This window comes from Heteronotia binoei, chromosome 14 (genome assembly GCF_032191835.1).
Source record: "Heteronotia binoei isolate CCM8104 ecotype False Entrance Well chromosome 14, APGP_CSIRO_Hbin_v1, whole genome shotgun sequence".
NCBI lineage: Eukaryota > Metazoa > Chordata > Lepidosauria > Squamata > Gekkonidae > Heteronotia > Heteronotia binoei.
Genome location: NC_083236.1, coordinates 32939355 through 33010748, shown reverse-complemented (window position 1 = coordinate 33010748; position 71394 = coordinate 32939355). Strand labels below are relative to the sequence as shown.

Here is a 71394-nt window from a genome sequence, read left to right as displayed (position 1 = left end):
CACTGAAAATTGGCACTTCTTACCCATAGTCAATAAATGAGATACTGCAATGGTGTCCCCAAAGAACAGGCATCAAAGACCTCACTATTTAAACTATAATGAAAACATGAAAAGAGCCCTTCTGGATCACACCAGTGGCCCATCTAGTCCAGCATCTTGGCTCACACAGTGGCCAAACAGTTGCTATAGGTCAACTGTTACCCAGATCACTTGCATTTAGCAAAAGTAGCAAAGGGAAAACAGTGTATTGTGGAGTGTTAATTATTGAAACAAATGAAGTGGAATAAGCTTCTTGAACAAGGAATTTATAAAATTAACAGAGAGAGAATCAAGTTAAATCAGGTAAATAAAAACAGCAGTGCTACAAAAAGGAAATAAACTGGCACGTGAACATGCTTTAAATCCTTTCCCTAACAAACTACCTCTTACTCAGGGAGAAAATAAAAGGAGAGAATCAAAGAGATACAAGCCTGTTTTCTGAAGACAGCTGGACAGATCTAAAGCACAGTAGAATGGGATGGACAAATAGAGAAGCCAGCCATGCAGCTGGAGTAACAGCTTGGGGCCTGCTACATTTTTGCTAAGATTAAGCAGGGGGGAAAGTGTCAGCATTGAAATGTGGGAGTGATGAAAAGTTCCTCTCTCTGGAGGTGAGCTAATGTGAAAAAGGATTTTTAATATGCATTTTGGAAGGGAGTTTTTCTTCTTTTGCATTACAGGTAAAACTATCAAGGAGATTTTACCTTTAGAGAGACTGAGAGTTTAGACAGGCAAGTACCAATAGCTGAATAATTTACATGATTGAGTAGGAGCCTATTGCTCATTGTCTCAATTATCTGGGTCATTATTAAAGCCAGATTATCAGGGAGGAGACCACTTAGGTCCTTGGAGAAAAGGCCCTTTGGTTGACTCCCACCTGATAAGAAGATATTGGATTTATATCCCGCCCTCCACTCCAAAGAGTCTCAGAGCGGCTCACAATCTCCTTTATTTGCATGGTTAATGGAGGAGTTGCTTCATGTTGCATGCCCTCAGAGTGACTCACTGTTATTTTGATATCAATTTGATCCAGACTCCATTTTTCATTGCTAGGCCCATGCTAAGATGTGTACAGGGATCAAAATGGAGATCTCCTGTGAGAGGGAGTCCCATAACATAACAAAGAGGGCACAGAGGTCAAAGCCTTCTCTCAGTGTTGCCCCCTGATACTGGTGTTCAGAGGTTTTTCTGCCTCTGAATATGGAAGTTCCCTTTAGTCACCATTGGTGAATAAAAAAGTACTTCTCTAATCTGTTCATAGAATCATAGAGTTGTAAGGGACCCCCAGGGTCATCTAGTCCAACCTCCTGCACAAAGCAGGAAACTCATAAACACTTCCCCCTAAATTCACAGGATCTTCATTGCTGTCAGATGGCCATCTAGCCTCTGTTTAAAAACCTCCACCAACTTCCGAGGAAGCCTGTTCCACTAAGAAATCGCTCTAACGGACAGGAAGTTCTTCCTAATGTTGAGCCAGAAACTCTTTTGATTTAATTTCAACCCATTGGTTTTGGTCCTACCTTCCGGGGCCACAGAAAACAATCCCACACCATCCTTTATATAACAGCCCTTCAAGTACTTGAAGATGGTGATCATATCACCTCTCAGCCACCTCCTCTCCAGGCTAAACATCCCCAGCTCCTTCAGCCTTTCCTCATAGGACTCGGTCTCCTGACCCCTCACCATCTTCGTCGCCCTCTGGACCCGTTTCAGCATGTATATATCCTTCTTAAAATGTGGTGCCCAAAACTGAACACAATACTCCAGGTGAGGTCTTACCAGAGCAGAGTAAAGCGATACCATCACATCAAGTGATCTGGACACTATACTTCTGTGGATGCAGCCCAAAATTGCATTTGCCTTTTTAGCCACCGCATCACACTGTTGACTCATGTTCATCCTATGATCCACTAAGACCCCTAGGTCCTTTTTGCATATACTTCTGCTTAGACAAGTCTCCCCCATCCTATAACCATGCATTGGATTTTTCCTACCTAAATGCAGAACTTTACATTTATTCCCATTAAAATTCATTTTATTGATTTTAGCCCAGTTTTCCAGCCTGTCAAGGTCATCCTGTATCCTGTTTCTGTCTTCTTCTGTGTTTGAACCCCCCCCAATTTAGTATCATCTGCAAATTTAAGTATCATCTGTTGCTCATTAAGTGCCTCCAAGTTCTGTATTTTGGGAAAAGGAAGAAAAAAGTTTCTCTAGATCCACTCTCAGTGCCCCATAACCTCTACCCTATTTAGAGTTACTCTAGTCTAAGCACAATGAAATCCCTAGGTTTAGATTGTAGTAATTCTGCACAGGATCACATTGTGACTCACGCAAGCACTGAGCTGGTATGATCAATTTTATTAAAATGTAATCATTGTGTCAGTTAAGAAACTTTAAGTGAATTGCTTTTTCGGTTTTTCAAAGGCAACTAGCAAGTCTAGCTTCATGTAAAAATGTTCCAGGCAGTTTCCATAGACAGTTTGCAAGGCTCTCATGAAGATCACGTTCAGTATTTTAGACTTGACATTTGGAAATAAGTCATGTTTGGAAAAGTTTTTGGCCTTGCTTTCTGTCAGCAAGGAGTTGCAGAGGTGTAGAACAAAGTCATTATTACTGTATTTTGGAAAGGTACACTTCTCCATTCTTGCATCTGGAGCTGATGAGGCACCAGAACATATGAAGCTGCCTTATACTGAATCAGACCCTTGGCCCATCAAAGTCAGTATTGTCTTCTCAGACTGGCAGCGGCTCTCCAGGGTCTCAAGCTGAGGTTTTTCACACCTATTTGCCTGGACCCTTTTTTGGAGATGCCAGGGATTGAACCTGGGACTTTCTGCTTCTCAAGCAGATGCTCTACCACTGAGCCACCGTCCCTCCCCTAAATTGTACCGAATTGTACCGCTGCCTCTAGCAGCTAATCTACAGTTTTTCTCATCTTTAACTGAGAGAAGAAGGTGACCTGCAGTATTTCTTTCCTGTAGGTAAACAAAATTCTTTTAGAAGGTGCAAAATAGTGGAATAATACATCATTTTGGAAAGTGACTTTTATTAAAGATATCATTTTTCCAGCAGTAGATGGTCTTACAGCCTTAAACAGATACATATACTTATATTGTTCTTTATCTTTTCCCTATTCTACAACCCCAGTTCAACCATTTTGTTTTCCTAGAAATCTTTGCTGTTAGGTCAAACATTTTCTTATCTTACCATGAACTTACTTATTGGCTGAGGTTATCAGATTTTGTAAACTGCTTGCTAATCATCTGAAAAGATTTCATCATGCTTGTAATCCACCATGATTCCCAGTGAGAAAGGCAGTAGAATACTAATAAACATGTGATGGATTTCAATATCACCATTAATTAAGATGTTTTCTCATCTGGACCTGATCTATGTATTAATATCCAATGTTACTCAACTTAAGTCAAGTCAGCCTTTATTGGCATAAAATATATAGATATATATATCAGAGCAAATTGGTTTAAAAAAAAAAGATAAAATGGAACAATTGCATACATATACATCAAGAAAAGCATAAACAAACTATTTGTTACTCAAATGGTGCAAACAGCAGCTTGGTAGAACTCTTTCTGGTTTGAAAAAGAACCCGAGGAGGTGGGAAAGCTTAAATCCCATGAATGGGTCTGATTTAAAAACAAACAAACAGGAGGGAGCTGGCAGTTTTGTTCCTGGAACTCTCAGCATCAGTTTGCTCTGTTTCAAACACATGTGTGTTTCATAAGCCTTTTCAAAGCAAAAGAACATTACTGCTTTTAACAGATGCACTGAGAGGCATACTCACGGTGTAGTTTACAGAACTGGGACCAAGTGAGGATACGGAATCATAGAATCACAGAGTTGGAAGGGGCCATACAGGCCATCTAGTCCAAACCCCTGCTCAGTGCAGGATCAGACGCCCTAGACCATCCCTGACAAGTGTTTGTCACTAAAAGACTGTCAGGGCGGGGGAGTTCACTGCCTCCCTAGAGAGCTGATACCACTGTTGAACAACAGACCAGTTTTGCCCTAGACCAGCGGTCCCCAACCTTTTTGGCACTGGAGACCAGTTTTGTGGAAGACAATTCCAGGGACTGGGGTGGGCGGGGATGGTTTCGGGATGATACAATTGTGCATTTTATTTTGGTGTGGTGGTTATGTGTGCAGACTCTTATCTGGGAGAACCAGGTTTGATTCGCCACTCCTCCACTTGCAGCTGCTGGAATGGCCTTGGGTCAGCCATAGCTCTAGCAGAGTTGTCCTTGAAAGGGCAGCTTCTGGGAAGAGCTCTCTCAGCCCCACCCACCTCACAGGGTGTCTGTTGTGGGGGAGGAAGATATAGGAGATTGTGAGCCACTCTGAGATTTTGAGTGGAGGGCAGGATATAAATCCAATGTCTTATTATTATTACTATATTGTAAAATATAATGAAATAATTATACAACTCACGGACCAGTACCGGTCCATGGACTGTGGGTTGGGGAGCCCTGCACTAGACCCTTAATCCTGGTTTAGCCCTGTCCCCAATGGCATTCTGCACTAGAATCATAGAATCAGATAAACCAACTCTAGGACTCTATGATGAGATAAACCAGGATCAAAGGTCTAGTGCGAAATTGGTCTTACTGTAAACAAAGTTTTTAGTATCTGATTTCTTGTGGGATTTTTGGAGTAAGGAGGTGAATGGAAGTCTATTCAGCAAGGACTACTTTACCTGCTAAAGCTCTTCCATCGTTCATATGAGTAAACCCAACGGATGTATAAAACCTGGAGTTGACATCCTTCCTAGGGAGTGACACCTTGGCTTCCAATTTCGGCTTCTTCGGGTAATTGCTCTAAATTTTACTTTCCCGGCATTAAACATTATTCCCCCCCGCCGCGCCCAGCTGTTCTTTCTTGCTGTCCATCAGCTTGACAGCTCCCTTAGCCGGGCCCCTCTTCCCCCCACGCCCGGCCCTAGTAGAGCCCCGCCTCTCGGCTAGCAGGCGGGTCCCGATAGGCCCACATAGCGCCTGGTAGCCTCTCGACGGCCAATCCGCTGAAGCCACAGCGACGTCTCGAGGCGGAAAAGAGGCGGACCCAGGCGTCGGCGAGCCTATAAAAGAAGGCCGCCGTTTAAGGCGCGGCTGTTGCAAGACTCGGTTCCTGAGGGAAGGTTAAGAATAAATAAAGGCTCTGATAGTCGTAATGGCGGAAGTCATAGGAGGCCGCGATGGGAACCAAGGCGAGGCGGCGCCTGACAGCGTCACCCTCCTGGTCAAGAGCCCCGCGCAGCGGCACCCGGATCTGCTGCTGCCCGCTCAACGCTCTTGGAGCGTTCGACGCCTCAAGGCGGAGCTTCGGCGCCTCCACCCGGACGGGCCGGTGAGTAAAGAGGCAGTTTCCCCCCTTCACCTCCCACTGCTCCCTCACCTATTGAATGCCTCCCCTAACATCTCCCTCCCCACCTCCATCAATGGGGTGGCCGAACTTGCTTAACATAACAGCCACAAGAGACGAACGCCAGATGTTTGAGAGGTGCGAGGCAGGAAGGAAAGCAGGCAGGCAGACAGGCAAATAGATTGGGAGAGGGAGAGGTGGAATGAAAGCAACATTTACTTTAAATACATTCTCCAAGCTGCCAGCTGGTTTGACTTGGAGAAGTGATTTAAAGAGAGAAATGCCTTCTCCAGGCTGGCCAACCGGGTGGTGGGGGCTTCAGGAACCACTTAATGTGTGTGGAAGAGCCAGATGTGGCTCCTGAGCCACAGTTTGGCCACCCCTGTAATAGAGCGTCCCTCTTCAGGAGCAGTCTGTTTTTGGGTTGCCACGTGCTGTGAGGTGGGGCTGCCGCCTCTGTGTTTCGCTGGGACGTCAGGATGTTGAAGTTCAGCCTTTTCGGGTCGCTGGGTTCTCTCCCTGCCCCCCCCCCCTCTCCTGATTCCGGAAAGAAATCGTGGCAAGGGGGTGGCGCTTAATGGCATGGGGCTTGGTGATTGGGTCCGGAGTTAGCAGCTGTTTGAGGCTTCTGGGAGGTGGAGCCTGACGGGCTGGTGGTGGGACCCGGGGATTGGCGCGGGGAGGTGCAGCTGGAGATAGCGCAGCTTTTACTAATCTGAGAAGGCTAAGCATGGGTGGAAGGGGGTGGCTGCCCGAAGGTCGCTCAGTAAACGTATTCGCCAAGCCAGCGTTGCAGCCCTTAGTTTGTTTCTGAGCGTTTTAAATCTTTTCTTCCTTCCCTCCCCCCCCCCACACCTAAAAATGTTTTTTTTTTCTAAACAATAAGATTGCTTATCTTTAAAAAATGGTTGTAATCTACCATTTCCTCACCAAGGATTAGGCTGCTGGTCACAATGCTTTGTGTATAAAGTTGCCTGTTTGGAGCTGTGGATTAATTGGGATTGTTGGTGCCTGCCTTTCTCCCAATGATTCCTTGCAAAGAGCTGGTTTAATGGACCTCTGCTTATGTTTTGTGATTCTTCAGCACTTATGTCTCATGTGGGACGTGGGGGGAAAGTTCTCTCTGTATCATTGAGCAGTGTTCTGTGACCAGCTGGAGTTTGGGAACCCTTCAAGCAGCTGGCTGCCCTGAGAGGTTAAACTGCTCTGGGCAGGGTGTGCCCAACAGAGTGATGCAATAGCTTTTGGGCCTTTTTGTTTTGTAGAACTTGCTATATTGGTGGTGGAAAGTTCTGTCCACTCCCAGTTGATTTATGGGAGGACTCTGTAGGGTTTTCAAGAAAATAAATGATGACAGGTGGTTTGCTGTTGCATTTCTCTTGGTTGTCTCCCATCCAATTACTAACAAAAACCAGACCTGCTTAGTTTCCAAAATCTGATAAAATCAAACCAGCCTTGGTCATCCAGGTCAGAGCCTTGATATATTACCATTGGCAGTTGGGTATGCTTGTTTGTTTTTTTCCCCTCTCGGTTCTGCCCTGAGAAGGATAATTTCTTAAGAAATGACGCCTACATATCTATGTATGCGTCTGTGGCAGATTTTCATACAAACTTTGAAACATACATAAGGCTAGGTAGACATGCAGGAAGTAGGAGTTGAATTGGAGCACATGAACATTCCATGGAAAAAGTTGAGCAGCAGTTGGAAATTGACAGTTGAATGTCTTGTGCAGGAGTTGAGAGGTATTTCTGCAGGAGAAGAGAAAGCAGAAAAGGGAATGTTGTGGCAAACACTTCAGTATCAAAGAGCAGTTTAATTCAGTGTGCAAGACATTATCTGTATTGTTAATATTGTGTTTGTATACTAAGGGTATTTCCAGTGTGTGTCATGATTTAAAGACATGCCTTCTGAAATAAAGCTGTTAAAATTAATGTAACTATTTAATACCTGAACTTGGTTATTTATGTTTAGTTTTCCTCCTAGTACATCTATCTAGATGCTCCTACCTAGTATACTTAGAATAAAAGTTGTTGGCTGAAGTAATTTCATCCTGTCCAACTGCAGCATGGAATGGTAGAGTAAATGTGAGTGGCAGAGTAAATGTGACAAGACGGGAGAAATATGGCTGCATTATGTTAAATTGTGAAAAGCTGCAAATCTTACATTTGGGAAAGTATAATGTGAATATTTCAAGCAGTGGAGATTCCAGTTGTAGGTATGTATACTGGAAGGTTAGCCTCTTGTAGCATAATTACACAGAAATCTTGCAGTACTTTCAAGATTAACATTTATTGCAGGGTGTGATTTTATGAAGCAAAGCTTATTTTCTCGAACATAGTGTTCATCCATTAGGCCTGGCTAGATACCCAGCTGAAGGGTTGTTACAAAAAGAAGCTGATGTAAAACAAGCTCCAGGCAAAAGAGCAATCAGTCTGCCCAGAATGGGTGTAGGGATCTCTAGCAAGGTGAAATTTGAATTCAGAACTTTTGTGTTGTCTTACTTGTAAAGTTCTCAAAGGACAGTAGTAACATTAGATCAGTAACAGTGTTCCTCGGAAGATCAAAATGTTCCTCACCTGTTTGTGGATATTGTGGGTTTTTTAATGGTTTGCATGCCTTGGAAGATTAAAATGTTCCTTACCTATTTGTGAACATTGTGACTTTTTAATGTTCCTGTGTGCCTTGGAAGATTAAAATATTTCTCACCTATTTGAGAACACTGTGGGAGTTTTGGATGTCAGGTTCCTGTCCATTTATTCAGTGTAAGGATTACCCTGTTCACTCATTGAGCTGATGGATGAGCCCAAGGTGGTGGGGGGGTTGGTGTTGTTAGGTCCTATAATAGTATAGCCTGACTCTGTGGAGACAAAGATGGCATCTAGATTTGTTGCCAGGTTGGTGTCTCTGGTGATTCACATAAATTGGGAAAGCTTCGGAACTACCTCTATAACACACGACAGCTGGGTTTCCACAAGTATATAACTTGCTAAATTGATGTTAGTCAGTGTAGTCTACTTACACCAGTTTCCTGGGCTTGATCTGTCTTTTGGGTTTTAATTTGGTGTTCCTTAATGGAAGTTACATTTTCAACTATATTTCAAATCAGACTAAATGTGGTACCTGCTAATTCAAGAATTAGATTATCAGTTGGCTTTTAATAGTCACATGAGTCCTCAGGTTTAGATAAGGAGAAACCCATGCTCCCTCTCCCATGCTACTTTCATAAAACTTCAGGCCCCCTTTTTGAAGAGTGGCAGTACAGGAGAACTATTCATGGATGTCTGTGTATCTAATCTGATGAAGCCCTCAGTGAGTAAGTAGTAAAACAGCTGCAAATTTTTGGGGGGAGTCATCTGAAACAACAACTTGCTTTGAAGCATTTTGCATTCTAGAGGGGAACAGATGACAGTATCTTGACTGTCACATCAGAACGTCATCAGGCTTCCATTTTAGGAATTCTAGTCAAGTCAGAAATTCAGCCACTATGCTTATCTGTCGTTAAAGACCTCAGAGTGGATGGAGGAAGGGTGGACACAAAAGCATCCAATTAATAAGCCCTGCAAAAGAGACAATTGTATTTCTTTGGTGTACAGATCATGTCATCTTTGAGAGGAAATATTTAAATGTGCATGTTTAGAATGGGACTTGACCACTATGATTTCTCTTTTTTAAGCCTGAAGACTCTCAACGGTTGATTTATTCTGGGAAGCTGTTACCTGACCATCTTTGCTTGCAAGAGGTTCTTGCCAAGGTACTTAATGCAACGTGATAACACTGCTTCTAATAAGTGCTATCATACACATAAGATGAAGTAAATATAGGCTGCATTCACATGGCATGGGACAGTGCACTGGATTGACTTGTCTGCACAGGACAGTCCAGTTGCATATGATTGCTTAAGTGCCATGATGTGTAGGTACAGCTGCAGTCAACGTAATTTTTCTCCTATTCTTGATTTTATGTTTCAGCACGAGATGGTGCATGCTGTCCACCTGGTGTGCAACTCAAAGAATGTTCCACATGTACAAGAAACAGATAGGAAGGTACATTTTTAACAGCTGTTTTCTATTCATATTTCTAACGCGTCTTTACCCTTTTCAAATGATACTTTAAATATTAAAGGAAATGGAGTTTTTGGAGATACTTAATGACTTTGGAGAGTTTTTGGTACAGGCTCTCCAGATGGATAAACCAAATGTTGGATAAACCAAATGTTTATCCAGTCAGGTATAGTGTACTGGGAGGCTACAGTTCCATTCCTGCCCATGTGTAGATATAACACCTTTGATGGAACCTTTATTTGTAACATTGATAGACCAAAAGCCATAGATAAAGCAAAGAGAACTATTATATTTATTATTTGTTTAGAAACTGTGTATGCTGTTTGGGGCAATTATGGTAAATAGCAAAATACCTGCAATGCAGAATTAATTGGAGCAGTGTATTGTAAGTCCGTTAGGTTTGCTGGAGCACTGAATTGAGATTATAGAGGGAGGGCATGGGAAAATTAATTTGCAAGTTGGGTTGTGATGCTTCTGTTGCTTCTACGGCTACTCAGATGCCCAAACAGGTAGTTGATTCCTTAACTGTGTTTCTGTGTTGCATTTCATATATGTCAGCCACTTATTGTTATGTAACTGGCCCCAGGAAGTACAGTTGGAATGTTGGAGGCATTATCTACATTAGGTGATAAATTAATGTTGGTATGGCAAGCTGCCCCCCACCCCCATCAGCAGTTACAGATCTTCTTCGTGGTCTCTGTGCAGTCCCACACATGGGTTTTCCTATCAGGACGAACCCTACCTCGGAGATTTTAAATAGCTAGCCTAGGCGTTATTTTTGGCGCGCACTCCCTCCCGCTCTGGGGAGCAGGCATCCACTGCGCATGCCTGTAGCGCGAGGGAGGTGCCCAACCCACTCAGTTTCTTTCCAACCGCCGCCCGGGATAGTCCTACCTCGTTGCGCTCCTCACTTACCTCAGATATCTAGCCTTCGTTTTCCTCAAGTTTCCTCTTATTTCATCCTTCGCTATTTCTTCATATTCTTATCTTCAAAAAAAAAAAAAAAAAAAAAAAAAGATTTAGATAAATATCTTCCCCGCTTTTTCCTCAGACCTCCCTTCCCCCACCCCCACCCCCCCCCCCCGGGCGTATGGAAGGAAGGGACAGTAAAATAACTTTCAAAAGGTGCTCGCGCTGTAGGGCGAAAATCCCTACATCGGACGGGCATTCGCTTTGCTTGTTCTGTTTGGGAGAATCCCATAAAGTGGACGCCTGTGCGCACTGCCTTCAATTTTGCAAACAGGCGCGAAAAAACAGAGCCGCTAGACTCAGAAGCCACTTAATGGAGTCTGTGCTCCAGCCTGATATGTCGCAATCTTCGTCAGCAAGTAAGTCGCCTCCCCTACTGACTCCCCAAGGGGACGGCGCAAGGTCGGCAGCTTCAGTGGCCATTGCTCCCAGCAAGCATAAGTCCGGCGATGCCGCGAAAGCCGGCGACGGCGCGAGAACGTCAGAACAAACGGCCGCGGCGACTAAACCAAAGGGCGGGAAGCACACTAAGAAACATAAGCATTCCGACCCGAAGGGCCAGAAGGATTCGAGAAAACCGTCCGATCCGAAGGCTCCGCGGAAACCGACAGACCCGAAGGACCCGAAGATTCCGAAGGACTCGAGAAAATCCTCCGAACAACAGAATGAGCCTGAGACGCAATGCGAGCCTTCCACTCCCGGATCCGACACCCAGGAAGTGACCACCCCGGCTACGGAGTCGCCGCACCAGCAGACGGAAGAAGTTATTCCCATTCCGTCCCGATCCCCTTCCCCGCATGGATCCATGCTAGACCCTGCGCTGGAGCCGATTCGAGACCCGCAACAGTGGACTCGACACCACATCAATCCTAGATCGTTCCGCGATATGTCGAATCCCATCCAGTACAAACATGATGCTTACAGGTACTTCGATGCGCATCGGTTCCCAGCCAGGTCTCCCAGCATGGAGAGATATAGGTACCATCATGCGCGTTTCCCGGAGAGATCCCCTAGTAGAGGGAGGGACCGCCATCGCTACAACCCGAGATCTCGGTCCCCATCCATGTCCCCGAGGCGACGCCATTATGCTTCAAGGTCTCCTTCCATCGAATCCCATGCATGCTGCGGATACCATCATTCTCGGTACCGAACCGATTATCACATGAACCCATCCAAGGAAGCGACTCCTGTCCAACGGAGCAAGCAACCACCGAGACAGCCGTCTCCGACTCCTTCCACTTCGACTTCTAAACCTAGGGGTGCGATTCCAGTGGAACCCAAAAGCACGACTCCAACCAGACCGGACCTACCTGAACCCGAACCTGACTCTGATGCTGAATCCGAAGCTCAATCATCGGATTCGATACAGTCCATGTCCCCTGGGTCCCCTGCTTCAGATATCGCCAAGCCCGCGGATTTGTCACCTTCCGAAGGGGCAAAGACATACCTGGACTTGATTGCCAATATGGCCTCTGCACTTAACGTAACTCTTACTTCGGATGCACCCAAGGTGACAGACGTGGTACACGACCTGGTGCACTCAGATTTACCTGCTGGTTCCTTTCTGCCGATGCTGCCGGTACACCTAGAAGCCATCAAAGAAGCTTGGGACAACCCAGCCTCCATTCCCCCGACTTCAAAACGAATCGAATCCCTTTATAGGATCCAAGCACCGGATTCGAAATTTTTATTTAGCCATCCAGCACCGAATTCTCTGATAGTGCATTCATCTTCTAAAACCAAACAGACCCGCCACCCGGTACCCCCTGAGAAGGAAGGCAGGAAGTTAGATACTCTTGGAAGGAAAATGTATTCAATCTCGACGGCAACTGCCAAGATCAACAATTACCTAGCATACTTCGCCGCGTATTCCCACAATATCTCCTCCCAACTGAATACGCTAGTCTCTGCCCTGCCTGAGCCCTCCCAGAAACAAGCCTGCAAGCTACTTCAGGAGCTCAACAGGATTTCAAAGCAACAGATAAACACCATCCGTCACTCTGTGGGGTGCACTTCCAAGGCGATGGCCGCCTCCATTGCCCTAAGACGACATGCTTGGCTTCGATCCTCTTCGTTGCAGCCTGATCTAAAATTCAAGATAGAAGACCTTCCCTTCGATGGCCAAGGTCTCTTTAATGCCACAACGGACGATATACTGTCCACCGTGGACGACAGCCGCAAACGAGCGAAAAGATTGGGGGTAGCCCAACAGCAGCAACAACAACAGAGCTATAAGCCCAGATCATGGAAACCAACCCCCTTCAAACGTTCCAGATCCCCTCGACAATCTGAATACTGGAAACGTAAAGCTCCTCCTCCAAAGCAATCCTTTAACCAGAGACAGCAGAGACCACAACCACCTAAAAAGGCTGCATCTTCATCGAAGCAGTCTCTTTGACTTTCTACCTCTACCACTTCAGCACGTCTCCAGGCTTCTTCCATTTCTCGACAATTGGCAACAAATAACCACAGACAAATGGGTTCTGAACATTATTTTGAGGGGCTACTCCATAGAGTTCCAAGCACCACCAAAAAGACATCATTTTGTTTCCACTCCCCCATCACCTTCCCTTCAGGAAGAAATAGACACCTTAACAGCCAAAGCGGCTATAGAGCCTGTCCCAGTCCAGTATCATCGGACAGGTTTTTATTCCAGGTACTTTCTAGTCCCGAAAAGGGATGGGGGACAGCGCCCGATTCTGGATCTAAGAGCCCTAAACAAATTCATCCGCCACAGAAAATTCAGAATGATCACCTTACAATCGATTCTGCCATTAATCCCCAGAAACTCCTGGATGGCACTGGTAGATTTACAGGACGCATACTTCCACCTGACAATACACCAATGCCACAGGAAGTTTCTGCGTTTCGCCGTTGGCAACAACCACTACCAGTTCCGAGCTCTGCCCTTCGGACTTTCCACGGCACCACGGACATTCACAAAATGTATGGCGGTTATTGCAGCGTACCTCAGGCAACGCGGCGTTGCAACCTACCCATACATAGACGATTGGCTCCTTGTGGGAGCTTCAAGGACACAGTTGATGAAGGACATTTCCATCACACTTGCGCTCCTAGCAAACCTGGGCCTCCAGGTCAATCATCAAAAGTCACACCTTACCCCAACTCAAGACATTCAGTTTATTGGGGCTCGTTTGTGCACCACGGACCACAAGGCGTATCTTCCTGTGGACAGGATATCCTCCATTCAGACGCTGGCCACACAAATAATGCAACAACCCAAACAAGCGGCCTTCAACATTCAGCGCATGTTAGGACTTATGGCAGCCACAACGGCAGTTCTGACACACGCAAGACTACGCATGCGAACCCTACAAATCTGGTTCGTCCGCGCGTTTCGACCCCAACACCAATCTCAAGGAACGGTCCTCACTGTTCCGAGCCACATCCTCCCTTCGCTCGAATGGTGGACAGTTCGAGCTCACCTGCTTGCGGGAATGCCCTTTTTACGGCCAAGTCCATCAGCAGTGGTTACAACAGACGCCTCGAGATGGGGCTGGGGAGCTCATCTCGACGTACTCACGGTCCAGGGGCAATGGACACCGTACGAACAGTCGCTCCACATCAATTGCTTAGAGCTTCTAGCTGTTCACAGAGCGTTAAAATCGTTCCTTCCATCTCTTCAAGGCCTACACGTACAGATCGCCTCAGACAATGTGGCGACGGTTTTTTATATAAACAGGCAAGGAGGGACAGCATCCACCCGCCTTTGCAAAAGAGCAATGCACCTGTGGCATTGGAGTATTGCCCATCAGATCCACCTCACTGCGGTACATCTTCCTGGCATACAGAATGTTCAAGCGGACAGACTGAGCAGATATTCCATCAACGACCACGAGTGGTCACTCCACCGGTCATACCTTCTGCCAGTATTCCGGAAATTCGGAACTCCGTCAATAGATGCGTTTGCTGCACCAGACAATGCACAGTGTGCGATCTTTTTTATGAGAGGTCCGCCCTCACAACAGTCTGCAGGGGATGCCTTCATACAGACGTGGACCGGTCCACTACACTTCCTCTTCCCTCCCTTTCCGTTAATAACACGGTGCATACAGAAAATTCAACTGGACAACACAGATTGCATTCTCGTGACGCCATGGTGGCCACGTCAGCCATGGTTCACAACCCTTCTCCTCCTGTCAGAAAGCACTTACCATCACTTCCCTCTGGCACACAACCTCCTGTCCCAACAGAACGGCAGGGTTCTGCACCACGACCCGAACAGACTTCGCCTGACGGCCTGGAGGATATGTTCTCAGACTTTCCTGAAGGAGTAAGACACGTTCTCCTTAATGCAAGGAAACCGTCAACAAGGAAGTCATATTCCATGAAATGGAAAAGGTTTTCCATCTACGCTACCAAGCATAATTTCAGACCCTCCTCGGCTTCCATGCCTCAAATCTTAGCATATACACTGCATTTGTCAGAAAAGGGCCTTACGTACTCCTCTCTGAAGGTGCACCTGGCAGCAATCTCAGCTTTTCACCCGCATGTACAGGGTCGAACTGTTTTCTCACACCCTGCTGCGAAATCCTTCTTAAAGGGAATCTTACATTTGCACCCACCACTACGGCAAATGTATCCTAGCTGGAGTTTGTCACTAGTGCTTAGCCAACTAGTAAAACCGCCTTTTGAACCTATGGCTACGATACCACTTCACCTCCTCTCATGGAAAACGGCTCTTTTAGTTGCACTCACCTCTGCTAAAAGAGCAAGTGATCTCTGCGCGTTCAGAGCGGACTCGCCTTACACCATGTTTCACCATGATAAGGTGGTGTTACGGCCAGATCCCGCTTTCTTACCGAAGGTGGTCTCCGCATTCCATCTGCATAGAACCACTACCTTACCTGCCTTTTTCCAACGGCCTACGGATAAGGGCCAAGAAGCTCTACACTGTCTAGACGTGAGAAGAGCACTCGCCTACTATATAGATCGAACTGCATCGTTCCGCACAGACTCCAGACTTTTCGTGGCCTACGGCCGCCGTCATAAGGGAAAAAAGATATCTACGCAGAGACTATCAAAGTGGTTGGTTGCTGCTATAGAGCTGTGCTACAAGCTCGCGAAGCAACCAGTTCCATCTGCCATAAGAGCTCATTCTACAAGAGCTTTGTCAACGTCATCTGCCCTTGCCAGGGGTGTATCCATGGAGGACATTTGCGCTGCTGCCGCTTGGTCTTCCTCCTCGACCTTCGCCACGCACTACGCTTTGGACGTTCGTGCTAGGCGGGATGCATCCTTTGGACAGGCAGTTCTTCGCTCCATCTTTGACTAAGAAGCTGGTCCGGGCTTGGTGAGTAGTTACTTACCTTATAGCCTATAATGTGCTGCCTATGTTGCACTAACCTTTGCACTATTTTTTCCTCCAACTCTAGTGCCAGCACCCACCGCCTTGCAGATCAGCTTATCAGTCACCCATGTGTGGGACTGCACAGAGACCACGAAGAAGATAAACAGGTTACTCACCTGTAATTGATGATCTTCGAGTGGTCATCTGTGCAGTCACACACGCCCGCCCAGCCGTCCCCGCTGCTGGCTACTTGTCTTATATATCCGCGCTCCTATTATGTCAGCGGCGGGGAAAGAAACTGAGTGGGTTGGGCGCCTCCCTCGCGCTACAGGCATGCGCAGTGGATGCCTGCTCCCCAGAGCGGGAGGGAGTGCGCGCCAAAAATAACGCCTAGGCTAGCTATTTAAAATCTCCGAGGTAGGGTTCGTCCTGATAGGAAAACCCATGTGTGTGACTGCACAGATGACCACTCGAAGATCATCAATTACAGGTGAGTAACCTGTTTTTCTCCTTCCTACCCTTCCTGTTTGAGAATGGGCAATGAGGCACTGTCTAAAAATATTTGCTTGCTTAGGTTGCTGAGACCAAGAAGGAGTCAGCAGGATATAGCCAAGGTCCTTCTGTACTTCCGTCAGCCTACACTGGGAGTCAAAGGGAGAATTCCTGCAACCAGCCTTTTACAACAGGGGAAACTGGTACTAGGTATGTATAGTACAGTTACAGAAAATCATGTAAGGATCCTGCAGTTCTTAGTCCTTAAATCAGGGTTGGGGAACCTTTTTTTCTGCCAAGGGCCATATGGATATTTATAACATCATTTGCAGGCCATAAAAAATTATCAACCTAAAAAACAGTGCCCTGCCAAGGGAGAATGATTCAGGAGAGCAAAATTAATGCAAATAATTGTTTTTCTATTTGAAGTCATGTGGGGAGAGCCTAATCTGTCACACACACACACATGCTCACCCACCCCACCTCCCTAGGCAAATGCGTGGGTCCACAAAAAAGCCCAGCAGGAACACAGTAGCATATTAGACCACATCCCCTAATATTAGCATATTAGGTCACACCATCTGGGATAATCAAATGCAAACTGAGCTGTGACTAACTTTTCAGTACATCTGGGCCCTGTGATCCCTGCCTGGCCCTGGGGGGGCTGCTGCACAGCGCGGCTGGGCCCCATGATACTCACTGGCCAGCCAGACCCCAGGGAGGCTGCCACATGGCTTGGTTCGGCCCAGCAATCCCTGAGGGCCACACCAAGTGACCTCGGGGGCTGCATACTGCCCTCGGGACAGAGGTTTCCCACTCCTGCCTTAAATATATACACCTGGCCATGCACACACTTTGTAGTGAAGCTTTAGGCAATTTTCTCCATATGTAACCTTGACTGCATCTCATTCTTGCAGCATAGAAAGTAATTGATTTAACAATAGGATATAGAGTGATTATTCAGTTTCTAGCTTTTCAGAAATTGTTGCATCTCTTTGGGGATGGGGGTGGTGGTGGAGTAGCACTACTTGTCTTAAATCATATATCTTGTATCTCCTGAAATAAGGCCTCATCCGACACATGCCTTTCAAGACGTGCATCCTGGCTATCATTCATATACCACGTACCGCATGCTGCAGTTCTGGTTCCAGCAGATCTATGCAAGGCAATACTACATGCAATAGTAAGTCTTTATTTCCATGGCTTAGCCGTACTTGGAACTAACTCTAGTCTTTCCAGGTCTTTTAACAAATCGCTAGTGTAATGTGGCTGAAAAGCATTTTCCTTTAGCTTTCCAACGTGTTAGCTGAATTGAACTCAATGTAGAGACGTATAAGAAGGGTACATTGACATTGGGTCATTTACTGAACTGAATTGAACTCTGGAAGATTGTACAGTGTTCTTTAGGACTAATAGAGCTCACTGAAATGCATCTGGACTCTCCTCTCCTTGCCAACCATGTGAACAGACATACAGTTTTAATGTTTTAATAGTTTTAATGTGAATTGAAATTCAGTGAATGTTTATTTTCCAATGACGGGCATTGTTTTTTATGTTTGTCCAGCATTGCTGCTAGTGCTGCTTCGAGTGAATTACCTCCTACACGAAGTACGCAGGAAATCCCAGTGGCTGCAGTTGCTGCTCCAGCTCCTCTTCCTGGTGCATTTCCTGCTGGAAACCAGCCTGGAAATCAGAATGCTCCCCCTCCAGTGAACCCTGGAGTGAATCAAAATCTACGAATGAATGCACAGGGAGGTCCTCTGATGGAAGAGGATGAAGAAGGCAACCGTGATTGGCTGGACTGGCTGTATTCGGCAACCCTGTTCTATGTGTTTGTCAACATCGTTTACTTCTACTCCAGCATGAGCAGGCTTCTCATGGTGATGGTGGGCACTCTTCTGATGTACTTGTAAGTACAGGCAGCAGTCTTTCCTCATTTGAGGCTTGTAGGAGGGTAGATTTGTTCTCATAAGTGGCAGCCACATCTCATCTTGTTTTCTTCATACCGTGTGGGATCGTGTCATTTATCAATGAGAGAACAGACAGTAATTGATTGTAATGGCCAACTTGAATGATATAATCTTCTAATTGAGTTGTAGAAAAGTTTTACTGGTACCACATGGAAGAAACCACTACAGATTTTGAAGTGGCAATAATGTATTTTGCAGATCCAAAGTGTCCATCTTGTAGCCTGTTGCCTAAAACAGCCATTTAACTATTAAAGATGTATGTAGATAAAATTCACCAGATCTGATAAAAGTTTATTTTGGAAATGTTTATTTTAACATTCCTGGGAGCTTCTTTTTGGCAACTTACCAAATAACACAATAAAAACATAGCTTTAAAAGGGGCAAATTAAAATTTAACATAAACAATGCCAGAGAATTTAAAAATATATTTAAAAGCTTTCACTAAAGTGTCATTGCCTGTTTTTATCATCCTTGCCACATTTGTGTAGCCTTCTGATTCTGTAAATGAGTAGAATTTAGTGCATTAAAATGACTTTTGCAGGGTGTTAGTAACATTTCTTTCATAGTCACTTCAATTTCACTGGTTTCAACAGCATAGGGTAAAACAGAACAAATTACTAAGTTTCATTAGAGACTCATTTTGGGTGTTCCATTTAAAAAGCTGCTTGGGTACCAACACAATATATAGCCATCTTACCTAACTTGCATGGCCCAGTTAGAAGGGCTTGTAGAGTATGTGTTTAAGCACATGATGGTGGGAGGGAAAGGTTCATTAGAGGTTTGTGCTTGGACTGTCCCAGGTATCACAGGAGGGAGATGCTAGGTGAGAAGGGTCTTTCATTTGACCTTGGAAAGCCTGCTGTCACTCTGATTAGATGCCAGAGAGTTAGATGGACCAACTGTAGCAGGAGGCGCTGTGTCTCAGTAATAGAGTTGACCCTTGCATGTGGATAGCACCAGCTTGAATCATTGGCATTGCAGTTAAAGTGTCTTGGAGATCTCAAAGACCATGCTCTGTTTTGGGGACGTTTGCTTCCAGACAGAGTATACAACAGTGAACAAGGTGGGTCAGGGTTCAGATTCAGTATAAGGCAGTCTATCCTGCAGTTTTTAAAAATATATTCAAGAATCAAACTTATAACAAGACATCAAAACACCAAATTAAAATTGGTAGACATAACAGTTAAAGCAAACTCTAGATATGAAACATGTAAACCTCCTGCAGTTTTTGAATGCTGACTTGACTAGGTGTTCTTACCAGAGATTCTAGAGAGAGATACCGTATGGGAGTTTGAAGGCTTTCTTGTGGCATTCTGTCCAATACTAGATTGACTTTATAAACTGTAAAATTTACAGTTAATAAGAATTCGTTTTAAAGCATGAGACCAATAAATGCAAATACCTGTTCTTCTCAGGCACCAGATTGGATGGTTCCCTTTTAGGCGGAGACCAGCTCAGAACAATACTCCCCCACAAGCAGCTGTTAACCAAGACCAAAACAATAACTTACCGGTAAGATTCTGACCTGTTATACTTTCAGCCATTACATCGTCAGAGCTTCTTTTTTTCAAACGTTGAAAACTCAAAGTAATCATTCTTTACAAGCTCTCATCTAGACTTAAGTTGCACAGAGCTTGGCACAACCTGCTGCTTAAGTTTGGTTAGGAAGTATAGTCTCTCTTTTAAAAACATATGTTGTAGTTCTTTTTACCTGGGGTAGTTTGGTATTAGGATCATTTAAACTGCTTAATGTGACAAATTCAGTGCATCAATTGCTTGCTGTGGCTGGAAAACAGTGGGAGAAGAGATTGCTCCAGTATTCCTGATGTTGCACAAGTGAAGATTTTTTAGGGTTTCTAAAAGAAAGCACTTGCACAGAGTAAAATAAAAGCCAATACAACTAAGCATTGTCACAGTGCTACTATTGGACTTTGAGGACTAGGTAGCACTATAGATTTACAACTTGTGCCCAAGGCAATTTGATGAGGGTTTTGGCACAAAATGGATTTCTTTTATGTAGTCAGTATGACTGTGTATGTCAAACTCATTTAAGTCATTGGACATTGATGAATGCTGCAGACATTGTTTACTTAAGATAAAAATTCAGGCAGGGGAAACTGTAGTGCATACTTCTGGAGAACAGTCGTAATTGATGAAGATATGGAACATCTTGGACTATTTTAAATCTTTCTCCTTTTCTTCATATCAGCAGGAAGAAAATGTTGATGGCCCAGCTGAAATGGAAGGCCTTGAAGCTGTACCAGAGAATGAACCAGCAGCACCTTCATTTATGAGCACAGCCTGGCTATTCTTCAAGGCTTTCTTTGCATCTCTCTTACCAGAGGGGCCTCCAGCTGTGGTCAACTAAGTGGCTGCCTGTTACCCATAAAGTAGCCTGTTAACTGCCGCTGTCTGCCCTGCTGGAGCAAGATCAGGTACCCAGCTTGAGCATTCAGATGGCCAGGTGTCAGATAAAAAGAAATCCCCTCTGCGTCCAGCAGCTGAAGGTCCAGCATGTAAATGTCTGTAGACTCTAAACAATGGTGGTATTCCGGAGGGTCAGTGAATTGTACAGTAAGACATTGGATATTAGAGGGCTTATGGCAGTACAGTACTTCATGTAAGTAAACCTGCTGCAGTGGGCAGAGATGGAGAATTTGATTCCTGTTGGAATGTGTTTACTCTTTAAACTACACTGAGTGTAGTATCTTTTGCAACCAGTCAATTGCTAGGTTGCTATAGCAGTTTTACAGAGAAGATTTATGCCAGAAAAAAAATGAAGAAAGGCAGCACTTGTCCAGAAGCCAGTGGGTTGTATCCCACAGCTCCCTTCTGCCAAGTCTTCCTCCCCTGGAGAAAGTCTTCCCATCACAATACGTCTTTCTGCATCAGAAAGCTGTTCTCCATCAAAAGATGCCTTAGCAGAAGGGATTCATAGGCTCCAGTTTTGCAGAAGAAAGTTGTACAGTCCAGTGCAATGAATATTCTTGTTCAGGTAGCTTTCAGCAAAGGATGCCAGTTGTCTAGGATGAAAGAGGAGATGGGAGTTTGTTTCATATCAAGATAATTTTTTCTGCTGTTCAGATTGCAGTGGAAAAAGTGATATAAGCATTCTTCTCATAGTAGCTGTGACCATTTGAAGGTTCTGTATTGTATCTGATAAAGAAACTCACATTACAAACTCAAGAGCTGTCTCAACTGGAGGTTTGTTAAGAGACTTGTAAAAATGGTTGGTTTCCCTTCATGGTGTGGTCTTAGGTAAATCTCTGCCTGTAAACTATCTCTCTGAACAGTTTCAGTGAATCTCATCCAACAAGATGCATTTAAAAAACCCTCTTTAAAATATTCTCACTAATAACTATTAGTGCTTTTATCCTAATTGTAATTAAACTAAAATTGTTCGTGTGGTGGATGCCTGCCTGTATCAGGTTCTTTAATATCATGTGCACACCTTTAAAAACCCTGTGCTTTTCACTGCAAGCTGCTTAAAGTGCCTTTGGGCTCCGCTTGAAGGAGCTGGCCATAATACTTGGGTGTTTGATTCCTTGTCCTTTTGGAGGCATTCTGCATCCTGACACTTGTGCGTTGGCTGCCTCTCTAGTCTGTGCCTCCTTCCAGAACTCCATGAGTTTGCAATGTGACTCTTTCACATCAGGGATGGAAGGGATCCTAGATTGTCTACACAAATAAACATTTTCTTGTGTACACCCTCTAGTTTTCAGGCGATGATGAAATTCAGATTTTGACTGTTGCTGCTAATAAATGGTAAGCTTCAGGTTTATTCATATATATATACTGTATATTCTGAACTTCTGTATAGCTGACTATGTAACTGCTTGACCTTTTTCTTGTATATTACCTATTAAACAAAGTTTAATAGCTGATGGTTTGGTTTTATTGTGCAACTCAGCACTATCCCAGGGGTTCAGATGGTAATGGCAGTTGATGCAGTCATGACCGATTGAATCTCAAGGGGTGTGTGGTCTTAGTCATTTAGTTGGGGAGGGATGGTAGCTCAGTGGTAGAGGATCTGCTTGGGAAGCAGAAGGTCCCAGGTTCAATCCCTGGCATCTCCAAAAAAGGGTCCAGGCAAATTGGTGTGAAAAATCTCAGCTTAGGACCCTGGAGAGTCGCTGCCAGTCTGAGAAGACAATACTGACTTTGATGGACCAAGGGACTGATTCAGTATAAGGCAGCTTCATATGTTCATTAGGGGAGAGCACAGCAGTACTAAGTAACTGAAGAACCCCTGTCCTAACCTGTGCTTTGTCCCTTCCTTCTTAGCTACCCAACACTCGCTTTAACTTCTGAAGGCTGAATCTGTAATTAGCACTGTTCTCTTGACCATCCCACTATATCTATGCTGCAAGACATCTTTTTGAAGTCAATCATAACAAAAAAGGGTGAGGCAGCATGACATACTTTGACTCCTTTCAGGCCAGAATACAATTTGTGGGCCCATTCCGCTAGCTGAAGATGTGAGCCTTAAAATACTGTGAGCCTTGAGATTCACGATTCATACAAAACTTTCTATCTTTTCTCCTTTATATAGAGAATTTACACTTGACTCATGATAGAAATCACAACCTAACCTCTCTGGCTAAATATTTCCTTCTGATAATTTTCAGTGGTCAAATTGATCTTTCTCCACATAATCTAGTCCTGGCCTGGATAAGCCCGGGAAGCCAAATCTCAGAACCTAAGCAGGGTAGGCCCTGGTTTTTACTTGGATGGGAGGCCACTGGGGTTGCTATGTGGAGGCAGGTAATGGCAAGCCACCTCTGAACATCGTCTTGCCTTGAAAGCACGGTGGGACGGTGGCTCAGTGGTAGAGCATCTGCTTGGGAAGCAGAAGGTCCCAGGTTCAATCCCTGGCATCTCCAAAAAAAAAAAAGGGTCCAGGCAAATAGGTGTGAAAAACCTCAGCTTGAGACCCTGGAGAGTTGCTGCCAGTCTGAGAAGACAATACTGACTTTGATGGACCAAAGGTCTGATTCAGTATAAGGCAGCTTCATATGTTCATATATGTTCACTATGGGGTTGCTGTATGTTAAATGTGACTTGATGGCTCTTGGCACCTCCACTAGACTATGTATCTGGCAAAGTGAGCTGTGCCCCGCAAACCTCATTGAAATAAATGCTAATTTTCAGTGTGCTGCTGGACATCTGTTTTCATAAACCTTGTTGCCCTCCTGTGTGTCAGGTCAGGCGGAGGGAGAGAAGGATGCCTTGGCAAAGACTTTTAATTCAGCCATGTTGCAAATGTGAGGCTTGGACTTAAGCACAATGATAGAACTTTACTTTGGACACCAGAAAGGAGACTTGATGTGAACCGTAAAGAAAAGTTGTAAGCCTTTATGGAAGGCCATGTGTACTATGAATTTTAAAAATCAGCAACATTCTGCTCCAAGGAACAGTGAATTTTGCAAATTCCATAGCCCATATTCATTTTTTGCAGAGTTATGCTTCTAGTCATGAAGAAGCAAGCAACTATTTAGGGCCCTGAAGTACTACCCCCTGACCACTGGAACAACTTGTTCATTTTTTTTGGCTTCAGTAGTTTCAACAGACAGTTGCAAAATAGCTTCAAGAGGGGATTGGGTAAACATGGAGCTGAGGTCCATCAGTGGCTATTAGCCACAGCGTATTGTTGGAACTCTGAGGCAAGTGATGCTCTGTATTCTTGGTGCTTGGGAGGAGCAACAGTGTGAGGGCTTCTAGTGTCCTGGGCTCACTGATGGACCTTCTGATGGCGCCTGGTTTTTTTGGCCACTGTGTGACACAGAATGTTTGACTGGATGGACCATTGGCCTGATCCAACATGGCTTCTCTTATGTTCTTAAAATACTTGCAAACCTTTCTGCTGCCAGAAATTTGCTAGAAATCTGAGTCCCCATCTAGTTGGTACTTGAGTGGTATGATTGCAGGTGCCTCTTAAATTGATCTAAGTGCTTGTGGTCTGTCAAGCTTCTGCTTTGTAGCTTGCGCAGAATGATGCCACCCTCACCCTGCCATTTCACTTTACAGAGCATATTTGCAGGATTCTCTGAGCCAAAACATTTGACTGAGTAACCTGACTTGCTCTCACAAGCCTGTCTGTATTACGTGGTTGATTCACTGCCTTCTAGATGGGTTATCAGCCCCTCAGATCCAGATCTAGAGATCCAGAGGCAGCTATTCTGTTTGAGAAAGCACTTCTGTTTTGCTGAGGAAGTTTGTCAAGGAGGTTCTTCTTTTAGGTGCTTCAGTGCTTGTACTAACCCAACCCTGCTCCCTAAAGGTTGCTGCCGTTCTTGGGCCAGAACAGAAGCCTTTTTGCCTTCCTCCGCAGGGCCAAATGAAACCTAGAAGGTATAGCAGGTGATTGCAGTGCTGGAATTGTTGCTGCTCTGGGCTTACTGGGGAAGAAGTTTTGGAAGCATCAGGGCCCCTTAATTTCCTGGAATGAAGACCTCAATTTATTTGTATGGAATGGTAGGAAAAGTCCCAACCTGCCTTGTTCTTGTATGAGACTGGGGGAGGAGACTGATCAGAGAACCTTGAAGAAAACAATTGTTCATCTCTGTATATAACGTGATTGCAGGGGCACAAAAATAAAATTTGCCAAATACAGCCAAGTTGCTCTACCTTGCCATACAAGAGCGGTCTGCCTCACATTTCTGCTTCTTACCTTTATTAAAGGGATTGGCGTATGCTCTTCAAATGTACTAAACTAGCCAGAGTGAAAGGTGAGCAATGACTGAAGAAAAGAAACTTTCCCTCCTTTATATTACCCTTGAGCTGCACCCAAGAAATAATTAGTTTATTAAAGGTATTATAGTGGAGAGTGTTTTCCCCCCCAAAAAGGGGTGAGGGAATTGCCCAAAGCAGTTTATAATTTTGGCCTTGGTCCATCGAGGTTAGGCTTTGATAAACACTGAGAAATCTTACAACCCAGTGTCAACAGTTGTCCAACTGTTCTGACTGACTTTGTTTTGAAAGCTTGCCTATAATGTCTCTGGGTCAATAAAGGCAGGGCCCCCCCTATCTAAAAGATAGTTTGTGGCATCAACCAATTTTATTTGGAAATGGTCAGCTGCAGGCAATTTGGGGGTATCTTTGAGGGTGTGGCATCAACACACTGCAGTGGGTTTGTGAGACCAAAGCAACTTGGCCACTGTTGTGGGAGTGAGAATAATGCAAGAATGGGCACTTCTGTCTTACACCAATTTCCCACTAGCCTTATGCAGCTCTCACTCTCCTCTTCACGACGGGGCTTCTGTCGGATTTCACTCTATCTGCCCTGGGGCTGCAACTCGCTTCACCTTTTTCACATGGCAAACAGAAACTGGTTTTTAGAGGATCTTGTTTGCTGCGCAAAAGAGGCAGAGCGAGTTGCAGCCCCGGGGCAGATAGTGTGAAATCTGACGGAAGCCCTGTGGAGGAGAGCGGCATAAGGCTAGTGGGGAATCAGTCTTAGCTTGTTAATACAGCTTAATAAGAAATTTCATACTTTTCTATAAGTATCATGTGTGAAGAACAATATGTCACTACCCACCTTGATCTGACTCTTAGCTCACACCAGAGCAAACTGGCTCAAACAGAAACGACCTGCTGATTTGCAGTATTGCAAACTGCTGCAAACCAGCCATATAGCAAACACTGCAATCTTATCACATTTCTATCTTGACCTTTCTCCAAAGATCTCCGGTTAGGAGTATTCTCCCCTCCCTCTCATTTTATCCTCTAAACCAGCAGTCCCCAACCTTTTTGGCACCAAGGACCGGTTTTGTGGAAGACAGTTTTTCCACGGACCAGGGTGTGTGTGCGCAATGGTTTTGGGATGACACAATAGTGCGTTTTATTTCTATTAGTTTGGTGTAGTGGTTAAATGTGCGGACTCTTATCTGGGAGAACCGGGTTTGATTCTCCACTCCTCCACCTTCAGCTGCTGGAATGGCCTTGGGTCAGCCATAGCTCTGGAAGAGGTTGTCCTTGAAAGGGCAGCTTCTGGGAGAGCTCTCTCAACCCCACCTACCTCACAGAGTGTTGTGGGGGAGGAAAATAAAGGAGATTGCAAGCCACTCTGAGATTCGGAGTGGAGAGGGATATAAATCCAATGTTGTCATCTTCTTACATTGTAATATATAATGAAATAATTATACAACTCACAGCCCAGTTGCTAACAGGCCATGGACTGGTACTGGGCCACGGACCGGGGGTTGGGGACCTCTGCTCTAAACCACTCTGTGGAAGAACTGGCTTGAAGTGACCTGGTAATTCTTGTGTCAAAGTGGGTTTGTGGTAGCCAAGCATTTCTTAGTCTATATTGCACTGGTTCTTTATGCAAATGCCAGCTAGTCTTGCATGGCGTGTTTGTCCTTGAATTTGTCCAAAATCCTTTGCAGTATATGCTCACGAGATCTATGGCAGGTGAACTGATGTGGAAATTGTTTCTTGGAAAAATAAGCTAGGAAGCTGCTCTTGTATACAAAAGCTTGTTTTAGCTGTGCGGAGTGATGGAGCTGCCTGGCCTGGGTTCTTTTCTAGTTTCCTCCTCTAAAATCAGCAAAAAGCACCCTCAAAATGACCTCTGTAAACCGTGCATGGCCATAGGTTTGTTTTGCTTGATTCCCTCACACCCCCCCCCCCTTTTACATGCAATCCTAAACACAGTCACACCCTTCTAAACCTTCAATGGGCTTAGAAGGGTGTAACTCTCGCTTTGGATTGCATTTGAAAACCTTTTGTGTGGTTTTAAAAGCATTGCAGGGTCAGGTCTAACCACAAGATGGCAAACTCAGCCAAGGGATAAGGCAGCATTGCTGTGGAGTTGTGTGCACGTTTCTCTCTGCATTCTACCTTCGAGGAGTTGAGGGTGGACGGGTGTTTCTCTTAGCTTATCTGAAGCTAATAAGCCTAAGAGATAATGAATCAAGTCATGTCTGAGGGGGAGCAGGAATCCTAACCTTCATCTCCACTCCTCATACCATACTGATGAGGAATTACACTTCACATGTATTTCCGTGATCATTTTAAAAGCTTCCCAATCCCTGGCTTTATTTTTTTAATATATTGATATCTTGTCTTTCTTAAATAAGCTCTAAGTGGTTTACATTCATAAGTTCAATGTGTGATAAAACAAGCTTAAAAAACCCAACACCCTAAATTCAGTAGGGGGCCAAAATAAATAAAAATCTCTGCCTTGTGGCCTTTTGGATCCAGCCAGCTTTTCTGCTCTTGATAAAAGGAAAATGGGGTCGCCAAAAAGGCTATCCTAGGGATCAGGGGACCTGGATGGACAAAAGCCATGTGAGAAAGGAGCTGTCATAAGATGGAGAACTGGATGAAAAAACTGGCCAGATCCAATCCTCTGATTTACCCAAAGGGAGTGTGTAGCACTTAAACCATCTGGTAGTCCTTGCTTTGTCTTTGGAGAGTGATTGGAGATGCTTCGTGCAGACACATCAGCTAGCTTCAGCCCCTTCCCCGGGTGGAATGTTTTGTTTTGATCAGGGGTGGCCAAAATTGCTTAATGTAAGAGCCACATAGAATAAACATCAGATGTTTGAGAGCCGCAAGACATGAACTTCAGATGTTTGAGAGCCGCAAGTCAAGGAAGGAAGGAAAATAGATGGAGGTAAGGGAGGAGAGAGAGATGGAAAGAATGCAACTTGAAGTTCATTCTTCAAGCTGCTGGCTGGCTTGGCTTGGAGAAGTGATTTAAAGAGAGAAATGCCTTCTCCAAGCTGGCCGATGGGGCGCTGGAGGCTTCAAGAGCCACACAATGTGTGTGAAAGCAACGTGTAGCTCCCGAGCCACAGTTTGGCCTGCCCTAGTTTGGATATACATGGAGTGGGGAGGGGGCAATGCATTTTGATACTGATTGTGGGGCAACAGGCCTCACAAATGCTTGTTTCTGCCCATGTCAGAATTATGCAGGCCTCCCAGGGGTCCTGCCTGGTGAGCTTCTCCTCTCCCTAATTCACTGTCTGTCTCTGGATGTTGCCACCACCTGCAAGACAACTGTTACGGCATGTTCCATCTGAGGTTTGGAATTTTGGCACCCTCCAATGCATTCCTTTTAAAAGCTCCACATCTCATCTCCATCCGCTTTTGCACTCGGGGGGTTACTAGTTGCGGTATTTAGTGGAGTAGGTTTAATTGCTACCCCTCTTCTGTTCTTGGGACAGATGGACTGAGCAGCTGGTCACAGAGATCAGACTAACCACATTTAAAATGTAAAGAAGTTTATTAAGAAAATAAAAAGCACTATTTGTCCTGTATGGGAAATTTGTGTTGCTTTTCAGTACATGTAAGTTTCTGCAATAGGACAAACCACGGCTTCCTGTGACTGCTTCAGTTTCAGAAAGTGGCAGAGGTGGACGGCCCAAGACCCCTCTTACACAAGAACATAAGAAGAGCCCTGATAGATCAGACCAGTGGTCTATCTACTCCAGAATCCCGTCTCACACAATGGCCAACCAGTTCCTCTGGGGGGGCCAGCAGCAGGGCATAGAGGCTGAGGTCTTCCCCTGATGTTGCCTCCTGACTCTGGGATTCAGAGGTTTAGTGCCTCAGAATGCAGAAGTCCCCCTCAGTTACCATAGCTAATAGCCATTGATAGACCTGTCCTCCATGAATCTATCTAATTCCCCTTTAAAGCTACATCCTCTGGCACCAAATTCCACATTTCCTTTTGTCTGTCCTGAATCTACTGCCCATCATCTACTGCCTATCCATGTGTGCATGAATCCCAAGCTGAATCAGGCCTCTGAGTGTCTGGGAATTGCGTTTTGAGAATGGCTCTACCAGTGTAGTATGGTCAGCAAAAGCCCATTGTGGGTGCAGGGGGAGGGGACAGGAAGATTTTGTAATATGTGCAGAAAGCAGGAATGCACAGGAACACAGTTTCAGCTGGCTTGGTGTCAGGGGGCATGGTCTAATATGTAAATGAGTTCCTGCTGGGCTTTTTCTTTTAAAAGCCCTGTGTGAAACAATTCGTAATTTCAGGGGGTGTGACCTAATATGCAGATGAGTTCCTGCTGGGCTTTTTCTACAAAAAAAGCCCTGAATATGTGAATTACAGTGAGGTCCATGTTGGAAAAGAGGAATAAAATGCAGTTTAAAAACAGTCAAAAGGATAATTATAGCATGTAGGGCTAGCAGAGTCAAAAGGATACATTGTAATTATCCTTTGTGGAGCTATACAGTTACTTTGGGAAGCAACATTTTGTGTTAATGGGTTGTCATGTTATCCCAGTGATTCATCCTTGCTCCCTTGCAATGTTGTTGATAATTCTGGCACATGGCTCAAGAATTATGTCCCAGTATCCTTGGAGGCACTGCTAGGGACTCTGAGACTGCATCTCTTGGATTGTACTGTGATGTACCATGTGGACCACAAGTTGTGGTGCCAAATGGTCTGGCCTTGATTTGTCTGGTCTCTTATGCTGTCCCCCACCCCACCCCAGGCAGGATACGATACAGCTAAAGACAGTTTATTCTGCAATATATGGAAAAGCTATCTCAGGAAACAGATGCTGACAATGAAAGCTTGACCTTAGGTTAACATCTCTCTGAGAATAGCTTACTACTGTCTCTATACATTGAGGAAAATGGAGCTCGGGGGTTACATTGGAAAAACAAACCAGATTTCCCATTCCATTTACGTGTTTAGAAGTTGGTGTAGTGTGCCTTGTGAGCCTTCTTGGATCTAGTGGGATTTGTTCTGCTTGTTACAAAACTCAAAAACAGTCCCTCCAAAGCTTTTTTGAAGCTCCGTTGGTTTCGGAACACTCAAGCAGGCATTTGATACTGGGACCAGATAGCCATAACTTTTTCAGCTGTGCAGAAAACATTTTATTTTGTATTGCTAATTTTTAAAAAAATGTTTATATTTTGCCCATGTGAAAAAACCATGTGAAACAATGGTGATGTCGGGGAGTGTGGCATAATATTCAAATGAGTTCCTGCTGGGCTTTTTCTACAAAAAAGCTCAGCAGGAACTCATTTGCATATTATGCCACACTCCCCGACATCACCATTGTTTCACATGGGTTTTTTTTTGCATATTAGGCTACACCCCCCCTTTGGCCCTCCAAGTTGCCTAGGCACCAGCAACTGCCTGAGTTTCCACTCAGTGATATGCCACTTTTACAGCCCACCTAACCCCTGGAGGGGTTTCTTCTCTATTGGCACTACCGTCACCAATTGGCCATTTTAGAAATTTGAATTTTGCATTTGGGCCCATGCACAATATACATTATTCAATAACCTTTATTGGCATGAAATCCAACCTCACAAGGAACCAGTCCAGCCATTAATTAGCAATTTGCAAACACATTGGAGTTTCTCATTTGATTACATATGGAGAGGACTGAGGACAATTATGCACAGAAACTGCTGTGAATTTGTTTGCAAGATTTGTTTAACAACTTTAAATGAAGAAGAAAAGGAGGAGATTGGATTTATACCCTGCTTTTCACTACCTGAAGGAGTCTCTTACAATCTCCTTTCCCTTCCCCTCCCCACAACAGACATCCTGAGATAGGTGGGGGCTGAGAGCTCTGACAGAAACTGCTCTTTCCAGAACAGTTCAGAGAAAGTGCTATGACTGCTCCAAGGTCAGTCCAACAGTTACATGCGGAGGAATGGGGAATCAAACCTGGTTCTCTCAGATAAGAGTCCACACACTTAACCACTACACCAAACCAGCTCTCCAAACTGGTGTAACCAAACAGTTACCCAATATTTTGAGATAGCTTTTAGAAATGATTAAACAGATTCATGGAGGACAGGTCTATCAGTGATATACAAAAAGTGCACATTATTCACAAGTTCTGAAAAGGAGTCTGAGGAATCCAGATGAGGGTGGTGGTAAGTGGCAGGCTAGGGCTGCCAGCTCTGTACTGGGTTGTGGGTAGGGTTGCCAATCCCCAGGTGGGAGCAGGGGATCCCCCGGTTTGGAGGCCCTCCCCCCGCTTCAGGGTCGTCAGAAAGCGGGGGGAGGGGAGGGAAATGTCTGCTGGAAACTATTATTTCCTATGGAGATTTATTCCCATAGAAAATCATGGAGAATTGATCTGCCGGTATCTGGGGCTCTGGGGTGGCTGTTTTTTGGGGTAGAGGCACCAAATTTTCAGTATAGTATCTAGTGCCTCTCCCCAAAATACCCCCCAAGTTTCAAAAGGATTGGACCAGGAGGTCCAATTCTATGAGCCCCCAAAGAAGGTGCCCCTATCCTTATTTCCTATGGAAGGAAGGGATTGAAAAAGTGTGCTGTCCCTTTAAATGTGATGGCCAGAACTCCCTTTGGAGTTCAATTATGCTTGTCACAGCCTTGATCTTGGCTCCACCCCTAATGTCTCTTGGCTCCAGCCCCAAAGTCCCCAGATATTTCTTGAATTGGACTTGGCAACCCTAGTTGGGGAATACCAGGAGATTTGAAGGGTAGAACCTGGGGACAATGGGGTTTGGGGAGGCGAAGGACCTCCCTGGGGTATAATACAGCCCTCCAAAGCAACCATTTTCTCCAGGGGAACTGATGTCTGTCACTCTGGGAGATCTCCAGGTCCCACCCGGAGCCTAGCAACATAGTGGCAGGCCCATGTAGGAGAGCCTATGGCTACTTGCTATGTAGATTGTGGGATGGCATCCCTACCTTCTCACTATTCTGGAATAGCTATATATCATCAGTAACAAATGCAAAATGTAAAGAATCTTAAACATATATGGAATGGAGAACATGGAAAAATCCTTTGGCCTGGCCATCGTTATCAGTTAAGGGAGGACTGTTTGCTCTGTAAACATTGTTCTTACTGCCAGACTCCTTGGAGAAAAACAGCTTTCCAATTCCTGCCTCAGGAAGGCCAATGGCCGGCAGTACTCGCTGCCTGAAGAGGGAAGGTTATTTGAGGCCCTTCACTTTTTCAACCCAGGAAGTCTTGTTAAGGAGAAAGCGGTTGCTGCAGAAAGCGGTTTGTAGACAGCTGTGCCCAGTACTCACATTTTAAAAATTTTCTGAGCAATACTTGGTCACAGAGCATATCTGTCTGGGAGTAAAATAGATCCTGGTAGGCAGCTGTGTTGGTCTGAAGCAGTAGAACAGATTTTGATTCTGATGGCAGCTTTAAGACAACAAAATTATATACAAGGTGTGAGCTCAAGTGTTTGTCCAGTGGCTGCTTAAAGACTGCCAGTGAGGGATAGCTCACCACCTCCCTAGATAGCTGATGCCACTGTTGAACAACTCTTCCTGTGAAAAAGTTTTTCCTAATATCCAGGCAATACCTTCCTGCCCTTAATTTAAACCCATTATTGCAAGTCCTCTCCTTTGCTGCCAACAGTGACAGCTTCCTGCCATCCTCTAAGTGACAGCCCTCCAAATACTTAAATTTTATTCAAGGTGTGACCTCAAGTGTTTGTACAGCGGCTCCAAATACTTAAGGAGAGCAATCATGTCCCTCATAAGAACATAAGAGAAGCCAAGTTGGATCTCTAAGTAGACCGTGAAGGCCAAGTTCACATGATTTAAAAAAAAATCACTAAACTGGAACTCAAGGAGAATTGAAGTCAATCTTCAATCACTTTTCCCCTTGTTAAATTCAGCAGTAGCTCCTGAGAGCTAGGCTGGTAGCAGAGAGGATCTCCAAGGAAAGGTTATTGGAGGTCATTCACCTCTACCTCAGGATATGGTAGCGGAAAACAATACAAATTGGATTGGATTTGCTTTTGGACACTCACACCCTGGACACATGCGAGAATAGAATGTCCCAAAGGAAGGTCTGTCCTACTTATAAACACACAGCTAGGAAAACATGAAAACTGAGGGTGACTTAATAGTCAAGAGGCCAGTGACGGCTGGAAGAAATTACCACCATTCTTTTTCTGGCATTTGCTTCTGGAATGAAAAGGGTCAAATTCCCTTTTAATGGAGGATTTGAAATTCTTGGTTTTTCCAAACTGGATTTTAAAATTAGTATTATTGTTAGGAAATCTACGTGGTCTAGCATGGGAATCCTCAGGCTTCTCATAGCTGGGGCAAACAATTGTTGCATTAAAATGGGAACCATTTTTTGACATTTCAACCCCAAATTCTTGTATTTGGAGTGGCTAAGAACATGCACTATAATTTAGTTATTTCATATATACCCTGCCTTTCTCCACAATAGGGGACCCAGTATAGCTTGTATTATTCTCCATTTTATCCTCACAACAACCTTGTGAAGTAAGTTATGCTAATATATAACTGGCCCAAAGTCACCCATGAGCTTCTGCTGTAGAGTGGTGATTTGAACCCAAATTTCCCACATTCTAACTTGAAACTCTAGCCATTACACCACACTGGCTTTTATGGGGTAGCTGCTGTTGAACAATAGCAATGAAATACAAAAAGAGAAATCACATGAACAATGAGTAACCAAAAACCTCTAAAGGTATATGTGATCAAAATTACTAGGCTGTGATATCCATTCTATGTATCAAAAATTTAATCAAACAGGTGTCTCTTTAAAACGTTCCACACACAAATACATAGATCAGTTTCACAGTAGGACTGGTATATCTTGAAATCCCATACAAAGTAGATTGTGACAGGATTGTTAACTTGTAATTCCTGATTCATTCACCAGTTTCTTCAGTAAATCCCAAGCTCTTGAAACTGATCTATGTATTTGTGTGTGGAATATTTTAAAGAGACACTTGTTTGATTAAATTTTTGATACATAGAATGGATACCACAGCCTAGTAATTTTGATCACATATACCTTTAGAGGCTTTTGGTTGCTCGTTGAACAATAGCAAGCAGCTGGGCCTAAGTGAATCTTTACTACCAGGCCTAGCACCAATGTCTTCCCTCAAAAATGAAAACAGCTCTGGAAAGGGTCCTGTCCCCTCTCCTTCCCTCTATTGATAAAAACCAAGGCTTGAAGGTTGACAGTATTGTTGTGTTTGCCTAGCAATAAAAAATTAAATATATTGATATGTTTGTTTAAAACATTTCTACCCTGTACTCACACCCAGAATTCTGCACAGGACTGTATAAAAGGATTAAATTGAGTCTCCCTTGCAATGATAGATTTTTTGAGTGAAGCAATGAGGTAGGGTAGGAAACTTTTAATAATGCCATGTCTAACTGACTCCAATCCTTTCCTCTAAGTTATTTCAAACCTTGTACAGTGCTCTATGATTCAAATGTGCAATTTTTTCAAAGTACCTCCCCAAATGCTAAATTGCACAGATTTTAGTCCAGGCATCCCTGGTCTAAAACACAAAAGAAAAATGCAAAGAAAACCCAGGAGAGCAAGGGATATTGTATGCAAGGGAGGGGGGAACTCATCTAGTTAAGAAGCCACACAAAAGCCTGGTGTAGAAAAACACTGAAATCACAAATTGACCAAGGTTATGAATGGGTTAAGGAGGATGCAGAAAAGCTAGGAAGTGGGTCACGTCCGGCCAGGGGACAGCAGAGCCATGGGGTGGAAAGAAGCCCTTTGCAGCCAGGACAGCAGCTGTTCCCAAGTTCTTTCGCTCTTGCTGGCTCTAGTTTTGGGGATCGTTCCGGGATGATACTGAGGACCCTGATGGTCTTGGCAGCTCTTGGCAGCAGCTCTTTGGCCTGCACTTTTGAGCCCTCCTCTTTCAACAACACAGGAATTGTCGTCAGGATTACTAAGCCAGCTACAGTACTGCGTAAGTCACAACTTGCTACCTGGAGGTTTATTTCCCTTGTTGTCGTGTAGTAGGGAACGCTCATCTGGGCAAAAGGCAAAAGGGGTTCCCCTTCATACTCCTCCTTTCTCTCTTCTCTCCCATTAGCTGTATTCCCGCCCCCCTTCCTCTCTGCTTTCATTCATTTCATTAACATTTTTTATTTTTTCCAAAGAAAAAAGGGGGGTACAGAAAGAGAAAAGGGGAAAGGATTCATCAATAATTTTCAAATTTTATGAAGTTACATACAACAAGTAGAATCCAGTAAACCATTAGCTGATTTGGATGTCTCCAGGGCTACGTGTCATTTTGCAGGAACACTGGGAAAGTGCCAAATGCAAGATCTGTAACAGACTAGAGCCCATGTGTTGTAGAGGTTAGTCTATGGGCTAAGATTTGGCTCGGCTATGGAAGCTTGCTGGGTGACCTTGAGCCAATCACACTGTTTCAGCCTAACGTACCTCAGAAGGTTGTTGTGTGAGGAGAATGATGTAAGTAGCACTGGGTCCCTGTTGGGGAGAAAGGCAGAGTGTAAAAGAGGTAAATAAGAATAGAATCTCTGATTTTACTTTGAAAATAAAAGCAAGCTTTTAGCTCTCCAGGTATGCTTGAAAGAGAGAGCCACTAGTTAGAGGGTTGTACTAGTATTTTGGAGACCCAAGGTTGAATCTCCATTCTGCATTTCTGCCCCTTGATCTCAACATAACCTGTTCCACAGGGTTGTTGTTGAGAGGATAAAATGAAGGGGGGGAAATGTTGTAAGCTGCTTTGTGTGCCCACTGGGGAGAAAAGTGAGCTATAAATATTTTAAAAATAAAGACCATGGAAACACAACAAAATATGGCATTCGTATGACTGGGTCATGCGCATACTCCCTCTAAGCTGTGACATCTTGTGAGCAAAAATTCTACTTCATGAGCTTCTGGCATTAAAATTGTGAGCTACTGCATAAATTCGTTTGCTCTGGGGCCATTTTTTCCGAGCGAAGACAAAAATGTGTGAGCTGGAAGCTAAAAAACTGTGAGCTAGCTCATGCTAACTCAGCTGAGAGGGAACATTGGTAATGCGCTAAATTACTTGACACCCAGATTTGATAACCTGCACCGTGTATGCAAATATATGCAGGATTTCTTCTATGTGTGCTCATTAGCATGGAAGAAAAAAAAATAGCATGTACAGGATACTGTGCGTTCTTAGCAGGGCTGACCCTGCCACTATGCAAACTAGGTGATTGCCTAAGGCGCTGGCCTTTTGGGGGTTCCAAATTGGGTGCCCTCCATGTGATTCAGTGACATTTCAGTGTGGGGTGTGTGTGCGCGCTAGGATTTAGCCTTGCCTAGGGTGCCGATCAGTCTAAGGCCAGCCCTGGTTCTTAGAGTTGGCCACTGGAATTCTGCAGTTGAGATCCAAATAGAGGGTTCACAGGTGTGCCGGTGTATTTGTGCACAACACATTAACAATCTCCACCACCCCCATCCCCACCCCACACAAAAAGGTTGGTGATTTAATAGTATTCGGAGAAGAACCTGCAGGAAACCAGGACTATAGAAACATATTTCACTCTGGTCTGGAGAGAGGCTTTCTTCCAGACTCCCAAAGGAATGGTGGTGCTGATGGAAAGTGCCATCAACATATGGAAACCTTGTAGGGTTGTTAAAGTAAGAGACAAACAGAGATGGTTTGCCATTGCCTACTTCTCTGTAGCAACCCTGGATTTCCTTGGCAGTTTCCCATCCATGTCCAACTCTGTTTAGCATCAGAGATCAGGGGAGATCAAGCTAGCCTGGGCCACCCAAACTAGTGTCCCATGCAAAAAGAACAGTGCCAGCTCCAGTCCCTTGTTGTGTGGGGGGAGAGAAGGGCCCATCTCTGCATAGCTTCTGAAGCTGAGAGGCAGGGAGATGTAGTGGTTAGTATTAGGTTAGGATCCAGGATACACAGGTTCAAATACCCACTCTGCCACAAACCTCACTGAACGATCCCAGGCTAATCACCAGTTCTCAGCTAAGCCTACTTTATGAGGTTGCAATCAGGATAAATCAAGCATAAGCGCTATTCTGAACTCCTTGAAAGAAAGACAGGATATAAATGTGATTGCTTTGACGGTGTAAGATGAAACTGTCTATCTGGGAGTTGTACGCATGCGCTGAGAGAAGCCGGTAGCTTGCTCGACCTCTCCTTAGAACTATTATCTTAAAAGCTCAAAAAGAATGTAAATAGTCCGTCCTCAAGGTTAATTAAAAGAAGAAATTGATGTAGGCTTCTCTGGAGAACGAAGGAATTCCTCTTCGAGCATTCAGAGGGTAAGAAAGCAACTATTTATTACCCTTTTAAGGCAGCAACGCCAAGGTGAACACACAGCTCTCATTAGTCTCACTGGAAGATAGTGGGGTAATAGCCAAGAGTCTATAAGAGAGCTTTCTGAACAACTGTCTGTATTTCAAAATATTGTAACAACTTCTCAGGAACAGATAACAGCGGAAATTAGAACACTGAACGAAGCTGTTACAGACTTAGCAGCTGAACTTAAAGAAACAAAGCAGATGGCTACTACAGCTAATGAGCTGGCTATTAAGAATAGACAAAAAATAGAACAGCTATCTAGCCAGTTTATAGTGCTATCAGACCAGAATAGGAGAGCCAACCTTATATTTGCAGGGATCTCAGAAGAGATAAACAATAAGCTTTTAGAAGGAATACTTAGACTGGATAGAAGAAAATGGGGTTAAGGTACAACCCCAAGAAATTGAAAGAGCCCATAGATTGCAGAGGAGAGGAGAAGGAGGACCCCCACAGGATGTCATCATTAAATTTACAAGAGAAAGGATACAACAAGAAGTATACAAAACTTTGAAAAAAATGAAGGACTTGACCTTTAGAGGAAATAAAGTCTGGGTAAGAGAGGACTTTTGTCAAGAAACTATTAAGAAGAAAAATCAAATGAGACCTTATGGGCAAAAACTATATGATAATAAGGTGAAGTTCTCGTGGGGGTATCCATCTTCAATAATAATATTTAAAGACGGGAAGAGGTTGATAGCCCGAAACCCTAAGGAGGCAAAGGAACTCTTAAGACGACTGGGAATCACCACAGATGACCTGAGAGAACAAAGAGTGGAGGAAGGCATGGAGGCAGCAGACGACCCAGGTGAAGGACCCTCATATAGGCACGATAAAAGGCGTAGGACGGACTCTCACGAGGAAACCACATAAAGGGAAGTATACAAAGGTTCAATGAGCTAACTTTATGGAATAAGATATAAGGAGAGGATTGGGGTACATACACTCTGGAAGGTGGGGAGACGGGATGATATTTTCATTCACACAATTGTCTCAACCACAGGGAAGGGGGGGGAAGGGAGGGTCTTTCTTAATAAATAAAGCAAATCACCCACAGCCAGGGAGGCCTAAGATTAAAAAAAAACAAAGACAATGGATAAGACAATAAGACTACTTTCACTGAATGTAAATGGTTTAACATCAAGCCTCAAGAGATACAAGTTAACCAAAATAGCCAGAGAACAAAGGATAGATTTGATGTGTCTACAGGAGACACACACACACAAAGAAAACCATTAATAAAAGTGGCAGGTCTTTGCAGAAGCTAGAGAGACTTCCAAGGCCAGGGGAGTGGCAACCTTGATCCATAAGAATTTTACAGTGGAGGAAGTTGAAAAATTAACAGATAAGGAGGTTAGATACCTATTAGTTAAGTTTAAACTGGAAGGAAAAGGAATCACTATAGTGAACATATACACACCAAAAAAAAGCAAAACAAATTTTTAATTAAGGTCTTTAAGAAGATTCAACAATTCTCAGAGGGAGAAATAATAGTAGCAGGGGATTTAAATATGGACATAACAAAGAATAAAAACATTAAGCTGGGGGAATGGGGCCTGAAAGAAGCACACGAGTTCATAGGCATACGACCTAGGCCCACACATATATCCAGTATGCATAAAACGGCATCATGCATAGATTACATAATCCTGGAAAAAAATAATATGTTTATAAAAGATTACAACCTTTCCAATTTGGATATCTGACCATGCTCCCATAAGTATTGAATTGGAGTTAAAACTACCCACAACAATTAGGCCCTGGAGATATAACAATTTAATAATGACGAAAGAAGAGGACAGAAAATTTATGAAAACACAGATAAACTTATATTTTAAGGAAAATAGAGGAACGGTACCCACTAATATATTATGGGATACTGCCAAAGCGGTCATTGTATAAAGAAAGAAAAGAGTATAAAAAGAGAATGGTACGAAAAAAGAAAAACCAAATTCCAAGAACTAGAGAAGTTACAAAGGGAACAAACGGTAAAATATTGCCCTACATTACAGAGCAAAATTAAAGAGATTCAAAAACAGTTGGAGGCACTAGATATAGCTACAATATGGAAAAAGGAAATTATGGTAAAGAAGGACTTTCAGAGGAATAGCATTAACACAGCGAAAAGATTGGCAAACTATTTGAAGATTTAAAAAGCAAAACAGAAGGTTAGAAGTATAAAAATCAATAACAACACAACCAAAGCTCCCAGGAAATCATTAAGGCTTTTGAGAACTTTTATAAAAATCTATATAAGAAAAAGACCACAATAGAGTTTCAGGAGACAACCAGTCTAGTTTTGGAGAAAGAAGGGAAAGAAATACTAGAGGGCGACATCACAGTTCAGGAAATAAGGGAAGTAATGAATTAAAAAAAGGCAAATCGCCAGGGCTAGACAGTTTCACAGGCGAATTTTATAAGGAAATGATGGAGATTGTTGCACCTGAAATGCAGGTAGTCTTTAATGAAGTTTTTAAAGGGAAGAATGCCCTGGATACGTGGAGGGAAACAGAAATAATATTCATCCTAAAACCTCAGAAAGATCTGGAAGAAGTAGGCTCATATAGACCTATAAGCCTCTTAAACCAAGATTGTAAGATCTTTGCAAAAATATTGGCAAATAGACTACAGAAAGTCATTCCGACAATTATAAAAGGGGATCAATATGGGTTTATTAAAGGTAGAAATATAGCACACCCCATTAGAAATATTCTTAATGTCTTATATCATGGGCAACAGAAGAAAATAGGGCTACTAAAATTGGATGTTTATAAAGCCTTTGACACTCTTTCTCATGAGTATTTATGGCAAATACTGAAGAAAATAGGGATAGGGAAAGGGTTCTTACAGTCAACTCAAGAGATTTATAAAGGAGGAAATGCGAAAGTAAGAGTAAATAATGAACATTCACAAGCATTTCCCATACAAGGAGGAGTAAGACAAGGCTACCCACTATCTCCACTCTTATTTATAATAGCAATAGAACAATTAATGGAGCCGGTTAGAAATTCGGGAAGAATAGAGGGCTACAGGATAGGTATCGAAGAAATGAAGCTCAATCTATTTGCAGACGACATTATAGTAATCATGACAAACCCTAAAAAAGGATTATTCTAGAAGGCTTTGAAAAGTGTTCAGGGCTAGGGGTTAACATGGCAAAATCAGAAATCATATATCTTAATGTAAATAAAGAAGAAAGGCAGGAGATAAATAGGAGAATGAACATAGGATTGGGAGTTAAGAAATTTAAATATTTAGGTATAGTTTTGCAAAAAAAAATTGATAAAATGATAAAGGGTAATTATGATAAAATATGGAAAAAAAAGAGAGAGACATGAAAAGATGAAAAAATAAAATGGGGATATCATCTAGAATAAGGAGTGCTAAAATGTTTTGGGTACCAAAGTTAACGTACCTATTTCAAACGTTGCCACTGGGAACAATGAAAAATAAAATTGAACAATGGAACAGTGCATTAAAAGAGTGGATATTTGACAGTAAAAAATGTAGGTTCCATAAGAGAATAATATATAGTCATAAATCAGAATTTGGATGGGGAATCCCGGACCTAAACAATTATTATGAAGCTTTTCAACTAAAACTATTATTAGAAATAGGTGAGGAAAAGACACAGAAGTGGGTGAGCTTTGAGAATGAAACTAATAATAATATAGGTAGATTAGGCATTTTTTCTAAAGTTACGAATAAAGGCTTAAAAATAACAATAGGCCCTAGAAGAGCATCATTAGAAGTTTGGAAGAAATGGCAACCCTATTGGTTAGGAAAAGTTTCTAGATGGGCACCCCTCGAAACTGTTAACGAGGAAGTGCAGGAAATTAAATGGTGGGAAATGCTAAATCTTAAAGGTTATCACAGAGTGGGGGATATGTTTAGAAGTGGAATTCTTAAACCCTTACAGGAAGTAACAGAAGAGATAGGCAAACAATATTGGTTAAAAATAGCAGGGCTGTATAAGGCAGTAAAAACGATTAGCAAAAATGAAGAACTCTGGATAGATGCACCAATGGAAGTAATATACAAAGAAATGGCAAAGAAGAAAAAGAGACTGGTAGGGAAAATATATAGAAAGATGATAACAAATAAGGATAAAATAACAGAATACTTACAAAAGAGATGGAGCCATGAAAGTCAAATAACAGAGAGGATGGCGGATAAAATTATGAAAGGAATAGAAGAAATCAAAGTAACCAAATTTAAAGAACTTGAATATAAATTCCTTACAAAATGGTATAAGACACCAGCACAGCTAGCTAACATGATTCCAGGATTAAGTCCGTTATGCTGGCACTGTAAACATTCTAAAGGTTGGTATGCACACATGTGGTGGGATTGTTCAGAAGTAAAGACCTTTTGGAAGGAAATTATCAAAATTATTAGAAAAGTATGCAATATAACATTAACTATAGATTTTAATCTAATGTTGTTAAGTACAATAGGAAGCTCGATAATGGATAGGAGTATTCAAAATTTAGCTAAGGCTATGATATTGCCGGGAAAGGCGGTTATAGCTCTGGGCTGGAAAGACAAAAGTAAATGGACAGTAGAAATCTGGCACAACTATCTGTTTGAATTTATACAGTCAGACATCGTGGTGTCAATCAACAAAGAGGCAACATGGGAAGGGGAATCTAATGAAATCAAGACCAGATGGAAGACGTACCTAGTTTGGATATTGAAAGAAGGAAGAAAAGACATTCAGTGGAAGATTAAGACTTTGTGCCCATGGCTGGGGCAAAAAGACTAAGAATAGAGGGAGGGAGGAAGTGAGAGATTGAAATGTATATAGCTACCAATATTTGATGTAACAGACTAAACAGAACAATAAAATAAAAAATTAGTATAAAAAAAAAAGATGAAACTGTCTCTCTATGACCCTAATAACTAGAAACTTACCTTTAGCAAGCGAAGGTGTTGTGTATGCAGACCAATGTGAAGACTATTATGTGTGTTCCTGCCTGGCTCATTGGAACTGTAAGGATTGAGCTTGGGGACTCAGGAACAGTGGGCAGTAGGATCAAAATACCGGTTGCCCTGCTCCAATCACGGGCCCCTTGCTGGTTTGAATGATCCAATGACATGCTAGTGCAGGAACACTGAAGTGTATATTAGTTGGCCCCAATGGCCCAGTTACCCAGTCTTTGAGTTCAGCCTTGCTATGCTGTACTTAATAAAAGAGCTATGATTACTACCACCTCACTTCTTCCTTGCGTTGAACTCACTATATTATACGACACAAAGATTCTTCAGGTACCAAATTCTGTAGCACCAAATCCCTTTTCAGATACAGAATGTGCACAGCTTGGCTGAGGATGGTATCCTGACATGGTTTTTGTCTCTCATTGACAGTCAACCAGCAGACCGCACAGATGATTCAAGCCGTTTTTCGTCATGCAACCTATCCTAATATCACAGGGGAGAAGTCCATGAACTTTCTTGGCAAAGTGGCTTATGGTTTAACAAAGTAAGCGCTCCCCCACCCCAAACCCCATCCCTGTTGTGTAGGATTGGAGGACAGGCAGTGTTTCCTGCATTGCTGAAGTCAATGGGCTTCAAAGAGTGTAGCTTGGCTCAGAATGGCATTGTCAAGGTGTCAGATTTGTGAGATGGAAGATCCAGGGCTTTTATTGAGCAGGAATTCAGTTCTGGCTGACTTGGCATTAGGGGTGGGGCCTAGTATGCAAATTAGTTCCTGCTGGGCTTTTTCGACAAAGAAAGCCCTGTGTGAAACAATGGTGATGTCAGAGGGTGTGGCCTAATATGCAAATTAGTTCCTGCTGGACCTTTTTTTCTATCAAAAAAGCCCTGGGAAGACCAGATTCCTATCAGGCACACTGATTTTTAAAATATGTGCTTACTTCTTGTATTTGAATTTGACACCAAACCACACACTGCTGAATGGTCTTTCTCTAAGAGCAAAAGCAGCCAAGGTTTGCCAATCCCAGGTTGGGAAAGTCCTGGAAATTTGGGGCTGGGGAGGGAAGGGTTTGGGGCAGAGAGGGGGGACCTCATCAGGCCACAGAGTCTGCCTGTTGAAGCTGCCAGGCCCTCCTCCAGGAGAACTGCTGTGTTGTCTTGGAGATCTGCTGTAATTCCAGGAGCTCTCCAGGCCCCACCTGGAGATTGGCAACCCTAGACATGACATAGATCAGGGGTGTCAGACATGCAACCTGGGGGCTGAATCAGGCCCCCAAAGGGCTCCTATCAGGCCCCCGAGCAACTCCCTCTCTCTTGCTTCCTTCTGCATCGAGGCTTGCTTTGCAAGGCTTGCTCAATTGCACAGGAGCTACAGAGCAAAACATCTATTTTCTCTGTTGGTTGTGGCTCCTTCCTTGGGGAGGAAAGGGGGAGAGCTTGCTTTGTCAGGCTCTCTCAATCGTACAGCAGAGCTACTGAGCCAAGCCTCTCTTCCTCCTATTGCTGAGGCTCCTCCCCATCCTGGTCCCCTGGGGAAGGAAGAAAAGAGCCAGAGTTTCCTTTGCCCAGTTTCCTGGATCCCATGGGAGAGATACAAAGAAAGCACCTTTAAGACCAACAAGTGCTAATGTTTTAAGCATGTTTTATTTTAAGGTTTTTTAAAATCTTTAATTGTGTTTGTCTGTTTCCTTTCTAAAGTTTATATCTCTGCTACCTGGCATTATGTATTATGACATACCCGGCCCAACGACGTCTCATTTATGTCAGATCTGGCCCTCATAACACATGAGTTTGACACTCCTGACATAGATAATGACTTTCTCCTGTAAAAGATAAACCATTCATGTGTGCCGCTGCAATTTTACTCAGGGCCACATGAGAAAGGGAGAGGAAATAATTCTCTAATCCTTGATTTGTTCTGCTTATCAAAACAGAGTTCTGCTCTCAGGTTCTGGGAGCTGGCCTTGGCTTGGGGTAAAACATCTGCTTGTCATGCAGAATTTCTCAGGGTCAGTCTCTGACATCTCCTGTGAAGAAGAACAGGTAGCAGGTGATGCAAAAGACCTCCAGCTCAGACTCTAGACAGCCACTGACAGTCAGAGTAGTTAATATTCACCTTGAGGGACCAGTGGTCTGATTCAGTATAAGGCAGCTTCATGTGTTCAATCTTATTAGCACTGAAGAAGGGGAAAAAACCATGCCTTCTTTCTTTGAAAACACTAACAAAGGCTCTGGGGTTTCAATTAGCAAAACTAAGCAGACATTGAAGGATTAAATCCCTTCATCCTTTCCTTAGCAGCCTTTGATCTGAGTTGGCCCATTCACCTTTTGCAAATGGATACAGAGGTGTGATATTCTTCCTGGGTGCTTCCAATGGAGGAATGCACTCTATAACGTCCCATTGCCTGTTGCAATGCATCATCCCTTACCTTCTGCATAGGGGGATGTCATGCCTTAGAAGATGGTTGGTTGGTTTGCATTGCTTACTATTTCTGCAATCCCAGCCCTATTGCACTGCTTATTGCACATATTTTTCTGTCTGCTGGAATTGTTTTCTATATATTTTAATCAGCCCTGGTCTTAATGAGGAAGGAAGGCAGGACATAAATAAATAAGTTGTGATACCCATTCTAGTTCATCTTGTTTTGCTGGGTTCAAAATTGTATATATTGTTATTGTGGTTGTTTGTTTTTGCTTTAGTTAGGGCACCCTAGAAATGATTTGTGTGCATTCTTCATCCAAACAGCCCACTCTCAATCAGCAGGACTTACCGTAATCCAGTTTTTCATCCCTTTCTTAGCATCCATATTGCTGACCTGTCCATAGAAAACAGTGACGTTGACCTCAAGGAGGACACCATTAATATTGAAATCCAAAATGTATCAGCTTCCTTTAAAGGAACTCTTAGCTATGGTTATGTAGGTGCCTGGTGGTAAGTACCCTATCAAGATGTGCCAGGGAGAAATGAGGGGAGGGGGGTGATTTGGATTTTTAGCTGGGTTGCAAAAACGAAGGACATTTGGTTTGCTGCTACACCATCTTCCTATGGCACTACCACATCTGCTTGAAGTTTTAATCCTCTCAGTTGGTCAGTCTGTCTGTTTGTCTTTCTTTTTACAGCTCTCCATATTTCTGCCTAATATCTATAGGGTAGAGGCCACGGCTCAGTAGTAGAGTATTTGCTCTGCATGCAGAAGGCCACTGGCAGAACATCTGCTTTCCAGGCAGAAGTTCCCCAGTTCAAGCCCAGGCATTCCCATTAAAAGGATCAAATTGTAGTTCTCTTACAAAGGAACTTCAAAGGGAAAATTCAGTATGAAATTTCTAAGTTAAACTATTTCATCAACAAATTCATGAGTCCCTGAGGGTTTAAATAGTGACTTGGGATTCCTAAATTACTATAAATAAATGCTATTACTGGTCCTTCTAATCCAATACTGCTTATTTTACTGGAGATGCCATGATATGAATCAGGAGTTGTGTATGCAAAGCTTGTGCTTTACTGCCTAGCAGTAGATTTTCCCAATTCTTCCTCTCAATGCTCTTTCCTCCTAAGTAACCCAATTGGAGCTCAGCTAAGAGCATTTGTGCGCTGAACTAAACTATGTGGCTTGTGAATTCTCTTTTGTGTTTCTCCTGGTAGGCTGAAACTTATTCATTTGATTGACTTTGAAATTGAATCTTCCATCGATCTCCAAATAAACATTAAACTGGGTAAGTACTCTTGGAAAGACTGTATGCTTGTTTTGCAAACTAGGAATTCCTCCAGCTTTGGAATTCCAGTGCATTTTTAGATTTCTAAAATTGAGTTCATTCACAAGTTCAGAATAATGGACAACCCCCCTCCCCAGGCTGGATAGGGATTTTGGATTCTTATCTCACTGTAGATGCTAATTTTCTGCCCCCAAGCATGTACCTCTGCTATCAAGCTGATTGCAACATGCATTGTGCTTTTGCATTCTGTACATTTCCCCTCCCAGCTTCTGACTAGAATAAAAAGACTCAGATCTCCATTCCTACTTGTGTCTGACAAAGGGGAGTTTCCTTTCACTCTCAAAAGCTTATACCCTGAAACTCTTGCTGGTCTCTAAGGCTCTACTGGACTCAAATCAACTTGTTCTACAACATCTCAATGGGTAAAAAAAGGTTTTTTTTTGTTTTTTTAGCAGGAATGCAGTTCTGGCTGGCTTGGCATCAGGGTGTGTGGCATAATACGCAAATGAGTTCCTGCTGGGCTTTTTCTACAAAAAAAGCCCTATGTAAAAATAACCAATATTGTGTTCAAGCTCAAATACATATTGAAAATGCTAAATCCATGCTATACATGTATATTTTACACGCCAAACAACCAGCTTTCCACTTCAGTTTATAAAATATTTAGTCCAGCAATGAAACAATTCAGAGAACTTTCACTCAGTAGAGGAAGGCATGTTTGCCAATAGCAAGAGTGTTAAAAAAATATTGTTCCTCCTTGATATTTGTAGTCCGATTATGCTGAATGGATGGGAGTAAAAGTCTATTGACAAAGTATTAACAAAATGAGAAGTACCACCAGGGTTTGTTGGGATGATTTTGGAATATTTATTACCTGGATTTAATGGATATGGAACATTAATTCCTATGTTTTCAGAATGACAGAACAAAGACTAAGAATGTCTTATTAATACTTTATTTTGAGGACTTTGCGCAACTGTTGGACTAAGTGTTTGTTGGACTAAGGATTTTATAAATCGGAGTGAAGAGCTGGTTGTTTGGCATGTAAAAATATATGTATAGTGAATTTAGCATTTTCAATGTGTATTTGAGCTTAAACGCAGCATATTGGTTATTTTTATACTTTCTGAAACTGCCTATACATAGGCAGATCAAAGGTTATTAATGCAGCATAAGATCTTCTGCTCTGAAAAGCATAGAAAGAAGTGCGCATCTAGCAAGGCATCTTAGTTTTCCAAGATGTGTTTCTTAAGTGTGACATACAGTCATTAGTCCCTGTTCTATGGCTTCCTGTAAAGCGAATCCCTGAACAGAGAGGTTTCACTCTCGCCACCCTGTGGTGAAAGCCAGAAAGCTGTGTCCAATACAGCCAGACTTAACTGGAGGCATTTCTTTCCCTACTATACAGATTGCGAAAAGGAGTTAGTGGTGGTTGACACTTCGGATTGTTATCTGACCTTCCACAAGCTGATCCTGCACCTCCAGGGAGATAAAGAGTACGTTTCAGTTGAAATGTGCAGTACTGTTTGGCATTGCTCAGGGAGGTGGGACCAAGGAGGGATTTCCATACTTGTTGCACACATCACAGACTGCACTTTGGAACAGCAGAGTCAGCGGTGTGGAATTTTGGCCCGAAGCAATGCATGCACATACAGCATTATGTGTGTGTATATTTCTGAAGAACCAGTGCAGAACAGTGGTTAAAAGCTGGAGATATAGACCACTTGCCAACATGAGCCAGTTCTAGCAACAACATAAAAAGAAAAAGAACCCTGTTGGATCAAACCAGCGGTCCATCTAGGCACACATCCTGTATCACATGGTGGCCAGGTTTATAAAAAGTTGTCTTGGTGGAAAAACATGCAGGGCACAGAGAGCAATGCTTTCTCTTGAGGCTCCCTTTAATGTACGGGTTTACTGTCTCTGAATGGGGAGGTTCCCTTTAGTTATCAGGGCTAATAGCCATTGATGGAACTTTCCTTCATGATCTATCTACCCCTCCTTTACCTGTGGCCATCTCCATTGTGACAGTGAATCCCACAGTCTAATTACCCATTGAGCAAAGTAGCATTTCCTTTTGTCTCTTTGCAGCCCTGGATGGCTAAAGCAGCTTTTTACAAACTTCATCTCCTTTACCTTGAAGCTGATTCTCAAAAGCCAGGTAAGAAGCATGAACATATAAATGGTGCAGAAGTTCAAAGAGCTGGCTGTGACCATACCAAGCTCTGAAAGAGCAAAGACAACACAACTCCTGATAGACTGAAGGTTTGACTCAGTAGAGGGCAGCTCCTCCGGTTTTACGACTTCTGGCAACCCTATGAAGTAATGGCTTATTGTTAACAGCCTTGCTCAGGTCTTGCAAACTGAAGGCCATGACTTCCTTTATTGACTTGATCCATCTCACGTTGTGTCTTTCTCTTTTCCTAAACCACAATGGAGGATGGTGCCCCCATCCTCCATTATTTCAAATGAAGGGAAGGCATTTAAAAGAAGCATCGTCCCTTTAAATGTGATGGCCCAAAATCCCCTCAGGGATCATAAAATCATAGAGTTGGAAGGGACCCCCAGGGTCATCTAGTCCAACCCCCTGCACAATGCAGGAAATTCACAAGTACTTCCCCTTAAGTTCAGAGGATCAACATTGCTGTCAGATGGCCAACTAGCTTCTGTTTAAAAATCTCCTAGGAAAGAGCGCCCGCCACCTCCCGAGGAAGCCTAAGCTCTAACTCCCGAGGAAGTTCCACTAAGCTCTAACTGTCAGGAAGTTCTTCCTAATGTTAAACCGGAAACTCTTCTGATTTAATTTCAACCCATTGGTTCTGGTCCTACTTTCTGGGCCACAGAAAACAATTCTGCACCGTCCTCTATATATAGACAGCCCTCCATGTACTTGAAAATGGTGATCATATCACCTCTCAGCCACCTCTTCTCCAGGCAAAACATACCTAGGTCCTTCAACCCTTCTTCATAGGACTTGGTCTCCAGACCATTCACCATCTTTGTCACCCTCCTTTTCTATATCCGTCTTAAATTGTGATGCCCAAAACTGAACACAATACCCCAGGTGAGGTCTTACCAGAGCAGAGTAAAGCTATACCATCACTTCACATGATCTGGACACTATACTTCTGTTAATATAGTCCAAAATCGCATTTGTCTTTTTAGCCACCACATCACACTGTTGACTCATGTTCAGCATATGGTCCACTAAGACCCCTAGATGCTTTTTGCACATATTACTACCAAGACAAGTCTCCTCCATCAATGATGCATTGGATTTTCCCTACCTAAATGCAGAACTTTACATTTATTCCTGTTAAAATTCATTTTATTGGTTTTAACACAGTTTTCCGGCCTGTCAAGATCATCCTGCTTCGGTGGGGATGGTAGGTTATAAATCCAATAAAAATAGATAGATAGATAGATAGATAGATAGATAGATAGATAGATAGATAGATAGATAGATAGATAGATAGATAGATAAATCCTGTACCCTGTTTCTGTCTTCTACTGTATTTACAACCCCTCCCAATTTAGTATTATCTGCAAATTTAATATGCATTCCCTCTATTCCTTCGTCCAAATCATTTATAAAGACACTGAACAAAACAGGCCCCAGGACATATCTCTGAGGCACCTCACTTGTCACACCTTTTCAAGAGGATGAGGAACTATTCACAAGCACTCTTTGGGTGTGATCTGTCAGATAGTTACAGGTTCACCTAACAGTAACAGGATCCAAACCACATTTTACCAACTTGTCAACAAGGATAGTACGTGGAACCTTATCAAAAGCCTTACTGAAATCAAGATAAACTATATCTACAGCATTCCCCTGATCCAGCAAGGCAGTAACTTTTTCAAAAAAAGAGATAAGGTTAGTCTGACATGACTTGTTCTTGAGAAACCTATGTTGGCTCTTAGTAATGACAGCCAACCTTTCTAAATGTTCAATCCTTTCTAAGTGTTCAATTGCACTTGTCACAACCCTGCTCCTGGCTCCATCTCCAAAGTCCCCAGATACTTCCTGAGTCAGACCTGGCAACTCTACTCCCAGACATAGCAATAAATGGTGATTTATTGTTGTTTAATTTCTCTGAATACAATGCTTGCCTGGAGGGCTGCTTTTCAAGTCATCAAATGCCTGCTGGGAAGGCACAGAATCTGTATATTTGAACCTCTTCCCTACTTCTTTTTAGGTGTGTAAGGAAATTAACTTCCTGGCGCAAGTGCTGGCTGAGTTTTTTCAGGACACAGGAGGTAAAAAGCAACAACAGAGCAACAAAATTCCCAAAGCTGGGTGGCTTGGTTTGTTGAGCACCAAGTACCAAGTGCTCTTTCATGATCTGTTCATTGTTAGGTTTTTCAAGAAACTTGACAAGGCCTTCCTTTTTCAGCTGGCCTTTGGAGATGCTGTTTTCTCTCTGTGTGTTCTTAAAATATTTATGACACTAACTTTGTGTAATTTTCATCCTCCCCCACAACAGTATTGAATCTTGTAAATTTCATATACCTTTCTTGTACAATCCCCTCTGAAGAAAGGCAGAGGAGTGAGGATTACCAGCTCTAGCCTGTGAAAGTCCTGTAGATTTGGGGTGGAGCTTAGTGGGGGCAGAGTATGGAGAAGGGTAGGAGCTCCATGGGAATAGGACTATGGTTGTCAGGTCCTTGGCTCTCCCTGGTGGGGGGAGGGAGGGAGCTTTCCAGGAGTGTGGAGGGTGGGGCAAAGTCACCGTTTGCAACGTGGCATCATCACACGAGGGATGTAGCACAATGATGCTCTGTTGTTTTGGGCAAAGCTCTATGGTTACCATCATGTTGGGGATGTCGTGCTAGGTTGTGGCTGTTGGGGGAGAGGGCTTTCTCCCACCAGCCACCTGGCTAGTGGTGGGCAGGATCCCATGAAATCAGGGGACCCCCCGCTCCTACCTGGGGGCTGGCAACCCTAGATAGGATGCCACAGAGTCCATGCTCTGAAGCTGCCGTTTTCTCGAGGGGGGATTGTTCTCTGTAGTCTGGGGATCAGTTGTAATCAACGGGAGGTTGGCAATCCTCCAGAGTGCAAATGCTTAAATAAGTCAACAGGGGGAAAATGTTGCACTAAGGAGGGAAGGGACTGTCACTGAAGCTATCTGTATACATTAGCAGAATAGGACAACAGAATCCTGAGGTGGTAGAGTGAACTATACTGCTGATGATGATGAGAGACTCTGTCCTATGTTTTTCAATAGTCTATGTCAGGGGTTGCCAACGGTAGCTCTCCAGATGTTTTTTGCCTACAACTCCCATCAGCCCCAGCCATTGGCCATGCTGGCTGGGGCTGATGGGAGTTGTAGGCAAAAAACATCTGGAGATCTACCGTTGGCCACCCCTGATCTATGTAGTGCAGAAATTAACAGCATAGCATTAGGCTAGGAACCTTCCCCTTGAAATACCAGTTTTATGTTTGTGAGGGTACTTTTTTTTTTTAACAAACTAAAAATGTGATCTTCCACCTGCATAGGTAGAATGGATCCTTTTGAAACTTGGAAGGCCTGCTTCTATGGCCCATTAACCATCTAGAGAAGGGATACTGCATTATGAGGACTTGTGGGAAATGTCCATAAAGGATGGTGCATCCTTTGGTTGGGTTGCCAGCACCTGGGAAGCACCTGGAGATTTTGGGGGTGGAGCCTGAGGAGGGGAGTATTTGAGGAGGGGAAAGAGATCAATGAGTTATAATGCCATAGATCCCACCTTCCAAAGTGGCCATTTTCTCTAGGTGAACTGATCCCTGTCACCTGGAGATCAGGTGTTATCCCAGGAAACCTCCAGCCACCACCTAAAGGTTAGCAATCCTAATTCTGGTACTTATTTTGCTAACTTCTGTAGAAGCACCCAGGCAGAGTATTCTCAGCACCAGGAAGTCCTGACAATTATATCTGCAGTCTAGGTGTTCCTAACAAGATTTAGGGCATATAAGCCTTCAAGAATCAGACGACCCTTTGTCAGGGATCTGACAAAGGGAGCTTCGACTCTGAAAAGCTTATGACCCTCCCCCACCCCAATCTTGTTGGTCTCTAAGGTGCTACTGGACTTGAATTTAGATATTCCTAAAAATCCATGGCATGCCTTCCATTAATAATTGCCAGATATCTTATTTTTTTGAGGGGAGGTGTCTTTCTGTATTGTAGTTTTAGATGACCTTGTTGAGCTGACTAGTAAAATATTTCTGAAAATATTTTCTGTCAGAAAACTTCCTCCGAGATGGAGATATAGGAGTGGACATTTCTCTGGCATCGTTTCCAGTAATAAAAGCAAGTTATGTCGAAACACATCATAAGGTAAAGCACCATCCATAAGGATGGTAAATCTTCTGTTGCAGTGTGAAGCATGGGCATAGGGGGCTGCTTAAGTTGGTGGTGCACCAAAAATCTTTCTGCTGCACATTATTTCCAAAGCAAAGAACTATGGGATATGTAGTTCCTTAGGAGGAGGGTGCTGGTGTCCGCACCTACCGACTTGGCTGGTGGGGAAAAGTGCTGTCAAGTTGCAACCAACTTATGGCAATCCCTTTCAAGGGGTTTTCAAGGCAAGATATATTCAGAGGTGGTTTGCCATTGCCTTCCCCTGTATAACTTCCCTGGACTTCCTGGGTGGTCTCCCATCCAAGTACTAACCAAGGCTGACCCTGCTTTGCTCCAAGATTGGGCTAGCTTAGGTCATCAGGGCTACCAATGTTGAAAAAAGCCTTGGGGTTCAAGAGGGGTTTGGAGAATAAGATTGCCAGGTCTGACTCAAGAAATATTTGAGGACTTTGGGGGTGGAGCCAGAAGCAAGATTGTGACAAATACAATTGAACTCTGAAGGGAGTTTTGGCCATCACATTAAAAGGGACTGCACACCTTTTAAATGCTTTCCCTCAATTTGGAAATAATGAAGGATGGGGCACCTTTTTTCGGGGGGGGGGGGTGTTCCATTGAATTGGACCCCCTGGTCCAATATTTTTGAAACTTGGAGGGTGTTTTGAGGAGAGGCACAAGATGCTCTGTTGAAAATTTGGTATCTCTAACTAAACCCACCCCCCCAGTCTCAGATACCCATGGATTGATTTTCCATTATACCCTATGTGAACTGATCTCCACAGGGTATAACGGAGTGCCCAGCAGACACCCCCCCCCCTTTCTGGGGATGGCCTCCAAACTGGGGGATCTCCTGCCGCCAACCTGGTTTCCAGTTTGATTTGGGAAAACCACAATCTCTGCTGAACCTTGCAGATGGGGGAAAGAAGACCACAATATGGTAACTGGGACTGACTGTAAATTGTGGTACATGCTGTGAACCTGGGTGGTGCAAGGGCATTGCTGGGAACCACTGCTGCTATGCTTAGGGCCCTTTAGGACACAAAGGGATATGCTCCACTGATAGTGCCCTTTGCAGCCATTTCAGCAGAAGCAACAGGAATCTCATCCTGATTTGTCCCCACCAGGAGGGGTGGCTGCAATACCAAAATCAACATGACGTGTGATTGTAACTTCCATACCACTAAAAGGCTGCATGATAGGTGGTGGTATCCCATTAAAACATGGGTCAACTGATTTGGCTACCACCAATGAGAAAGGGCTCTGAAGTTCAGGGTGGGTTGTGAATGCACAAATATTTCCTTAAAGTGCCTCTAGGCAAAGCGTTTTGCAAAGTGTAAGGCACAGTGAGGAGATGTGAAATAATGGTGTGGTATTGCTTGAGTCCTCATTAGATCTCGGAAGCAGGGCCGGCACATGGGAGTAGGCGGCTGCCTAGGCCACCAGGCACCCCCTTACTCCTCTTGCCCTTCCCCAGAAGACACTGCTCGGTCACTGCACTCTTTGGAGGCTTCCTTAGAAGCCTCCAAAGAGTGCGGTGTTTTAGTGTTGCCCAGCCGCTTTCAAGCCGAAAGCAGCCACCGTGCTCTTTGGAGGCTTCCTTGAAAGCCTCCAAATAGTGTGGTGTTTTAACGGCACCTGGCCGCTTTCAACCCGAAAGTGATCAGTAGCCGCTAAAACACCACATTATTCGGAGGCTTCCAAGGAAGCCTCCAAAGAGCACAGCAGCCGCTTTCGGCTTGAAAGCAGTCAGGTGACACAGGGGGAACGCAGCAGTGCTGCAGCACTCTTGTGCGCCATCTGTCACCCTACATAATGACATCACTAGTAACGTCATTGCACGCATGCGTGCAAAGCACACACACAAAATGAACTATCTTCAGGGAGCTTGGAGGGGCATGATGTGGGGGGTGTGAGACACAGAGGTCTGCCTGGAACAGCAGAACCCCTAGCGCCGGGCCTGCTTGGAAGCTATGCAGGGTTGGTACTTGGATGGGGGAACCACTAAGGAAGACTTTGTAGAGGAAGGCAATGGCAAACCAACTCTGCTTCTCCCTTGCCTTGAAAGCCCCTCATTGGGGTCACCATAATTGTGTTGAGACTTGATACACACTTTATACACATAAAGCATGATGAACCTGGGATTTCCTCAGCCATGACTTCTCCCTAGAGTGGAGGCAGGAGTCTTTTCCTGATACTCAGAAAATCTAAGCAAGGTTCAGCATGGGAGGCGGGCTATTCATAGGACAAACCGAACCTGGTTGAAACTCCATCACAACAATGCCCACCATGAGATTCCAGCCCTGGAACTGGATTTCCAAAAGTGACAAATGGCTGTGCAATGTGAGTGGTTTGGGAACCTTTCCTGTACAGAGATGACCGCTCTGCAGAATGAATAGAGGCAGTGAAGCAGCTCTCTGTTACAGTGGCCATGTAAGCAGAAGCTTTCTCTTCTTTTGGAAGGGCCTCCTCCTCTACAAGAACTACTCGGACAGCTTCCACGGCAGTTCTGAATTTGTACCATCTCTACTGTCCGAATCCAGAATGCTCTGCTTTTGGTTTTCAGAGCATGTCCTCAGCTCTCTGATCTGGGCAGCCTTCCTAGATGACCGTCTGGTGTTAACCATCATGGGGGAAGAATTAAAGGTAAGGACTGATTGACTGTTCTTCAGTTGAGGGGGCAACAGTGCAAAAGCAGAGGTGAAATGTGGAGAAGGTGGCATTGCCAATAAGAAGCACCAGGATTGGAATTATAGCAGAAGCTCCTTTGCGTATTAGGCCCAACCCCCCTGATGTAGCCAATCCTCCAAGAGCTTACAAAAAAGAGCTAAACTCTTGGAGGATTGGCTACATCAGGGGGTGCATGGCCTAATATGCAAAGGGCTTCCTGCTAGAATTCCACCCCTGAGAAGACCAAGAAGAGCAACTCCTGGTTGCTCAGATCACTAGGCATTAGATCCAGGAAACTAGGGAGTACCATGTGACCTATCACTGGGTTCCTTAGTGGTGTAGGTGGGATTACCAACGTGCAGGAGGGGCCTGGAGACCTCCCATAATTACAACTGGTCTTCAGATTATATAGATCAGTTCCCCTGGCTGCTTTGGAGGGTGGACTCCATGTAGGCTTCCCAACCCCCACCCCACCCTGGCAGGGGACCCCCGAATTAGGAGCTTCCTCCCCCGCTCTCCAAAAATCCGGAAACGAGGGGGAAAAACGGTGCCAATTTTGGTGCCACTCTCTCAAACAGAGACACTCTTTCCCTGCCTGCCTCCCTCGCAGGCTTCAGGCTCCTCCCTTCCTCTGGGTTACAAAGACCCGCCCACCGCCGGCCTGCTATTCACTCCAGTCCAGCCTCCCTTCATGAGGTGCACGCTGGGACTCGTAGTCCTTGCGTCCTCTCCGGCTGCCGGGCGGCGTCTCCTCGGGGACTATGTTTCCCGGTGTGTCCCGCGCGGCTCCTTCCGCAGCTGTGTGTGGCGGCCGAATGGCAGTGCGGGGCCGGCAGAGGCGATGCCGATGAGGGGAGCCAGGCCATAGCCGGAGAGTGGAGGTGAGGCGAGGCAGCCGCCGGCATGTTCGGGCAGTTGCGCAGCTGGGGCGGTGGGCATTGCAGCACCGCCCGCAACGTCCGCTCCCTCGACAACCTCAAGTGAGTCTCCCAGGTGGGGGAGGTGGGAGGAAGGGGGCTCTAACAGGGGTTTGGGATGGGGCATGTGGCTTTGATCTTGGCCCCACCCCTAATGTCTCATGGCCCCACCTCCAAAGTCCCCTGGCTCCACCCCCAAAGTCCCCAGATATTTCTTGAATTGGACTTGGCAACCCTAACTCCATGATCCTAATACGGCAATGTGGTCCCTCCCCTATCCAAATGCAACCCTCCTGAGGCTCTCTACTCCTAGATCTACAGGAATTTCCCAACCCAGAGTTGGCAATCCTGAAGATTCAGTGGGGACTCAACCTGGGCCTCCCAGATCCAGTTTTGACGCTCTAACTACATGCCATAGCTGGTTCTCTACATTCTACATGATGAGTAGAAAATCCAAGCTCTTATGTTGTTCATTGTGTACAAAACTGCAAACAACTTTTTTTTTTAGGATTTCCAGCGCATGAACCCCACATTAACATAGAATCCATCCATATTTTTTAAAGGAAATATTTGAAAATGAAGAACTGGAATCTGACCAGGAGATTGTGCAAGAGGTAACTTTTAATCAAATTCGACATTAGCACAGCAAACAAGATAGCATTCCAACCGATAACATCTTTTCACTTAGGAACAGCCATTTCCCTTTTTCACCCTCCCCTCCTTCCCCCAAACCCCTCACACAACTAGTTGGATTGGAAAACATGAACAAGAATTTGTATTTTAGTTTAGCACAGAATTACCATGTCAGCAGGCAGTACCAGATCCTGCTGTTAGGAACTGGATTAACATAACCTTTGTGAGCAGGGGCTCATTACCTGTAAGAACTGTGCAATAAGCATAAATCCAGTGTGTGAAACATGTCTTAGGGCCACATCTGCATACCAGCTAAAGTAGATGCCTGCTGGATGATCCAACTTTGATTAAATATAAATATATATATATATATATATATATATATATATATATATATATATATATATATATATATATGGCTGCATTATTATCAGGGCTTTTCTGTAGCAAGAACTCCTTTGCATATTAGGTCACACCCCCCTGATATAGCCAATCCTCCTGGAGTTTACAATAGGCCCTGTACTAAGAGACCTGTAAACTTTTGGAGGATTGGCTACATGAGGGGTGTGTAGGCTTGCCAATCCCCAGGTCCCAGCAGGGGTTCTCCCGCTTTCCCAGGTTCCTTCCCACTCCCAGTCAGCTGGTAGGGAGGGGGGAAGCCCCGCCCCCACAGCCACCATGCTGCTCATACAGACCCTTCTTTGTAGTTTTTCCACTGGCAGCAGTGGCTATCCTATGTTCTCTTCCTTTGCTGTGCAGATTTTCCAAGGTGCCTCCTATGATGACTCCCTGGCTAAAGTGTGGAGTCTCAGTCCTCCCCAAATTATCCTCCAGCCCAAAGGGACCGTGGTGAAGTCATCTGTGGCTGTGGAGCTCAGTGTTTTTTCACGTACGGAAGAAACCCCACTGGTTATATATTTTGAAAAGGTTAGTTAATTTGTAACTCTGACCTGGATATTCCAGGCTAGCCCAATCTCATTGGTTTTCAGAAGCTAAGTAGGGTTGGCCTTGGCCAGTATTTGGATGGGAGACCTCAAAGGAATACCAGGGTGAAGATGTGGAGGCAGGCAGTGGTAAACCACCTCTGACCATCTCTTGCCTTGAAAATCCCATGGGGTCATTATAAGTCAGACTTGATGTCACTTTGCACCACCACCAGTTAATTTGTCACCTCCTTGGAGATGGAGTAACCCACTTCCTGATCACAAAGAAGCAGGGGTCGTTTTGTAGAAAAATAGGTGGTGGAGCATAACTCATTAGCATAGGCTGCCCTCCACTAACCAAAAGCAACCCGACACAAGAAAGGAGAGCCCTGGGTGAGCAAGGCCTGCTTGGGCTGGCTAGAGATCCAGCAAGCCCAAGCAGGCCTCGCTCATCTGGGGCTCTCCTTGGTCACCCCCACAGTCAAAAGGCCAGCAAGCCACCTGCTGCCAAAATCACATAAGAAGTGGAGAAAGGGTGGCGTGGGCTTCTCCAGGGATTAATGAGGGCTGCTGGGGATGTGGCAAAGCTCCCGGTGGCTGGCTGGCTGCCCACTCTCCCAATCCAGGGATTGTGAAGCTGCACCTACCATTCAATGGACAAAGTAGGTGGGGAGGAAGAGGAAGAGCCATCAGAAAAGTTCAGGAGCTGTGCTCCTGAGAGTTCCTGCTGAATTCAAGGCCTGCAAAGAAGCCAATGCTTTTTGCTCATTTGGTCCCTGCTGAAGCTGATAAATGCATGCAAGAAATCATGACTAATGCACTCGTGTATCCTTTACTTATGGCTCTCTTGCCTTCCACAGGATGTCACTGTTACAATCCAAGCTTCATATGTGCAAAAGAGGCTGGTTCTGCATCTCTCTGAGGCTGTGTAAGTACAGTTGCTCCATTGAGAGGGTGCTGGAATGCTCCTCCTCATGCAAAGAGTTCAGGAGAAGGTAACATTTGCAATTCTTCCCTTCCTTATCCCATTATTATTCTGTTTCCTTACAGGATAGAGCCTAAAACAATTAGGTGCTCCTTGGATATATCTGTGGTAAGTGTCCAGCATTCCTGATTTGAACCTGAAAAGCAGAACTGATGCTGATTTTGCAAGGACATTTTTATTTTATTTAAAACATTTATTAAATATCTTTCTCCCTTACAGAGCTCAAGCTGGCTGACAACATAGAAAAAATATAAAAACATAAAAAGCAAGATTTAAAATCACAATTGTGGACTGCTAGTCAACCATGAAATGTGGTCCAAAATGCAGCTGGGATCTTGGTTGGCCAATATACTTATTTATTTTAGAAAACTTCATATGCCCATCTCAGAGACCTGTTCACCAAGAAAAATGTAAAAATCATAAAAAGAGCACAAAACCATTAATGTAAAGAAGGCATCAAAATAGTCAGCCATCAATATGTAGCTAAAACAATGCATTCTTTTAGATGCGCTGAACCCCAAGGAATATTTGATACTCAGCATCAGTATAGAGCATCCAAAGAGATTACCATTGCATCGATTGCTTTAAAAGATTGTAAATAAATTCCTAAATACTGTTATTCCAAACTCAGAACCACCATTTCATTCAACAATTCACACAATAATTCATAAATACAATATAAAGGTGCCTCAGGTTCAAATGTCCATGAAAACTCTTTAACAGTCCAAATGCCACACTTGAAAGGCAGAAAGTGCTTGTAGTAGAAAAGTGCTTGTAGAACTCATGTGTCCAGTCTTCCTAGAGGGCGTGTTTAACTCAGGCCAAATGTATATAAGGAGTTGCCTGTTTGTGTTCAGTTCAGTTCTGTTCTTGTTCAGTAAACGTTCTTGCTTATTTCAAGCTGGCTGAACTCACTATATAACAACAGAGTCATGTCTTTGCAATTAAGACTCACTGACTCAATTTCTGTAGTCATTAAAAAATGTTGCCATTCCTTTCAGTCTAGGCTCTTTAGGCCAAGTGGTAAGAGACACTGATCCACAGTAATCAGAATCCAATCTTGCAATGCTATACAAAATAGGGATGGGCATGAACCAGCTCACCAACCTTTGTTTGTGATGAATTTTGCCCAGTTTGTGGTTCACAAACTGAAATTCATGGACTGCAGCCTGGCCATGAACCTCCATGAACTTTTAAGGCAGTTTGTAGAGGTTCTTGGGCTCATGGGGAGCAAAAAGCAGGAGCTTAAACCCCTGCTTTCTCCTCCTGTGAAAGCTGCCAAAACATCACTCCACGAAAAGATCTGAAACAGCTGAGCTGTGGGGACAGTCTGCTCTCTCAGCTCAGCTTTTTAGATAGCAAAACAGCTGAGCTGTGGGTGCAGACTGCCCCCACAGCTCAGCTGTTTCAGGTATGAACTTTATAAACCTGGTTCAGTTCATATATAAATCAACTGGGTTCATGGGGTTTGGGGTTCGGTTCATGGGCAAACCACAAATTGAACTGCATTTTGTGGTTTGTGTCCATCCCTAATACCAAATACCACTAACCTGTAGAAAACGTCTGCAGTTAATTATGCTATTTAAAATTTTAATTTCAGAATGATGACACGCTAAGGCACTTCTTGGAGAAAACCATCACTGTTGCTGGGATCCCAGAAGTGATTTCAAGTGAGCTTTCTTTATCTTGTTTTATGGAGCAAATCTGAGTCCTGAGTGAGGGGGGGAAATAGAAGATGAAGGAACCTATGGCAATCACATGTTTATAGACACCCTACTGTTGTTATATTCTGGGATGCAGGAGAGATTTATGTTGTCATCAGACCTTGTGGAGAGCTAGTCAGATACTAGTCAGATAGTCGAGCGATTAGGAAAGCAAGGAAGATCAGTGAAAATTGCTAGCGGGGAATTCTTCACCTTCCTAAGACTCAGGCAGCACCTTAGGATGTCCAGATTTCTCCTTGAACCACAAAAAAAGGTGAACGTACAAAGATGCCTTATATGGGGTGGCCAATCTAGATCAGTGTTACCTACTGTGATTGGTTGTAGTTCTGGGTGTAGTTGTGCAGCTAGCAGAATTGTGCATAGAGAAAGATTTACTTCTTCTCCCAACCATGGCCAAGTTGCTATCGTTGCTCATATTTTGAAATTCAGCTGCTGTAAAGTGGAATGCTTGAGAATCTGTTGATTGGCCCATAATGTTGGAAGCTGAAGGTTAGATTTTATAAAGCATTATTGTAAAGCATGAACAGGGATGGGCATGATCTGGGAAAATGCAGTTCGGGTCATGATTCGTGGCATGCCCTATTTGTGAACCACGAACCATCACAATTTTTTAGCTGCCTACGAACTGATTCGGTTTGAGAGACAGTAGAATGGCCCCACGGTGCGCTAGAGACACAAAACTCATAGGGTATCTCTGGCTGACTCTTCTCTACCTGCCCACAAAGTTTGGTGAAGATGCGCCTCTACATGCCCTTCAAGTTGTTGCTTGGAAATTCTGTAGGCTTCGTCAGGGGAAGGCTATAAAAACGTAATTTTATATTTAATATAGATAATAGAAAGACCCCTTAATAAAAGTTATTACAAAATTAATTCCAAAAATAGATATGTGTTGGTCAATATACAATATAAGATAAATAATCTATACTTTGGACATGAAGCAAGACAATGAAAATATATAATACATTAAGTAAATACTGACCAGAACATTTGTTTAGTGCTGAAACTGCCACTAGGCAATATTCCAACAAGACAGAGGAGTGTAACTCAATTCTAATTACTTTTTTTGCTGAGATTCCTCACTTCTTACTAGTCAACCTTGTTGCATGAAGAGTGGGCCTCAAAATAGAAGATCTCTCTAGACGTTTGTCAGTGTGGTCCTGAGAGTAACTCAGAACATTGTCCCAATGCATCTGGGAAAAGCCTGAGTGGAAAATCTAAGGATGAAGAAAAATGAACTTCAGTTCATGAGCCAGTTTGTGCCCATCCCTAACCATATGTATTGCAATCTCACATGAGTCTGTTTTAATTCCACTCCATAGGAATTGAGCCAGTTCTAACATTCTTGATAAACAGCAAAGGAATTGACCTATTTGACATCATAGATCCTGAAATAATAACCAGAAATGCAAGTACACCTTTATTTATTTGGACTTTTACATTCTCCACTCCATGACAGTGCTTGAGGATGACTACCTGTACTGTTTCTTTGAACTGTGGACAGTTAGATTTCTTTGAAGGACAAAGTACTGAAGATTTTTGATAACTGTTAATGGTGGTGGAAAATGCTGTCAAACCAACTTATGACAAACCCATAGGTTTTCAAGGCAAGAGACAGAGGTGGTTTTCCATTGCCTGCCTCTGCAAAGCAACCCTGAGCTTACTTGGTGGTCTTCTATCTAAATACCAACCAGGGCTATGTCTGCTTATCTTTCAAGATCTGAACTAGCCCAGACCATCCAATCAATAACCTGAACAAATTTTATTGTGCTGTACAGAAGACAGCAGTCTGGTAACAGTAGATTTGAAGCAATCTCAGTTCTCCCAAATCTGATGTTGCTGGAAGAAGCCACCTGAGATCTGTTTCTATTGAGTTCCTATGTTATGCCTAGTCTTGTACTTTATCTTCTAACAACTTTCCTTCTGCAACCCCTGTTGCATCCCCTACCCAAACAACTGAACCCTACACATAGGTACTGGTTGTCCTGCCCTAGCTGTGGCCCCCAGCCGTAGGCAAAGACACCCCAGAAACGCCATCTTAATCCAGTTGTATCATGCAGCTCTTCTTTTCCTTTCTAGGGATACCTCATTCTACAGATGGACTTTGATTTCCCCCATCATTTGTTCCATGGGTTTCTGAAGAGAAATCTATTGTAGGACCCTCCCAAGAAGAGAATGCAATGGCCAGCTTGCATGTAAATGATAGAATGTCTCAGACCAACAAAGAAACATCCAGCTGTTTTGTTTCCTTTCTCTGTGACAGCAGATATCAAAAAGTGATGATGGTTTTGCTGGGACTGATTACCTGTTTATCACAAGTCCGTGCAACCATTGAAACAGGAAATGCACATGACCACCTACACTGACAGTGTCAGCTCAATACATGACTGAACTTCTGGCTGTTTTCAATATCAGAAGCCAAGCCTATCTATTCTAATTGTACTTTTTGGAGAAGGGGTAAATTGCCAATCCAGGTTTTTCAGCCATGATTGTTTAGACTGACTTGCTAAAATCCTCCATTTAACTGACCCATTCCAAGTGTATGTCTTCTCTGTTCCTCTCTCTTCTTACAGAAATTACTGCACATCTTCCTAGAGCTGGGGTCTCCAGTATGGTGCCCAGGGCTTTTTTTTTTTTTTTTTTGAGCAGGAATGCACAGGAACACAGTTCCGGCTGGCTTGACATGAGGCTTGACATGTAGCCTAATATGCAAATGAGTTCCTGCTGGACTTTTTCTACAAAAAAGCCCTGTGTGAAACAATGGTGATGCCAGGGGGGATGGCTCAATATGCAAATGAGTTCCTGCTGGACTTTTTCCTACAAAAAAAGCCCTGGTGGGGCCCATGAGTGCCATGGCACCCCCTGACATCTTTCCCGGTGTGCGTCAAGCTCTTTTAGAAAGTGGTCAGGGCCAGGTGGTGCTTTTGCCCAGCAAGGCATCCAAACGGCCCTGCAGATTAAAAAGGCATTCTGTTAAACGGAGCTCCCATCTGAAAGCTCGAGTAGGTACTATTAGAGCTATAAAAGGGGAACCCATGGAGGAGGGAATTCCATTCCTCCCCCCTTGATGGACTGGTGCTCACCTGGTGCTCACAACAATGCCTGGGAGCCGCTGTGGGCACAGAGTGGGCTCCTGGAGTCTGCCTGTGCTGTGGCCAAAACTGGAATGGCTCCCAAAGTGCCCTGACAGAGCAGCAGGGCCCTAAACCGCTCACAGTGTCCACCAGTGCTGCGGCTGCTGTGGTCAGGCCCCAAGCAGCTCTGGCGTCTGCTGACACCGAAGCTGAGTCCAGAGCAGGGTTCCCTCTAGGCTGCGTTAGTGTGAGCTAGCTCAGTTTTTTAGCTTCCACCTCACACATTTTTGTCTCAGCTCAGGAAAAATGGCCTTAGAGCAAACTAATTTATGCAGTAGCTCACAACTTTAATGCCAGTAGCTCACAACTTTAATGCCAGTAGCTCATGAAGTAAAATTTTTCCTCACAAGACTCCACAGCTTAGAGGGAACATTGGTCCAGAATGGCCCCCACATCTGCCATTGAGCTCTGATGTTGTGGCTGAGCCCAGAGTGACTCCTGGTGTGCTCTAAAAGAAAATCACCACTGTGGAAGAAAACAAAGTGCGTTGTTTGTGCATGTGCACACAATATTTTTAATGTTTTTTTTCAATGGGGAGGGGAATTAAACATTTAAGATTTTCCTGCAAACCTGCCTTGTTCCCGAAATATGCAGAAAAATCTCTTTAGCCTCCATGTGACCCTGAGCCACAGATCTGGCTACCTACTGATGGGAGCAATGGGTGACTATTAAAATATAAGATAAAATCTTGCTCCCTGACAATTTTTTTTTTGCTCCGCCTCTTGTAGCAGCCATTTTGTGATTGTGCCCAACAGCCTGTGTCAGAATTCTGGAGGTACCGGCATGCTCAAAAAAGATTGGGACCCCTATCCTAGAGTATCCTGTACACATTCTAGAAGGATGTCCTAATTCCTAACAGAAGTAGCCTTTCCTAGACTATATACTTAATTCAGATTACTCCTTATTTGCATGTGAACTCATCAATATAAGCTTCTGTGATTGGCTTTTCACAAGCCCTACCTTTGGTTAGTTCAAGTCTCTTGGGGCAGGAGTTCTCAACCTTTCTGCGTATGGTGACCATCAAGTCCTCACCTACTCGATTTGGTGACCCATTAAAAAAACCACCACCACCAGAGCATGCACATGTCAATAGAATGCAAAGACCTTCACAGGTTTCGCGACCCACAGGTTTGGAAATGCTGGTTTGCCCTGACCTGGATAGCCAGGCAAGCCTGATCTCATCAGATCTTGGTAGCTAAGCAGGATTGACTCTGGCAAGTACTTGGAAGGGAGACCTCCAAGGAATACCAGCAGTCAGGAGGCGGGGCAGGCTTTATTCAGCTACCTCTCTGAATATCCTCCAGGCCCTCTGTAGGGCTCACTCACCAGAGAGTGCCATGACTTCCAGGTGCATATAAAAATTACCAAATCCCTCCCCCAAAAATGCTGTCTTAAGGGAATGGTTACCTTTTTGCCTATTGTGAAGGCTGAAGGGTAAGACTCAGGAGATTCAGTTTAGAATTTGTGGGGGCATTTACCAGTTGCTACAATGGGAAATGTTTCCTGGTCCTTTGTGCTGAATAATGCACTTTTTGAGCAGTGGTGACTGTGTAGCTGCCTCCTGTGTCCTGCTATAGAGCAGACCAAGTCTGTGCCTTGTCATTTTTTACACTGTCTTGGGATAGATAAAGGTTAATACCCCTCCCCCCCTTGACAAATGTTGAAATGTTTTCTTTTATGTTTTGAATGCCATGTGATTCTGATTCCTAACAATAAACTTTTTTTCTACTTTACTTCACTTCTGGGAAAGTGTCGAAACCTTTACTTCATGGGTTGCAAAAGAAAGCGGAAAGGCACAGGATGCTCATGAAAGATACATTGTTGGGGTGGGAATCATGCTCCACACCACTCTTCTTTCTTCCTGGGATCTGGGAATCCAAGAGGGGTGAGGATTGTTAGAGAAGATGCGGAGAGAGACAAGAAGAAGAAGAGGAAGAAAAAGAAGAATGGATTTATACCCCGCCCTTCACTCAGAGAGGCTTACAATCTCCTTTCTCTTCCCCTCACCACAACAAACACCCTGTGAGGTAGGTGGGGCTGAGAGAACTCTTTCAAGAACTGCTCTTGAGAGAGTAGCTCTTTCAAGAACTGTGACTGACCCAAGGTCACTCAGCAGGAGCGTGTGGAAGAGTGGGCAATCGAACCCAATTCTCTCAGAGTCCATGCACTTAACCACTACACTAAACAAGGAAGGTTGACAGGTCAAGGGAAGGGACAAGATTGTCAGAGGAGGAGAGGGAAAGAAGTAAATGTGGGGGGACTCAGCCTTCCATCCTTCCGAGGTCGGTAAAATTAGTACCCAGCTTGCTGGAGGGAAAGTGTAGATGACTGGGAAGGCAATGGCGAACCACCCCGTAAAAAGTCTGCCGTGAAAACGTTGTGAAAGCAACGTCACCCCAGAGTCGGAAACAACTGGTGCTTGCACAGAGGAATACCTTTACCTTTACTTGTGTTAATAATTCATAAAGTTTCTGCAGCCCATACACTGGGTGTTGCTTTAGTTAGGAAGTGGTACACACAAGATCTTACAATAAGTAATGAATATTCACAAGAGTATCCAAAGCATTAGGTTTGCATTAGGACTCCACACAATTCTTCAGTTCTATTGTTTCCCTTTCTTTAAAGCATCTCTAAGAATGCATTCCTTTTTTCACTTCATATACACTCCATTTTCCTCCCCAATAGCTTACATCATTTCCCTATCCACCATTTTGAGGCTCACTATGACCCTGTGAGGTAGGTTAGGCTGAATGTATGGGTGATATCACATGAGAGATTTGGCCCGACCTAGCCTCCCCTCCCTTTTAGATTTGATATGCATAATCACACATGCACATCTGCCCCCTGAATCCCACTCATCCTTACCTTGTTTTAGGAAGGGTGGGACTGGATTTAATAGTTTCTGGGAACTTCCTTGTAGCAAATCTCTAAAATGCATGCAGGGCGTGTTTCCCGGGCTGTCTGAACAGCCAGGGCACATGATGCACATGTCTGCAGGAGCAGTCTGAATGCTCCTCTTGTCTGTGTGTGCAGCCCAGGCCTTTCCCAGCAGCAGGGTGGGGGCTGTGTGATTGCTGCAACACACATCAAAGAGCGCTGGCTTTTCCAAAGCCAGGATACTGCTGCACTAAATTCCCAGTGTGATCCCACTCTATGACTGGTCCTAAGTCACTCAGACAGCTTCGAGGGCAAAGCAGGAATCTGCCTCTTGGTCTTTCAGAGCCTGAGAAGCCTTTGAGCCCTATACAAATCTTTGCCATCCATTCTCTTCACAGACTGGTTGTTCCAGATAGACTCTGGTGGGTAGTCGTGAGTCCAAGTGGCACCCTTAAGACCAGCAGTTTAATTCTGAGTGTCAGCTTTAGTGTGCATGCATGTGCACATGGACGTTTATACCCAGAATCAAACTTTGTTGTTCTTAAAGGTGCCACTGGACTCAAACTTTGTTCTGGTTATTCTAGCACTTCATCTATCATCTCCAATATACTTTAGCTTAGAATGCTTTTTGTTTTTAAAAGAGCCATATTTCTGTACTGAACCATATTTGTCTCTAGGAGGCAGATGTAGTAAGACTATTTGCTCTGGGGACGGGTTGGGAATTCCCTGGAAATTTAGGGTGGAGCTTGGGGAGGGCAGGGTTTGAGGAGGGGAGGGAGCTCAAGTGTGGTATAATGCGAAAGAAGCCACCCTGCAAAGCAGCCATTTTCTCCAGTGGAAGTGATCTCTGTACACTGGGATTGTAATTCTGGAAGATCTCCAGGGCCTGTCTGGAGGTTGGCAACCTTGGGTATAAAGTTGGTACAGAAGTTTTGATGTTAATTATTTTTGGTTACATTTAACCATCTTCTGCATTGTTACAAAAATGTCTTTGCATTTGTTTGTCACTGGTATGATTGCAGGGTTGCCAAGTCGGACTCAAGAAATATCTGGGGACTTTGGGGGTGGAGCCAGGAGCAAGGTGTGACAAGCACGAGTGAACGCCAAAAGGAGTTCTGGCAAACACATTTAAAGGGACCATGCCCCTTTTAAATGCCTTCCATAGGAAATAATGGAGGAGTGGGGCACTTACTTTCGGGGCTGATAGAACTGGACCCCCCGGTCCAATCTTATTGAAACTTGGAGGGTGTTTTGAAGAGAGGCACCGGATGCTATGCGAAAATTTTGGTGTGTCTATCTCGAAAAACAGCCCCCCCCCCAGAGCCCCAGATACTCGCAGATCAATTATCCATTATACCCTATGGGGATCGGTCTCCAAAGGGAATAATGGAGTGTCCAGAAGACATTCAACCCCCCCCCCCCCCATCCCTCGCTTTCTGATGATCCTGAAGCGGAGAAAAAGCCTCCCCTGTCCCCACCTGGGGATTGGCAACCCTATATGGTTGTACCATAGACATCTACCGTCCCTCGTGTGCCAGTGTTCCCTTTTGCAGAACAGGGCAGGAGGGAAATAAATCCGCCGTGAAATTACAATTGCAGACAAAAGGAGGCAGGAGGGGCAATCCCCAAGCAGCTGCTGCGGGCAATGGAACGGTTTTAACGTCACCTGCTCGGTGCCAACGGGTAGCGTAGCCGCTGCAGAAGTTCTCTAAAACACATGATTTCCCGGCAGAGCCTGTCGGGCTCTTTCTGTTGAAGACGGCCGCCTTAAGTTTCACTTTCACATGTGGGCTGCAATGCAAGGGATGCAGGCTGGTTCGGCTGAGGAGAGCTGCAGCCTGTTGACCAAGCCATGGGCTAGGTGTGGGCAGAGACGGTGCGACTGCGGCCGCCCCAGAGAGGGGCTTCTTCCATCGCCGCAGGCAGGTAAGAGAAGGGAAACGAGGAAGAAGCTTGGTGGTTGCCAAGTTGGCCAGCAGGGGGCTCGCTTGCTTGGTTTGCGGTTGGAAGAAATGAGCGCGCTTTCCCAGTTTAACCTGTAAAGGAAAGAAAAGGAACAGGAGGCAGCAGGGGCTCGCGAGCCAAGCAGAAATTTGTCAACACGCCTAGAAGTCATATAGATTGGTGCAGAATTGTTTTCTGTGGCCTCAGAAGGTAGGATCAGAACCAACGGGTTGAAATGACATCAAAAGAGTTTCTGGCTCAACATTAGGAAGAACTTCCTGAGAGAGCAGTGGAACAGCCTTCCTCGGAAGGTGGTGGGCTCTCCTTCCCTGGAGGTTTTTAAACTGAGGCTAGATGGTCATCTGACAGCAATAAAGATCCTGTGAATTTAGGGGGAGGTATTTGTGAGTTTCCTGTATTGTGCAGGGGGTTGGACTAGATGACCCTGGAGGTCCCTTTCAACTCTATGATTCTAAGTCCTGCCTCTGTTTGCTGAATGTGTGAAAGGAATGGTGCTGGGGCAGCTCTCCAACGTGAAATGCAGGCCTTGAATTCAGTAGGAGCTCATAGGAGCACAGCTCCTGAACCTTTCTGAACCCTCTTCCTCCCCACCTACCTACCTTGTCCATTGAATAGGTGCAGCTGCATAATAATCCCTGGATGAGCTTCACCACCTATTTTTCTACAAAACAACCCCTGGTGAAATCCTTAACCTCCCGCTCCCCCAATACAATATGGAGCAATAGCGTCCTTTAATTAAGGTGCTTAATAGAGAGGCTTGATGGGCTATTATTTCGCTGTGGTGATGTTGTTTATCTCCATGCCCTTCCCTGCACATTAAGCCTCTATTAAGGGGACTGGGTACTTTCCTCTCAGGCCTGCTGGCAACTCTAGTTGGGTAGCGGTCATTTCTTGAGGAAGGCCGTGCATTCTGGGTGCGTTGAAAGGCCTGGCCTTTTATTATGCCTCCATAGGTCTCAGAACACAGCTCTGCCGTTGAAAACGGGACTTAGAAGTTATGCTGTAGTGAGCTCTAACAAAGCGCTTCCTGCCTTGGAAATAGGTGTATTAATTTGGCACAACCTCGAACAGTGTCTTGCACTGTGAATCTCGTTCTAGGGTCTGGGCTGCTTCTATTCAGCATGCTTATATGATGGAGTATTTTTTCCTTGGGGAAAGAAATTTGCACATAGAAATCTAGATGTCATAGGGTCTGCATAGTTTATTTGTGGAAGGATTTTTTTCGGTATGGAGAAATTTTCAGCTTCCACCTGCAGTCCAAATTGGTAAAAACGTTTGCTCCCAATTGAAGTTTTTCTAACAGAGGCCTCCTGAGTAGGTTCTTCAGTCATTGCTACTATATAGAAATAAGCCCCCCTCCCAAGTCCTGAATATCAGCCACAGATTTCTGAGTTCTTTCTAGCTATCCCCTCACCCCCCACACACACCATGTTGAGTTGCAGGCTTTGTAATTCAGCATATTCTGCATAAATATTATGGATCAGTTTAGCTGCAGAATTGTAATCAACATACAGTCTGCTAAGCCAGTTGATTAAGCGTTGGAACCAAAGTAAATTTACAGATGGCAAAATCTGCCTGAAAGTATTGAGGCAGAGGGTGTGCACACCAAAACGAAAGTGACAGTTTCTTTTAATAATGAAGTCTCTTTAGCTAAACAAAGCCTCTTTAATGAACCAAGTCATGTCTGACCTATGGCTACCTGATAGGGTTTTCAGGGTAAGGGACTAACAGAGGTGGTTTGGCCATTGATTTCCACTGCGTAACTACCATGGACTTCTTCGGTGGTCTCCTATCTATGTGCTAACCAGGGCTGATCCTGCTTAGCTTCTGAGATCACGCTAGCCTGGGCGGTGCTGACTTACCAGAGACAAAATATCAGTTAAGAATAAAGTATCAGTCATTGTTGGTTTCTATTTGGATTCAGCTTTTTCATTCAGTCTTACTGTTATTACAACTTCTGCCCCATATGACTTTTGCGCATGCATATTGCATTAATCCCCAGTGTAGCCTTTTGGGGTGGTCAAAGGGCGAACCCCTTTTTCACCAACAGGAAAACTGGTTGGCTCTAACCCATGGTCTTTCTGTGGTTACATTGCTGTTTCTCCTTGCTTTTCCTCAGCCAATTTCAATCTGATTTTGAGAAACCAAATTAGAAAAGGCTCTGATTTCCTGGCATAAGATGTCTATCTCAGTTTATGCAGCAAATGTGCATTTTGTAGAAAAAGATTATCCCAAACAGAGGACAAAAGTAGATTGTACACAAGTCTACATAAAGCTCCATGTGGAATCAGGATATCCGGATTGTCAGCCTAGGGTCTGTCCTCTGAGTGGCCATTTCACTTCTCCACACCTTCCTGCTTTAGGGTTGCCAACCTCCATGTGAGACCTAGAGATCTCCTGGAACACCAACTGACCTTCAGACTATAGAGATCAGTTCCCCTGGAGCAAATGCCTGCTTTGGTCTCTGTGGCATTATAGTCCACTTAGGCCCCTCCTCACACCCCACCATCCCTGGGCTGTACCCCCAAATCTCCAGGAATATCCCAACCCAGGGCTGGCAACCCTATACCAAGAAACCCCTCCCAACCCCCAAAAGCATTTCTGAACTTTTCAAAATAAATCTCCAGGACTTTCCCAACCTAGCCTGCTTTTAGAGGTTAGGACAGTGGCCTTGAGGGAAAGGGCCTTTCCTTGCTTGTGGAATTCCCCTCCTCTGGCACTTCAGCTGGCACCTAATTTTCAAATCTTTCAGTGCTAAAACTTTTTAATTCACTCATGCTTTGGGGGCAAAGAATTAATTCCACCAGTTTTGGCCTTAAATCTCTGTAAGTGTCTGGAATTTTCTTTCTTTTTTCTCTTTTATGTCTATGAAGTGGTTGCTTGTTGTTGAGTATGATGGTTTTTATCAAAAGGGAGTTGATGATCTGGTTTTGTTAGAACTGGGGTTTTATTTGTGTAGGGTGACAATCTGGGCTCTGAATGAACATGGTTTGAACGTCTTATAAGGTTTTAGAACAAAGCAGGAGTCAAGGTGCACCTTTAAGACCAACCAATTTTTATTCAGAACATAAGCTTTCATGTGCTTTCTTAAGCACACTTCATCAGACAAGGGGATCAGGTATTGTGACTCACAACACCTGAAGAAGAAGAAGAAGATATTGGATTTATATCCCGCCCTCCACTCCGAAGAGTCTCAGAGCGGCTCACAATCTCCTTTCCCTTCCTCCCCCACAACAGACACCCTGTGAGGTGGGTGGGGCTGGAGAGGGCTCTCACAGCAGCTGCCCTTTCAAGGACAACCTCTGCCAGAGCTATGGCTGACCCAAGGCCA

The 71394-nt window shown here is 44.1% G+C and overlaps 2 protein-coding genes across 3 annotated transcripts; both read left to right on the top strand.

Moving 5' to 3' along the window:
• The first annotated feature begins 5160 nt into the window (after positions 1 to 5160).
• HERPUD1 (homocysteine inducible ER protein with ubiquitin like domain 1) lies at positions 5161 to 22101 on the top strand. 2 transcript variants are annotated; one of them, XM_060253658.1, is made up of 8 exons: positions 5161 to 5400; positions 9090 to 9167; positions 9385 to 9459; positions 16332 to 16459; positions 17316 to 17432; positions 17814 to 18158; positions 19635 to 19731; positions 20432 to 22101. In XM_060253658.1, the coding sequence occupies exons 1-8, from the start codon at positions 5224 to 5226 to the stop codon at positions 20585 to 20587; spliced, it is 1173 nt and encodes a 390-aa protein (XP_060109641.1). In that variant the 5' UTR covers positions 5161 to 5223; the 3' UTR covers positions 20588 to 22101. The 2 variants fall into 2 exon arrangements, with proteins under 2 accessions (XP_060109641.1, XP_060109640.1); XM_060253657.1 differs by having other exon boundaries at positions 20429 to 22101.
• Positions 22102 to 34713: 12612 nt separating this feature from the next.
• On the top strand, positions 34714 to 62271 carry CETP (cholesteryl ester transfer protein). Its single transcript, XM_060254404.1, has 16 exons — positions 34714 to 34890; positions 42616 to 42730; positions 44984 to 45115; positions 45827 to 45897; positions 47306 to 47393; positions 47989 to 48058; positions 50097 to 50157; positions 52129 to 52220; positions 54702 to 54884; positions 56389 to 56439; positions 57218 to 57385; positions 58242 to 58309; positions 58432 to 58474; positions 59967 to 60036; positions 61410 to 61495; positions 62167 to 62271. The coding sequence occupies exons 1-16, from the start codon at positions 34764 to 34766 to the stop codon at positions 62242 to 62244; spliced, it is 1503 nt and encodes a 500-aa protein (XP_060110387.1). The 5' UTR covers positions 34714 to 34763; the 3' UTR covers positions 62245 to 62271.
• The last annotated feature ends 9123 nt before the right edge of the window (positions 62272 to 71394 follow it).

Bases quoted from the DNA above. Each gene is read 5' to 3' on its own strand.
- HERPUD1 (XM_060253657.1), top strand. From the start codon at position 5,224: ATGGCGGAAGTCATAGGAGGCCGCGATGGGAACCAAGGCGAGGCGGCG. The intron at 9,460-16,331 runs GTACATTTTTAA...TTGCTTGCTTAG, and splicing joins TACAAGAAACAGATAGGAAG to GTTGCTGAGACCAAGAAGGA. The intron at 17,433-17,813 runs GTAAGTCTTTAT...ATGTTTGTCCAG, and splicing joins AGGCAATACTACATGCAATA to CATTGCTGCTAGTGCTGCTT.
- CETP (XM_060254404.1), top strand. From the start codon at position 34,764: ATGATACTGAGGACCCTGATGGTCTTGGCAGCTCTTGGCAGCAGCTCT. The intron at 45,898-47,305 runs GTAAGTACTCTT...CCTACTATACAG, and splicing joins CCAAATAAACATTAAACTGG to ATTGCGAAAAGGAGTTAGTG. The intron at 58,475-59,966 runs GTAAGTGTCCAG...TTTTAATTTCAG, and splicing joins GCTCCTTGGATATATCTGTG to AATGATGACACGCTAAGGCA.